This window comes from Coregonus clupeaformis, chromosome 21 (genome assembly GCF_020615455.1).
Source record: "Coregonus clupeaformis isolate EN_2021a chromosome 21, ASM2061545v1, whole genome shotgun sequence".
Taxonomy (NCBI): Eukaryota; Metazoa; Chordata; class Actinopteri; order Salmoniformes; family Salmonidae; genus Coregonus; species Coregonus clupeaformis.
Window position 1 is genome coordinate 39,277,244 of NC_059212.1, and position 56,532 is coordinate 39,333,775.

General features: G+C 43.8%; 3 protein-coding genes and 1 pseudogene across 3 annotated transcripts; 2 read left to right on the forward strand and 2 right to left on the reverse strand.

Moving 5' to 3' along the window:
- Positions 1-9,393: 9,393 nt before the first annotated feature.
- Positions 9,394-16,251, forward strand: LOC121535504 (semaphorin-4E-like). Its single transcript, XM_041842634.1, has 15 exons — positions 9,394-9,626; positions 11,168-11,528; positions 11,798-11,943; positions 12,092-12,151; positions 12,277-12,375; positions 12,493-12,592; positions 12,953-13,063; positions 13,262-13,413; positions 13,565-13,740; positions 13,877-14,033; positions 14,369-14,591; positions 14,679-14,794; positions 14,902-15,065; positions 15,185-15,237; positions 15,311-16,251. The coding sequence occupies exons 2-15, from the start codon at positions 11,420-11,422 to the stop codon at positions 15,985-15,987; spliced, it is 2,343 nt and encodes a 780-aa protein (XP_041698568.1). The 5' UTR covers positions 9,394-9,626; positions 11,168-11,419; the 3' UTR covers positions 15,988-16,251.
- A 3,175-nt stretch (positions 16,252-19,426) lies between these two features.
- LOC121535502 (cactin) lies at positions 19,427-30,825 on the reverse strand. The gene is made up of 10 exons (XM_041842632.2): positions 30,478-30,825; positions 28,033-28,696; positions 27,809-27,904; positions 27,541-27,686; positions 27,202-27,364; positions 21,370-21,484; positions 20,899-21,091; positions 20,693-20,812; positions 20,285-20,586; positions 19,427-20,155 (listed from the first exon to the last, which is right to left on the reverse strand). Exons 1-10 carry the CDS (start codon positions 30,765-30,767, stop codon positions 19,665-19,667), a joined length of 2,580 nt encoding a protein of 859 aa, XP_041698566.1. The 5' UTR covers positions 30,768-30,825; the 3' UTR covers positions 19,427-19,664.
- Positions 30,826-31,457: 632 nt separating this feature from the next.
- Positions 31,458-36,233, forward strand: LOC121535515 (ubiquitin-conjugating enzyme E2 R1-like). The gene is made up of 5 exons (XM_041842656.2): positions 31,458-32,188; positions 32,559-32,645; positions 32,833-32,930; positions 34,617-34,751; positions 34,956-36,233. The coding sequence occupies exons 1-5, from the start codon at positions 32,003-32,005 to the stop codon at positions 35,167-35,169; spliced, it is 720 nt and encodes a 239-aa protein (XP_041698590.2). The 5' UTR covers positions 31,458-32,002; the 3' UTR covers positions 35,170-36,233.
- Positions 36,234-49,442: 13,209 nt separating this feature from the next.
- Positions 49,443-56,532, reverse strand: part of LOC121534481 — a 16,008-nt pseudogene continuing 8,918 nt past the window's right edge.

Here is a 56,532-nt window from a genome sequence, read left to right on the forward strand (position 1 = left end):
GTTCCAGAACATAAAAACTTATGTTTTTTCTACTTACGCACACACACACGCACATAACTCAGTACCATGGACAGCCACATGTTATTTAGCAACATTGATTGGACTAAATTGTTTTTGGTATCTTTAAGTTTGTTTTCACTGTATTAGACTAAGCATATAAAGTATAGCCTAGATTATTTAATGATGTTTAAATGTTTAAGTTGAAATGGTGCTGGAATAGCGGCAGTGCTCCTGTTTTCTTTGTGCTAACTTGCGCTAACTCTCTGTGGTTCTAAATCACTAGTTGTTTAGTAAACTGTCAGAAACATTAACTTGTCTTGACCAAGCTGTTTGTCATGTACCTGTTTGCTAAATGCAATATGCTTTGTGGACTTCACCGGACAGATGTTGCTCTCCGGTTTTGTGATGAAACAAATGTGTGGTTGATTTATTCGGCCACTGTATGACTGTTGTCATTACATTTTCTCGACTATATTGCATATCACGGTGGCGTATGAACCAACGCAATTATCACAACATAGGTTGTAATATGGCTTTTTTCTGGCTTGTCTTCCCCAGTGATTTGACACCGCTACTGTTTATTTTGTGGTAATAAAAATACTTCCTGTAGGTGGCTCAGATGCATTCGTAATGTCCTTGCCCTCTCTCAGCTGTGGTTGTACCAATGTATCCCAGCAGCTAGAAGCAAAAGACAAACATGAATGGGAGAGTCATGATCTACTGGCTTCAAAACATATTGTCAGTCTGTTTTGTTAGTTGTGCCATAGTTAGTCTGTACTATCACATTTCACACAATAATGACTGCCATGTTACATGCCTTGCCTCGGACTAACCAACTAAATTGACTAAGCTCAAGTGTCAGGTCTGAGGGAAAATGTCACTTTACAGTGAAAATAAGAGAATTAGGAAAATGGAGGGAGGAGAAATTGGTCCCAGGATATGCACCATAATCAATGCAAAGTTCATCCAGTGGTGAGTACAATGGAGACCATTGTGCATAGTGTTTCATCACTGCAATGGGAGGAAATCCTGTATAGGTACTGTATTGTGATAATGTTTGTGGTGATGGATCCCCTGATAATAGAGTAGGATGGTCATTCACTGTGTTACTAATTAATGGAACATTCTTCTGCGGAGGGAGTGACTTCGTCTGGACTCTGGACTGCATCTTAAGCTGCGCTTGTTTTTGTAAGGGCCACAAGAACTTTATGGGAAAACACTCACACGTGAGATAAGCAAACAGTTAGCAGTACAGATAAGACTGTTGCTTCAAGATGTAGTTAGGCTAAATGTTTTGGGTCAATGATGGAGCATTCCAATTATCTTTCTGCCCTAGGGGATAGGTCCCCAAACCCCCTGCCCCCACTGTACTGCCCAGACTTGACTTGAGCACTAGCCTACACTAAACTACACTTTAAAAAAGATTTGTTGTTGTCATGGATTGTCCCCTTCAGGACATGCAGTGTTGTGTTGTTCAAGGGGAGTATGACATTGCAGCCTTTTTTCTCTGTGTCTGACCGTCCTGTCAGGCCTTGCTTGTCTTTACTAGAGAGCGCGCTTATCTTCTCTCACCGGTCGCTCAGTCAGAGAGAAGAATCTGGTGCATGGATGGAGCCATAGCAGCAGCGGCCGGCTGCGATATCTATTCAGGTTCTTCACCGCGGGACCTGAGGCCTTAACTACTCCTGACAGTCCCTTTCAACAGGTTTGACAGAGACCAGGGCCGGCTCCAGGCATAAGCGACATAAGCGGAACTCAGTTGGGGTCATCATTTACTAATTGAGATTGAGATTATTACTATTGAGAGTAAGAATAGTAAAATACACCAGGTGCAATTTCGAAATGTGTGTATCAGCAGTTTTTCTCTTGTTATGTCAGTCACTCAATTAGCTGACAATTAGCCATGTCAATTTTTGATTTGTAGTTAGTCTAGCTAGCTATCTCAATGTGTAGTAATCATGGCCGAATACCGACCGGGCACGCAGGGCACGTGCCCAGGGTCCCTGACCTCCAGGGGGCCCACATTGATTTTGTTAGTCACTCTCACTCAGATATCATATTTCCTAGCCTGGTCTCATAAGACTAGATGTAACATAGTAAATCTAAATCCGGGACACTCCAATTAGTATGATATGTTACGTTTGGTATGGTTACATAAGACAGAAGGTTACTTAAGGCAAAAACAAAAGTAGGGTGTTTGGTCAGGGTGAATGGGTGTGCATATAATGTGAATGTCTAGCAACCCAAAGGTTGTGTGTTTGAATCTCATCATGGACAATTTTAGCTAATTAGCAACTTTGCAACTACTTACTATTTTTTAGCTACTTTGCAACTACTTAGCATGTTAGCTAACCCTAACCTTAACCCTTTAACCTAACTCCTAACCCTAACCTTAGCCCTAACCTCTAGCCTAGCTAACGTTAGCCACCTAGCTAATGTTAGCATTAGCCACCTAGCTAACATTAGCCACAACAAATTGGAATTCGTAACATTTAATACGTTTTGCAAATTAGTAACATATTGTACGAATTGCAATTGAATGATGAATGAATGATGGGCATCCACAAATTAATACATACCATACGAAACGTAACATATCATACTAATTGGAGTGTCCTGGATTTACATTTACTAGGTTGTATTAACATGGCATAAGTCATTGCAAAATGTGTAGAATTGTAGGAATTTAGCTTTAAAGGTCCCCACCAGAGGGCATAATTCCCTCACCGGAGGACACAATTCCTGTCCTATAGTGGAAATTCTTGTTTATGTTCCACCTCCGAAGAATGACGCAGGCTGCTAATACATATTCACAAATTGTGGGTGGACTGGGAACGTTGTGGTGATTTCCACGTGGAGTGGAGAAATAACAACAAGTAGGGCACTGACAGCTGCTAGCTAGCATGGTAACCTTATCTATCTTGCTAATGTTATCTGTTGTTGCTACAACGTATTCAAAAGATTAGTCGGCTGACTAAGCTATGGCTGGTTCTGGAGCTGGATTTGTCATAAGCATTTGGAGAAAACTTCACCACAGATGGATAGGGGGAAACCAGTCTCTTTAAATTTGCCATCTACTGTTATCTCCAAAGTTTTGGCATGTTCCATAAATTGTGGCCGCGAATCTGCCATAGCGACAGAAAGAATAATATGAAGCTCCGGTAATATGGATAGCCTAACTATTGAACGGTTTGGACAAAATAAGAGTTTTTTTTACATAGTAATTGTTCTGATGTCATTTCACAGTGTTGTGGGAACCAGGTTACATTTTTGAGATAAGTGACTTGGTGCCACAGTGTCTGAATAACAAGGATTCCATTATGTCAAGGGGGCTTACTGGTGGTTTATCTTAGAATGATTGATAGATAGTAATATACTGATTTGGGTACATGGTAATACCATCAAAGAAGGGAGTGCCAAATGATGGTTAACAGATGTTGTTGAAGAAACGTGTCACATGAGGTATATAAACTGAGAGGTTTTCTTTGTTCAGTGAGTTCGAATGGCAAGAGGCGAAGCACGTGCCTTTTTTTATACGAACCACGGTACCGAATATTAAATATTTGTATGAACTCTCCATCTAAGTGTAAAATATCTTCTTGCATCATGAATTACTTGATACCCGAGAAACTCATTATAACAGTAATGGACATGGTGCAACCTTTGGTAGGCTGCTAGCAGGCTATTAAACTATGCTAAAGCAATGCCAAGTCAGCCAGTGCTCATGCCATGGTTCTCACAGCTCAGGGAAGTGAAATGATAGGATACAATGACTTTGCTCATGATGCACACCACAAATGATATGTAACAACACCCTGACCGCATCGGACATGAAACGAAACACCAATACAAATGTAACAACAGCACAAAATAGATAAACAACTTTGTGGAATGTTCTTTCTTTTCATTATAGGATAGACACTTGTGACTTTTAGCTGCACCAATCAAAGCAGTGGAGCGTGGTCAAAACCATTAATCTTGGGGCGACAGGGGGAGTGGGGTTCCAAAATGCAATCATATCACACACAATTTTACCATTTATAAAATGTTTATATATATTTTGAATATAGACTAGCTCAGTAATAAGTAAAACTTGACAAATTATCCAATGGATTATGATAATTTGCTGGTAAAAAAGTGGAAGCGCAATAACATAAATTTGCCCCCCATTTTAATTTGCTCTATGGCTCAGGCGGCCAAGTGTAGGCTACAGCGAAAAGCTGTTTGGCTCTTCCAAAGATGATCTATTATATTGCTCAGATCAGTCACGACTTGTGAAGAGGAAGAACTTTGAAGGTGTTTCTGATTAATAAACAATGTCATGCTGGTGGGTAGTAACATTCAAATGAAACCCAGCCCTGAAAAGAAACTGAAAAGTATTAGCACATCATATCATAGGGGAAACAATCAATCAATCAATCAATTTTATTTTATATAGCCCTTCTTACATCAGCTAATATCTCGAAGTGCTGTACAGAAACCCAGCCTAAAACCCCAAACAGCTAGTAATGCAGGTGTAGAAGCACGGTGGCTAGGAAAAACTCCCTAGAAAGGCCAAAACCTAGGAAGAAACCTAGAGAGGAACCAGGCTATGAGGGGTGGCCAGTCCTCTTCTGGCTGTGCCGGGTGGAGATTATAACAGAACCATGCCAAGATGTTCAAAAATGTTCATAAGTGACAAGCATGGTCAAATAATAATCAGGAATAAATCTCAGTTGGCTTTTCATAGCCGATCATTAAGAGTTGAAAACAGCAGGTCTGGGACAGGTAGGGGTTCCATAACCGCAGGCAGAACAGTTGAAACTGGAATAGCAGCAAGGCCAGGCGGACTGGGGACAGCAAGGAGTCACCACGGCCGGTAGTCCCGACGTATGGTCCTAGGGCTCAGGTCTCTCAGTTGGCTTTTCGTAGCCGATCATTAAGAGTTGAAAACAGCAGGTCTGGGACAGGTAGGGGTTTCGTAACCGCAGGCAGAACAGTTGAAACTGGAATAGCAGCAAGGCCAGGCGGACTGGGGACAGCAAGGTGTCAGCATGCCCGGTAGTCCTGACGTATGGTCCTAGGGCTCAGGTTCTCAGAGAGAAAGAGAGAACGAGAGAATTAGAGAGAGCATACTTAAATTCACACAGGACACTGGATAAGACAGGAGAAGTACTCCAGGTATAACCAACTAACCCAAGCCCCCGACACATAAACTACTGCAGCATAAATACTGGAGGCTGAGACAGGAGCGGTCCCGGAGACACTGTGGCCCCATCCGAAGAAACCCCGGACAGGGCCAAACAGGAAGGATATAACCCCACCCACTCTGCCAAAGCACAGCCCCCGCACCACCAGAGGGATATCCTCAACCACCAACTTACAATCCTGAGACAAGGCCGAGTATAGCCCACAGAGGTCTCCACCACAGCACAAACCAAGGGGGGCGCCAACCCAGACAGGAAGATCACGTCAGTAACTCAACCCACTCAAGTGACGCACCCCTCCTAGGGACGGCATGAAAGAGCACCAGCAAGCCAGTGACTCAGCCCCTGTAACAGGGTTAGAGGCAGAGAACCCCAGTGGAGAGAGGGGAACCGGCCTGGCAGAGACAGCAAGGGCTGTTCGTTGCTCCAGAGCCTTTCCGTTCACCTTCACACTCCTGGGCCAGACTACACTCAATCATATGACCTACTGAAGAGATAAGTCTTCAGTAAAGACTTAAAGGTTGAGACCGAGTCTGCGTCTCTCACATGGGTAGGGCAAACTGTTCCATAAAAATGGAGATCTATAGGAGAAAGCCCTGCCTCCCGCTGTTTGCTTAGAAATTCTAGGGACAATTAGGAGGCCTGCGTCTTGTGACCGTAGCGTACGTATTGGTATGTACGGCAGGACCAACTCGGAAAGATAGGTAGGAGCAAGCCCATGTAACGCTTTATAGGTTAACAGTAAAACCTTGAAATCAGCCCTTGCCTTAACAGGAAGCCAGTGTAGGGAAGCTAGCACTGGAGTAATATGATCAAATTTCTTGGTTCTAGTCAGGATTCTAGCAGCCGTATTGAGCTACTCCAAGAAGAGACGTTGCAGGCTAGCTCATTGCTGCCCCTCTTGAGTAACTTGAGTAACTCAAGTTGAAGACCGACTGGGCTGCAGGCCGGCAGTATCAACTAAATTATCCTTATAAATTATTCTGCGAATATAATCGGTTCAAGGACATACATCTGGTATATTAGAAGCAATTATTGGTACCATGATTGTCTTAGAATTTATTTATTTTTTACACGAAGATTGACCACAAAGATTGCCATTTAGTTTGTTTTGTTTTCTGCTAGCAATGCCTGCAGTACTGCGGTCAGCCATGAACTTCTGCGGCTTCAATGAGAGGGGGCAGCCGTTCTACTCTGTTTCCATCGCTCTACACCTGGAAAAACATAAGAGTTATTGTGTGTGTGTGTGTTGATGCGTGTGTATGACTCTCGATGGTATCTCCCCCAGGAGAGGTACAGATAGGGGTGAAGGGGCAATGCGGGTGGGGTTGTGGGCGCAGTCGTGTGCGTACTGCTCTGCGTCTGTTTCTCTCTCTGTCCACAACCTAAACAGCTATCCCTGCTCTGCCTTCTGTCTCTGGCAGGGCCGGCTCTAGCCCTTTTGAGACCCTAAGCGGGATTTGGTTGGGGGGCCCCCGCATTGCCACACACACCATTGACGCTTCGGATTTCCCACTTCAACCCCAAATATATCATACTTTGACTAAAACTATGACTTATTGACTTAAATCGTTGTGCAACATCATGGGTAAGCTATGGGCATCGTCTTTCAGCTGAAATAAAGTGAATTTTCGCTAAAAATGGGCGTTTAAAACTGCAAAAATTTCTCTCCACCCCATGGCAAAATGGGTAGAATTGCAGGAAATTATCTGTAAAACTGTAAAACTGTTCTCTCTGCCTCGTGGCAAAATGAGTAGAATTGCATTACATTTGTTATAAAATTGCAAAATGTTCTCTCCACCCCATGGCAAAATGTGTAGAATTGCAGGAAATGAACTTGAAAACGTAAATGTTTCTTTCCGCCTTCAAGAGAGGGGCTACTAAAATGTTTTGCGGCGAGATGGGGGCCCCCCAACCAAATCCCGCTTAGGGTCTCAAAAGGGCTAGAGCCGGCCCTGCCAGAGACAGAAGGCAGAGCAGGGATAGCTGTTTAGGTTGTGGACAGAGAGAGAAACAGACGCAGAGCAGTACGCACACGACTGCGCCCACAACCCCACCCGCATTGCCCCTTCACCCCTATCTGTACCTCTCCTGGGGGAGATACCATCGAGAGTCATACACACGCATCACACACACACACACACAATAACTCTTATGTTTTTCCAGGTGTAGAGCGATGGAAACAGAGTAGAACGGCTGCCCCCTCTCATTGAAGCCGCAGAAGTTCATGGCTGACCGCAGTACTGCAGGCATTGCTAGCAGAAAACAAAACAAACTAAATGGCAATCTTTGTGGTCAATCTTCGTGTAAAAAATAAATAAATTCTAAGACAATCATGGTACCAATAATTGCTTCTAATATACCAGATGTATGTCCTTGAACCGATTATATTCGCAGAATAATTTATAAGGATAATTTAGTTGATACTGCCGGCCTGCAGCCCAGTCGGTCTTCAACTTGAGTTACTCAAGTTACTCAAGAGGGGCAGCAATGAGCTAGCCTGCAACGTCTCTTCTTGGAGTAGCTCAAACTGGGCATGTTATGTATCCATGAGAAGCTATCTTAAAGGAACATTTAATAAATGGGCGAGTACGGTGGAGGAGATATTCGTGGGCTATACTCAGCCCTGTCTCAGGGTAGTAAATTTGTGGCCTGTTGATATAGCCCTTTAGTGTGGGGGGGGCTATGTTTTGGCAAAGTGGGTGGGGTTATATGCTGCCTGGTTTACCCTGTCTAGGGGTATCTTCGGACAGGGCCACAGTGTCCCCCGACCCCCCCTCTCTCAGCCTCCAGTATCTATGCTGCAATAGTCTAAATGCTGGGGGGCTAGGGTCAGTTTGTTTTACCTGGTGTCATGTGTGAATTTAAGTATGCTCCCACTAATCCTCCCATTCATGGGAAAACACTTTATGCACTCAAGCATGAGATAAGCAAACTGTTAGCAGTACAGATACGACTGTTAGTTGCTTCAAGATGTAGTTAGGCTAAATGTTTTCGATCAATGATGAAGCATTCAATTATTTGATATTTTCTGTCGAACTGGATAGGTCCTTAAAACCCGCTGTCCCCACTGTACTGTCCACATTTGACTTGAGCACTACACTAAACTACACTAAAAATATAATTATTGTTGTAGGAACCGTCTTCATTAGCGTATGTAGTGTTATATTGTTCAAGGGGTGTGTGATATTTTAGTCATTTCTATGTCTGGCAGTCCTGTCGGTACTCGCCTGTTTTTATCTCACCTCGCTCACAGCCTGATCTCATAGACTAGACTTAACATAGTTAACGAAATCCGAGACACGCAAATTAGTATGATATCTCACGTTTAGTATGGTTACACAAGACAGATGGTTACTTAAGACAAAAATGAACGTAGGTTGGTCGGGGTGGATGGGTAGGCGTATAACCCAAAGTTGTGAGTTCAAATCTCATCACAGACAACTTTAGCATTTTAGCTAATTAGCAACTTCAACTACTTACTACTTTTTTGCTACTTGGCAACTACTTAGCATTTTAGCTAACCCTTCCCCTAACTGTAACCCTTTTAGCTAACCCTTCCCCGTCCCCTAGCCCTAACTTTAACCCTTTAACCTAACTCCTAAACTTAACCCTAACCCCTAGCCTAGCTAACGTTAGCCAGCTAGCTAGAATTCATAACATATCATACGTTTTGCACAGTGGAGGCTGTTGAGAGGAGCTATAGGAGGACGAGCTCATTGTAATGTCTGGAATGGAATTAATGGAACGGTATCAAACACATCATATATATGGAACGGTATCAAACACATCATACACATGGAACGGTATCAAACACATCAAACATATGGAAACCACGTTTCACTCCATTCCATGTCTTCTATTCCAACCATTACAATGAGCCCGTCCTCCTATAGCTCCTCCCACCAGACTCCACTGGTTTTTCAAATTCGTAACATATAGCATGTTTTACAAATTTGTTCCATATTGTACATTTTGCTAATTCATAACATATAATACAAAATTGTAATTCATAACATATTATACGAAATGGGTGATGGACATCCACAAATTAATACATACCATACGAAACGTAACATATTATACTAAATGTACTTCTCGGATTTACTTACAGAATAATACGAAATGCTCGGAGACCAGGTTGCTCAGTCAGAGAGAATAATCTGGCATGATAACGGAGCCATAGCAGCAGCGGTATCTATTCAGGTCCTTCACCGCGGGATCTGAGCGCCTTAACTTTCCCAACAATATAGCCGACAACAACAGTCCCTTTCAACGGGTCGGACAGAGACAGAAGGGGGAACAAGGACAGCCGTTTAGCCACTGCCTCTTTGTGGAAAGCGCTTGGCTGTGGGTTTGTGCTGTGTTTGAACTAAAGAGCAACCAGACCTGAGCGGTTTCTTGTTCACACTCGAGAAATAACAACATTCACTTTTAAAGGTAGGCTTACATCTCTGATTAATCTTTTTTTAAGGGTTAGTTTTGATAAAAACATTTCAAAATGCATTGTGGGCCTAATGAATTTGAGCCGTGATATGTGTGAACTTTTTTTTCTCACAAATTATAAACTACTGCGTGCATTTATGTACACCAGACAGGTGAGTGAAAGGGAACAGAAGTAGAGTGGTTGTTTCGTGTTTTGAGTTACTCTATAACTTATTCAGTTAACTTGTTTGCCAACTGCCAACAGTTGAGGTGTTAGGTATGACCATTTATAATTAGACTAAATGAAAGATATTACAGATGCAGAAACCAATTTCTACACAATAGCCCACAACGTTACACCATTCACTGCTGAAGTTTCTCAAAATATAAACAATTTTGGACAAAGAAATGCATTAAACTACATGGGAAAGTTTTTTCTGCAGTTGCACCACTCACAGACATGCAAACAGACCTGTCTCTTACTAGTGATGTGTTTAGATATGAATGCCATTGGTGTAGCTGCAGCATGTGCAGATGTGTTAACTGATGGAGCCTCTTGCCTCAGGGGCAGATATGTGAAACATCTGTGACATGCGTTCTGTGACATGCTGTGGCTAATCGGCTACACAACCAGCACTCTTGAGTAATGAAACACCTGGACACACCTACTGTAGTGGGGAAATCAGATCCTCAAAATGAGACAGAGTTGCAACATCTACTGAACAAGATTGTACAACCGCCAATGTTGCTGTGATGGTAGACCAGGGTTAGTTGTATTTGTGTGTGTGTGTGTGTGTGTGGACATGTTTAACTACACTTGTGGGGACCAGAAGTCCCCACAACAATAGTACACAAACAAACATTTTACCAACTGGGGACATTCTGCCGGTCCCTACAAGGAAAAAAGCTATTTCTAAGGGGTTTAGGGTTAGAATTAGAGTTAGGGGTAAAAAATTAGGTTAGGGTTAGGTTTAGAGGTTAGGGAAAATAGGATTTTGAATGGAATCAATTGTGTCCCCCCACAAGGTTAGTAAAACAAGACTGTGTTGTGTTTGTGTCCATGAACCGAACAATATCTGTGTTTTTCACATTTTGTACCGCTACTTCCCCTGTCCACACAGGATTTGGTATTCCTTGAGGATCTCTTTTTTTGTGGTTGTGTTAGGTCCAGGCGAGCTGAAGTCGACACTCCTGCACCCCACTGAAAGCCTTTCATGCCCTCACATTACCATCACTATAGCTGTGACAGAGTTACTGCTGCGCAGACCGTAGCTCACTCCACGCTCTTTAACCATACCTTTCTCTCGCTCTAGCGCTTCTCTCTTTTCTTTCTCTCTCTCTCTCTCTCTCTCTCTCTCTCTCTCTCTCTCTCTCTCTCTCTCTCTCTCTCTCTCTCTCTCTCTCTCTCTCTCTCTCTCTCTCTCTCTCTCTCAGATGGGCCAAAGCAGTTAGCGGGCCAGTGCCTGTGCCTGTTCCCCATGCTATCCATCTTACCATAGACCCCCCCCCCCTCTCTCTCTCTCTTTCTCTCTCTCTCCCACCTCTCTCTCTCTCAGGCCCGTGCCATCCATCTTACCATGGACTCCCTGCTGACAGAGGCCTGTAGAGGGATCAGAAGCCTGTGCTGGAGACTGGCTCAATCACACAGCCATCTATCCTCTGAACACAGAGTAGGCCTAACACGTAGCCCGGGTCTATGAGTACCTCTTGCCTTCTCTCTACTGGAGCTGGATTTAACACAAACTGGACTGGATTTCCTTCTAAGCGCCGTTTGAGGAACTAAATTACATTTTGACAAGGAACAAGCCATGCATCCTCTAGTGGTCGTACGTTTATTTTGGCTCCTCCCTCTCGCTCTGACGCTGGATGCCCATTCGCCACTGGACTGCATTCCGCGTAAAACGGTACCCTATCATAGTAAGTACTGCTCTTGCATTTAAGTGCGTCAATCAGTATTTATTCACTGCTTCTGTCTATACTGTTTGTGTAACTCAGGTGAATATATCTACATATTATAGTGTCATTTGGATTAGGGGCAGGTATAATTTTATGTCGCTGTAATATGTGTCAAAAAGAGTTCTCATAACTATCATCCGGTGTAACTGCAGGTGTCTTTGTGAGTAACTATTGGTGTCACTCTGTACGACTTCCTGTATCATTCAATGTCACTCATTCTGCTGTACTAGGAGAGAATGGTCGTCTGTTCCGTGAGGAGGGGGTGTGGAACTACTCCACCATGCTGCTGAGAGAGGACCTGGGTCTGTTGCTGCTGGGAGCCAGAGAGAACATCTACGCCCTGGACATCAACGACATCTCCAACAAGAAATCCTCCGTAAGAACACTGAAGTATTACAGTTTAATAGCGGGTTGCTTTGGCACTTACACTGACGGCTATGAAATGATGTCTTGGAAGACTCATGTCTCATGTTCAACAAGCTTTAGTGTTCATCTTCCAACTTTATCTTCCACCTCTTTTTCAGGTAAGTTGGAAAGTGACAGAGAAGCAGCAGAAGGAGTGCAGCTACAAAGGAAAAGATCAGGTAGGTCCAGACCAGTCAGTGAACTGATGCTTTCTCTGCACATTTCATTGTCCTTTCCTATTTCATTTGTATTTAAATATGTGCATTCTATACAAACAGCTAAATAACTAGATACTGTGTTACAGATAGAGTGCCAGAACTACATCAGGGTCCTGCATACGATGGAGGATGATAGGATGTATGTGTGTGGGACCAATGCCTTCAACCCAGAGTGTGACTACATGGTGAGTCAATGGAAACACAACACTCATTCTGATCAACTCCGGTCATAACCTGTAATAGTAGCTATAAAATCCACAACATAATTCACAAGTGTACCTCTCATCTGTCTGTCCTTGCAGTCGTACAAAGATGGAGAGTTGACCTTGGAAAAGAAGAAAGAGGATGGCAAAGGGAAGTGTCCCTTCGATCCATTCCAGAGATACTCTTCTATCATGATCGGTGAGTAACTACTCTGGAATTCTGTCAGGAATCTGGGAATATCAATCTCCTTTAAGTCAGAAAAGGCTAGCATTAGTGATGCAGGTGTGATATCCCTGATTTGATGGCTTGTTTGAGTTGAACCCTCTTTACCCACAATGCTCTCAGGTGAGGACCTGTACTCAGGTCATGTCTAGATGGGATACAGCTTTTGTCAAATTGACATCAAAAGTGTTTTAGTTGTTTTAGCTAATCCTAACCCTTTTCCTAAACTTAACCTACTCCTCCTAACCTGCTATGTTAATTCTTCTTACCTGCTGCGTAAGTTCTCCCAACCTGCTACGGAAAGTACATTTTTGACAAAAGCTGTATCCCTTCTAGACAAAACCCTCTACTCAGCCACCTCAATGAACTTCCTGGGTTCTGAGCCTGTGGTGATGCGCAGCTCTCCCTCCTCAATACGCACTGAGTTCAAGAGCTCCTGGCTACACGGTGAGACAGTCTTCTTTCAACTCTCTTTACTTTGTTAATCAACAAGAGGATACGTCTTTATAGCCTGGTCCTCAATCTGTTTGTGCTGTCTTGCCAACTCTTATAATGGAAACATAACAGGAGTTGGCAAGACAGCACAAACAGATCTGAGAACAGGCTAGTCTTTAAGCTGATATCTTCTAAATTTTTCTTTCTCAGAGCCCAACTTCATCTCCATGGCCCAGATGCCAGAGAGTAAGAGCAGCTCAACAGGTGATGATGACAAGGTCTACCTGTTCTTCAGTGAGACCGCTGTGGAGTATGACTTCTACAGCAAACTGGTGGTGTCTCGCGTAGCACGTGTCTGCAAGGTGTGTGTGTTTGTGTGTATCCCACGGTGGCATTGAGAATTACTTCTCTCCTTAAGGTGTCTTTGGGTGCTTGTATTCGATAAAGATAGACAATAAGGGTATAATGGCTGCTTCATGTAAAGCTAAGTCTCACTCTGTCTCTGTGTCTCAGGGGGACCTTGGGGGCCAGAGGACCCTGCAGAAGAAGTGGACGTCGTTTCTAAAGGCCCGTGTGGACTGTCCTGTTCTGGAGTCCCAGCTACCCTACATCATACAGGACACCTACCGCTGGTGTGAGGAGGGAGACTGGAGAAGCTGTGTGTTCTACGCTGTATTCACATCACAGTCGTAAGTTCAACTCTGAAGTGTGTATATGAGTGGGTGTGTTTTTGCTTATGTGAGCACCACGACTGACTGAACTGTATGTTTTAGTTTGTGTGTGTGTGTGTGTGTCTCTCTAATGCTCAGTGTGGTTGTGTTCCAGGGACAGGGCGGACCTCTCTGCAGTGTGTGCGTACAGGGTGTTGGACATCGGCAGGGTGTTCTCCGAGGGGAAGTACAAGACCCCGGTAACCGTGGAAACGTCCTTTGTGAAGTGGGTGATGTACAGCGGTGATGTCCCCTCCCCCAGACCTGGAGCTGTGAGTCAGACTGACTCTGGTTATTTTCCTTTTGTCTCTGATTTTATTCTACTTCTCTCTGTATCCTTTCCTGTACCTTAACGTTTCTTTCATTCTGCTTTTTATTTGTAGTCTATCCCTACAGATTATCTGTAGATGTTCAACAGACTAACCAAACCATGAAATGTGTCCGTTTTCTGATAAGTTGTACGTTCTTCCAGACTTTAATAAACTCTCCCTTTCTCCTCTCTCCTTCTCTCTCTCCTCTGCTCTCCTCCTCCTCCTCTTCCTATTCTCCTCCTCCTCTCCCCCTAACCCTACCTCTCCTCTCCCTCCTATCCCACTCCCCTTCCCAGTGTATAAATGACGATGCTCGTAACCAGGGCATCACTCAAACTCTGGACCTGCCAGACCGGACCCTGCAGTTCATTAGAGACCGGCCCCTCATGGACCAGGCTGTTCTGCCCATGGGAGAGCGCCCCTTGCTGGTCAGGAGAGGCACTGCCTTCACACGCATCGTAGTACACAGAACACAGGCCCTGGATGGGAAGAAATACCATGTCATGTTCATAGGCACAGGTGTGTGTGTTTCATAACTCTGAACGGCTGTGTATAGCTTAGTTGCCCACATACAGTATCAGCACCGATGTGTGTTTTGTGTCTCAGAGGGTGGCAGTGTGTTGAAAGCGGTTAACTACGATAAGGAGATGTTCATCATCGAGGAAGTGCAGCTCTTCCAGCCCCGTGAGCCAATCAAAGTCCTCCGTTTCTCCAACACAAGGGTAATGTAAAAGCTCTATTTCCTGTCCGTCGGCAGATTAAATATGGCGGTGTAAAGGGTGTGTGTAACATGTTGTGTGTGTTTCTGTGTGTGTGTGTGTGTGTGTAGGGTCAGCTGTACGCAGGCTCTGAGTACGGTGCTGTTCAGATGCCGTTTAGTAGCTGTGGTCGTTCTGGCGCCTGTGTGGACTGTGTCCTGGCCAGAGACCCTTACTGTGTCTGGGACAGAACTACAGCCCAATGTATCACCCTGTCTACAGCTAACGCAGACAGGTAGGATGCTGCACAAACTAATTGCACTTTCCCCTTTGATTTTAACCCATATGGAAGAACAGAGATCTGATGTACTGTTGGTTAACTCTGTCCATGAACCCTTCCCGTTTCTGTCTCAGTGAACTGATCCAAAGTTTATGGGCTGGAGACTTCTCTCTCTGCCCCGCCTCAGGTGAGTGTGTGTCTCGAGGGTGTATTCTATATTTTCTGTGTGTGTGTTTTCTAACCAATACATTATTTTCCAGACCCTGTGAAGCCTGTTAATCAGACTGTGTGGCTAGGTGGCAACCTGAAGCTCCAGTGCCCCCCCACTTCCAACCTGGCAGAGACCCACTGGGAGCGAGACGCCCAGCCCCTGCCCTCCTCGCCCCGCCACCAGATCCTCCGAGACAGCCTCCTTATCCTCAACGCCTCTGCCTCTGACACTGGCCGTTACCGCTGTCTGGCCCTGGAGCGTTCCCACAGTGGGAAGTACACCACCACTGTGGCTGAGTACCAGCTTAGAGTAGGCCCAGAAGGGCTCCCACGCAGACCTGAAGCCCGGACCGAGGGACCTTCCCTGGCCGCGCTGCAGGTGTCAGTGGCCTTCCTGGTGATTCTCCTGGCTGTCCTGCTGGGTTGGAACCTGTACAAGGGACATCTGCCCCTGCCTGGGCCCTGTGGGAGAGTGAAGGGAGCAGGGAGAGGGCAGAACCAAGGAGCTCCAGAGGAGGGGTCTGCTCGCATTGCCGTGGCCCACCTAGAGGTCTCAGAGCCTGGGGAGGCGGAGAGCAAGGCCCTGGTGTCTGGAGAAGGAAACTGCACCAGTAATAACCACTACTCTACTGGGGAGGTGACGTTAGGAGGGGGTGAGGAGGGGGAGAGTGAAGCCAGAGTTACTTTCCCCTCATTGCAGTTCATTGATGATGAATCAGAGAAATGACCCTACCTCCAATGGTATTTCAGTATGCTTCATATTTTGACTGTATGCAGTCAGTATTCAATGGGACTAAACAGTATGCAACAGGTAAACTGTGACTAGATCGGACCAACACACCAGCAATGTTCTGTACAAAGTGGTTGGAAGAGAACTGTTGTGTTTGTGAAGCTATGGTCGTGTTCCTCTGCTCAGACATTGCATGCATCAACCAATGGTTGCGTGCCACATCATCGACTGTGTCATCGACTGACAGATTGCTATAACATGCTACCGGTCAAAAGTTTTAGAACACCTACTCATTCAAGGGTTTTTCTTTATTTTTACTATTTTCTACATTGTAGAATAATAGTGAAGACATCAAAACTATGAAATAACACATATGGAATCATGTAGTAACCAAAAAAGTGTTAAACAAATAAAAATATATTTTATATTTGAGATTCTTCAAATAGCCACCCTTTGCCTTGATGACAGCTTTGCACACTCTTGACATTCTCTCAACCAGCTTCATGAGGTAGTCACCTGGAATGCATTTCAATTAACAGGTGGGCCTTCTTAAAAGTTAATTTGTGGAATTTCTTTCCTTCTTAATGCGTTTGAGCCAATCAGTTGTGTTGTGACAAGGTAGGGGTGGTATACAGAAGATAGCTCTATTTGTTAAAAGACCAAGTCCATTTTATGGCATGAACAGCTCAAATAAGCAAAGAGAAACGACAGTCCATCATTACTTTAAGACATGAAGGTCAGTCAACGCGGAACATTTCAAGAACTTCAAAAGTTTCTTCAAGTGCAGTCGCAAAAACCATTATGATGAAACTGGCTCTCATGAGGACCGCCACAGGAATGGAAGACCCAGAGTTACCTCTGCTGCAGAGGATAAGTTCGTTAGAGTTACCAGCCTCAGAAATTGCAGCCCAAATAAATGCTTCACAGAGTTCAAGTAACAGACACATCTCAACATCAACTGTTCAGAGGAGACCGTGGGAATCAGGCCTTCATAGTCGAATTGCTGCAAAGAAACTACTACTAAAGGACACCACTAAGAAGAAGAGACTTGCTTGGGCCAAAAAACACGAGTATTGGACATTAGACTGGTGGAAATTTGTCTGGTCTGGAGTCCAAAAGTGAGATTTCTGGTTCAAACCGCTGTGTCTTTGTGAGACGCAGTGTGGGTGAACGGATGATCTCCGCATGTGTATTTCCCACCGTAAAGCATGGAGGAGGTGTTATGGTGCTTTGCTGGTGACACTGTCTGTGATTTATTTAGAATTCAAGGCACACTTAACCAGCATGGCTACCACAGCATTCTGCAGCGGCTTAGTGGGACTATCATTTGTTTTTCAAAAGGACAATGACCCAACACACCTCCAGGCTGTGTAAGGGCTATTTGACCAAGAAGGAGAGTGATGGAGTGCTGCATCAGATGATCTGGCCTTCACAATCCCCCGACCTCAACGAAATTGAGATGGTTTGGGATGAGTCGGACCGCAGAGTGAAGGAAAAGCACCCAACAAGTGCTCAGCATACGTGGGAACTCCTTCAAGACTGTTGGACAAGCATTCCAGGTGAAGCTGGTAGAGAGAATGCCATTAGTGTGCACAGCTGTCATCAAGGCAAAGGATGGCTATTTGAAGAATCTCAAATATAAAATATATTTGGATTAGTTTAAAACCTTTTTGTTTACTACATGATTCCATATGTGTTATTTAATACTTTTGATGTCTTCACTATTATTCTACAATGTAGAAAATAGTAAAAATAAAGAAAAACCCTTGAATGAGTAGGTGTTATAAAACTTTTGACCGGTAGTGTATGTGGTTAGCTGATACATAAAATATCTATCTCCTGGGCAGAGGAACACGCCTTATGATTCTGTTACCAGCCAATCAGACCCAGCCTTTCCTGCCCTTGTGCTGGATTGGAACAGAAGAACTGTGGAGGAGGGGACTGGTTATCAAACCTTTTTTGATTTATGAGCACCTAAAGCCTCAGAAACTTTTATGTGACCCACTCAAGTGAACAACCAATCATCTTGCCGGGATCCAGCACCCACTAATAGGTCCAGACCCACATTTTGGGAAAGTAGAGCACCAACCTCTAACAAGCACTTAGAGATAGAACTACAAGGATAGGTAGGAATTATCCAAATTCAATCAATAGGATTGATATAAGACTGAATGTAAGACCTTATTTTTCTTAGTGAATCATCCACTTTATTACTGAATGGTTTTTAGGTGGTCCCCCTCCCTCTCGTACCATTTCTAACCCATCTAAGCAAGTGCCTTCTCACGATCCTGTTAACTGTATCTGTATCAGTGGTCTACTTTATTAAAACTCTTTCTACCTGAACTGTTTTTGGTGTCTCCAATGTGTGCATATAGAATAGCCAATAGGCTTGACTGGTTTCCATCTGGGGCAGGAGTTGAATTGCTAATAATGTGCTAACATTGGCGGTTAATTCGTCTTAAATCTGTGGATAGGTCAACATTACACTTACGGCTGGATTCAATCTGTAGCGCCGAAGTTCTGCGCTATAGCGGCGATATTTCCGATTGAGCCGACATGCAGGGTTTACCATGAATGCAGTCTCCGCGAACGCGGGTACATTTACATTTCAATCGAGCTAAAGCGCCCAGCTTCGGCATTACGGATTGAATTCAGCCCTTAGCCAATGGTAAAAGTGATAGTTTACGCTCTCTGATTTGTTGACATCCTGACTGATTATGAGCAGTGGTGGAAAAAGTACCCAATTGTCATACTTGAGTGAAAGTAAAGATACCTTAATAGAAAATTACTCAAGTAAAAGTGAAAGTCACCCAGTAAAATACTACTTGAGTAAAAGTCTAAAAGTAGTTGGTTTTAAATATACTTTATCAAAAGTAAATGTAATCGCTAAAATGTATCAAAAGTAAAAGTATAAATCATTTCAAATTCCTTATATTAAGCAAACCAGACAGCACCATTTTCTTGTTTTTTTTAAATTTACAGATAGCCAGGGGCACACTCCAACATTTAGACAATTTACAAACGAAGCATGAGTCCGCCAGATCAGAGGCAGTAGGGATGACCAGGGATGTTCTGTTGATAAGTGCGTGAATTGGACCGTTTTCCTGTGCTGCTAAGCATTCAAAATGTAACGAGTACTTTTGGGTGTCAGGGAAAATATATGAGGTAAAAAGTACAATATTTTCTTTAGGAATGTAGTGAAGTAAAAGTACAAGTTATTAAAAATATAAATAGTAAAGTAAGGTACAGATACCCCCAAAAAACGACTTAAGTAGTACTTTAAAGTATTTTTACTTAAGTACTTTACACCACTGATTATGAGGCATACTTAATGCCACTCTTAGAGGAAAATGTAAGTTAAGATGTTTCTTTAATTGAATATGTTTTATTAGACAGTTTTGCCTCTCAGCTCTGATTGCATCAAATGGAAGCCAGCTAGGAAAATAATATTTAATATGTAATTTCGGAGACAGTATCTGATCAAACTAAAATGGAAACCATTCTTTGTGACAACAGAATGGGCGGCCAGTGATAAAAGAGAGAGGTTACCACTAAGATAACCAATAAAAACCCAATAGATCCAAAGTACATTAACATTCCATATCTATGGTTAAAACCTGGCAGTCTGAGGTTCCCAGTCTGGGTTGGGGTCTAGGCCCAGGGCTGGTGTTGTTCTATCTCCTGTAGCGGTACCTCTTGAAGTGGAACCACAGCTGGAAGATCCCGTTGGCGAACTGACAGCGGAACCCGTGGCGGTGAGAGTACTCCCACTCGCGGTTCACTATCTTAAAGGCAATGTCCTCGTACGGCGGGCCCGCGTGGAACCGCAGAACCCCAAAGTCCTTATTGTCGGGACTGGGTTCTAGGAAGTACTGCGGCGTGGAACGTTTGTTGATCAGATCCGGGTAGAAGATGTTGAACTTGTAGCCCTGGACGATCTTAGGCGGAGGGTTGTCGAAGTCGTAATGGGTCTGGTTATATTTGTTCCACTCAAAGCCTGTGTGGACCCTGTTGAAGAAGCGCGGTTTCCGGGGACGGTATTTGTCGGCCCACAGGTACATCTTGCCTGTGAGGGGAAGCTCCACGCTAAACTGAGCCTCGTCCCCGCCCATGCCCTGTTTGGCGCGACGCACAAACTCATCCTCCGCATTCTCATTGGCATCACCTGGAGAACAAGAGGAAAGCGGAGAGAGAAAGAGAGATTCATTAATATGACGATGGGTAGAGATGGGGCTTGGAAGAACGTCTGAGTGTTTTTGTGTATGTATGGGTGTGTTGATGCAAAGCCTCTTACCTGTGACGGCGAGCTGTCTGCGTGAGAGGTGTAGTTTTTGTGTGTCTTCGTCAGGTGTGATGGTGTGTGTGTCCAGCGGTAGCTCCGAGGGAAGCAGCAGGGTGGGACTGTAGCGGCCAGAGTCATACTCTGCCTGGCTCTGCTGGATCAAATCCTCCTCAGTCAGAACGGCCTCTACCACCTCACCCTTCTCCCCGTCTCCCTCTGTGGATGGGCCTGCCACTTGGTCATCCTTCTCCTCTGTATCCCTCTTCTGATTGGTGGAAGGGAAGGAAGAGGAGGGGCCTTCCTCTCTCTCGGTCCTGTGGAGGAGAAACAGAGGAGTCAAAGGTCAAACCTTGTGTACATGAACGTGTGTGTGAAGAAAGAGGTTGATGGTGAAACCTGTGTGTGCGCGCATGTCCTCACACAGCCTCCTCCTCAGGCTCCTCTTTGATGATGGGGAAGAGAGGCTCACTCTCCACTCCCTGCTCCTGTTTCAGCTTGAACAGCTTCTGACGCAACACGTCCTGGTGCCTCTCTCTCAACCTACAACACAGATAGGGATGGTCAACACACACACAGGTGCCGGAGACAGATAGGGTAAGCATGCATACACACACACCGGCCCTCACCGTGCTCGGCCCATGTAGACCCTGATTTGCTGCATCAGACTCTCCCAGTAGCCTGTGTCCAGGTTGGATCCCCCAGCTCGGATCTTATTCTCCATGTTGAGGTTCAGCGCCTGGAGCTGGCTGTACGTCTTTCCCTTGAACACTATCTGAACATCGGTGCTCACTGACGTGTTAATGCCATCACGACGGTCACCTGGGGAAGAGAGAGACAGTCAACTACACAGAAAACATCAATAGACTAGGGCTGCACAAGAAATTGCACCCTATTCCCTATATAGTACACTACTTTTGACCAGGGTGTAATTTTGGACACATCCTAGGAGAGAGACACAAGGGGAGAAATGCCTAGGTGTAGGCACAGAGTATAGATGTTGATGGTGGACAGCCAAGACAGAATATGGGCCAATGAGCGAGAGCGATACTGAGATGTTACTGTATTTTGGCCTATCGGAGATGGTGGTGCTGCTGTACCTGGGCCTTTTCCAGATGCCTCCAGTTTCCGGAGCTTGCTGATCTCATCCTCTGTGATGGTGGTCATATCTCTCCAGAAGTCCACATTCTTCCCCTGCTCCAGCTCCATGTACACCTACAGGGAAAAAGCACACACAGACATGTCACAGTCTCACTCTTCCGCTACAAACCACCATTTCTAAAAACAGCACATTGAACAAGGCATCACACAAACACACACACCAGGGTTTCAGTTAGGAAAATTTGGCGCCTGACAGCATGACTGGCAAGATTTTAATTTACCGGACATGCTAATGCTTTGGGTGCGTAACGCATTAGGGCGTCCACCCACTGTGCTGAAAATCACATTTAGGTAATTGTAACTCATCTTAAAATAACAGAAATTAGCCTGTAAAGTTGTAATAAAATAGAACAATGTTCTTATACCAACATGACAGGTTTAATTTAAAAGCAAAACATTGCCTGTTGCGTCTTTATCCCTGCTGGAAATCATAAATGAATATAATAATTTTAAAAAAATTTAGCCTAGAAGAACAAGTCGCCTTCAAAGTAATAAAACAACTTTAAAATATAATATTTGTATAATATAATTTGCGAACGACCTGTCCTATAGGCTGTTTGTATGAACATTTTAATTAATAAATAACAAAACTCAGCTGTTTTCAAATACAATCTAGGCCTCTCTAATTTAACAGCCTAGGCATGAACATTTTTAAATAGGCCTAGTAAATAACAAAACTGGGGAGAGGTGGTGGAGGAACACCAGGGCCGGTCTGCCCCATTTCCGCTGCCATTCAGCACCACAGCAGTGGAAAGAGGCCACTAGGCGGCCAGAAAATGAAGAAATTATCAAACTGATGTTGGACAATCAAATTCAATATGTAAATGAACTAAATTAGTTAAGGCTGGTTCATTGAGAGAAATCTTATTTTACAATGCTGCTGTGAAGCGAGGCCCACGCCATGCATTTATGAAAGCACTTGTTTCCAAAGCTCAATTTATATCTCACTCTTTTTACAGTTCTACTGGATGATGTTAATAAATGGTATGTTTGTTGTAATTTGAACTATCGTGGGGTCGCAACTCGTGTCATGTGTGATATATACGAGGCTTATTGAGAACTCTGTTTCTTACTATAGGCAGTTGGCTGCCTAGTGATTGTAACTCTCTGATGTGAATAGTTGGCAACGATGTTTAGTTTCCAAGTGCTACGGAATAAGCTCAACTGAAATGCACCAATTGTTCATGATACACATAATTACTCTACTCTAGTCTATCTATCCATTCCAAATCTTTATACTATACATGACACAGAGGCAGCATATGTTGATCTTGCCTAGGGCGGCAGCAGAAGTGCTAAGACTGGGTCTGACGAACACAATAATTAGCCTCTAATTTTCTTGCGTTTGCGGACGACCGTGGCCTGCTCAAAGTGAGCCGCTGCTGTCGGGAAGTAAAAACTGTCCAACTCCTTGGAGCAGCTTGATGCACATCAACCTCATTACTTTGTCCTCAAGAAGGCGCGATCTTCAGCCCATCTTTACTCTGTTTTTGGAGAATGAATCCCCTCTCAGCGGGCACAATGGAATCGGGGATAATCAACACTATCTTCGTAAAGTTTGCCCAGTCGGGGACACTTAGCTGAAGTCCTTTATGAGGACCTCGTGTCTTTAACGTGAGTCAAAATAGACACACCCTACACTAATGTCCCAGCAGCTTGATGATTTATTATAGAAACACACCCTACACTAATGTCCCAGCAGCTTGATGATTTATTATAGAAACACACCCTACACTGTCCCAGCAGCTTGATGATTTATTATAGAAACACACCCTACACTAATGTCCCAGGAGCTTGAGGATTTATTATAGAAACACACCCTACACTAATGTCCCAGCAGCTTGATGATTTATTATAGAAACACACCCTACACTAATGTCCCAGCAGCTTGATGATTTATTATAGAAACACACCCTACACTGTCCCAGCAGCTTGATGATTTATTATAGAAACACACCCTACACTAATGTCCCAGGAGCTTGAGGATTTATTATAGAAACACACCCTACACTAATGTCCCAGCAGCTTGATGATTTATTATAGAAACACACCCTACACTAATGTCCCAGCAGCTTGATGATTTATTATAGAAACACACCCTACACTGTCCCAGCAGCTTGATGATTTATTATAGAAACACACCCTACACTGTCCCAGCAGCTTGATGATTTATTATAGAAACACACCCTACACTAATGTCCCAGCAGCTTGATGATTAATTATAGAAACACACCCTACACTAATGTCCCAGCAGCTTGATGATTTATTATAGAAACACACCCTACACTGTCCCAGCAGCTTGATGATTTATTATAGAAACACACCCTACACTGTCCCAGCAGCTTGATGATTTATTATAGAAACACACCCTACACTAATGTCCCAGCAGCTTGATGATTAATTATAGAAACACACCCTACACTAATGTCCCAGCAGCTTGATGATTTATTATAGAAACACACCCTACACTGTCCCAGCAGCTTGATGATTTATTATAGAAACACACCCTACACTAATGTCCCAGCAGCTTGATGATTTATTATAGAAACACACCCTACACTAATGTCCCAGCAGCTTGATGATTTATTATAGAAACACACCCTACACTAATGTCCCAGCAGCTTGATGATTTATTATAGAAACACACCCTACACTAATGTCCCAGCAGCTTGATGATTAATTATAGAAACACACCCTACACTAATGTCCCAGCAGCTTGATGATTTATTATAGAAACACACCCTACACTGTCCCAGCAGCTTGATGATTTATTATAGAAACACACCCTACACTAATGTCCCAGCAGCTTGATGATTTATTATAGAAACACACCCTACACTAACGTCCCAGCAGCTTGATGATTTATTATAGAAACACACCCTACACTAATGTCCCAGCAGCTTGATGATTTATTATAGAAACACACCCTACACTAATGTCCCAGCAGCTTGATGATTAATTATAGAAACACACCCTACACTAATGTCCCAGCAGCTTGATGATTTATTATAGAAACACACCCTACACTAATGTCCCAGCAGCTTGATGATTTATTATAGAAACACACCCTACACTAATGTCCCAGCAGCTTGATGATTTATTATAGAAACACACCCTACACTGTCCCAGCAGCTTGATGATTTATTATAGAAACACACCCTACACTGTCCCAGCAGCTTGATGATTTATTATAGAAACACACCCTACACTAATGTCCCAGCAGCTTGAGGATTTATTATGGAAACACAACCTACACTAATGTCCCAGCAGCTTGATGATTTATTATAGAAACACACCCTACACTAATGTCCCAGCAGCTTGATGATTTATTATAGAAACACACCCTACACTGTCCCAGCAGCTTGATGATTTATTATAGAAACACACCCTACACTAATGTCCCAGCAGCTTGATGATTTATTATAGAAACACACCCTACACTAATGTCCCAGCAGCTTGATGATTTATTATAGAAACACACCCTACACTGTCCCAGCAGCTTGATGATTTATTATAGAAACACACCCTACACTGTCCCAGCAGCTTGATGATTTATTATAGAAACACACCCTACACTAATGTCCCAGCAGCTTGATGATTTATTATAGAAACACACCCTACACTGTCCCAGCAGCTTGATGATTTATTATAGAAACACACCCCTACACTAATGTCCCAGCAGCTTGATGATTTATTATAGAAACACACCCTACACTAATGTCCCAGCAGCTTGATGATTTATTATAGAAACACACCCTACACTGTCCCAGCAGCTTGATGATTTATTATAGAAACACACCCTACACTGTCCCAGCAGCTTGATGATTTATTATGGAAACACACCCTACACTGTCCCAGCAGCTTGATGATTTATTATAGAAACACACCCTACACTGTCCCAGCAGCTTGATGATTTATTATAGAAACACACCCTACACTGTCCCAGCAGCTTGATGATTTATTATAGAAACACACCCTACACTATGTCCCAGCAGCTTGATGATTTATTATAGAAACACACCCTACACTAATGTCCCAGCAGCTTGAGGATTTATTATAGAAACACACCCTACACTAATGTCCCAGCAGCTTGATGATTTATTATAGAAACACACCCTACACTAATGTCCCAGCAGCTTGATGATGTATTATAGAAACACACCCTACACTAATGTCCCAGCAGCTTGATGATTTATTATAGAAACACACCCTACACTAATGTCCCAGCAGCTTGATGATTTATTATAGAAACACACCCTACACTAATGTCCCAGCAGCTTGATGATTTATTATAGAAACACACCCTACACTAATGTCCCAGCAGCTTGATGATTTATTATAGAAACACACCCTACACTAATGTCCCAGCAGCTTGATGATTTATTATAGAAACACACCCTACACTAATGTCCCAGCAGCTTGATGATTTATTATGGAAACACACCCTACACTAATGTCCCAGCAGCTTGATGATTTATTATAGAAACACACCCTACACTAATGTCCCAGCAGCTTGAGGATTTATTATAGAAACACACCCTACACTGTCCCAGCAGCTTGATGATTTATTATAGAAACACACCCTACACTGTCCCAGCAGCTTGATGATTTATTATAGAAACACACCCTACACTAATGTCCCAGCAGCTTGATGATTTATTATAGAAACACACCCTACACTAATGTCCCAGCAGCTTGATGATTTATTATAGAAACACACCCTACACTGTCCCAGCAGCTTAATGATTTATTATAGAAACACACCCTACACTATGTCCCAGCAGCTTGAGGATTTATTATAGAAACACACCCTACACTAATGTCCCAGCAGCTTGATGATTTATTATAGAAACACACCCTACACTAATGTCCCAGCAGCTTGATGATTTATTATAGAAACACACCCTACACTAATGTCCCAGCAGCTTGATGATTTATTATAGAAACACACCCTACACTGTCCCAGCAGCTTAATGATTTATTATAGAAACACACCCTACACTAATGTCCCAGCAGCTTGATGATTTATTATAGAAACACACCCTACACTGTCCCAGCAGCTTGATGATTTATTATAGAAACACACCCTACACTAATGTCCCAGCAGCTTGATGATGTATTATAGAAACACACCCTACACTAATGTCCCAGCAGCTTAATGATTTATTATAGAAACACACCCTACACTAATGTCCCAGCAGCTTGATGATTTATTATAGAAACACACCCTACACTGTCCCAGCAGCTTGATGATTTATTATAGAAACACACCCTACACTGTCCCAGCAGCTTGATGATTTATTATAGAAACACACCCTACACTAATGTCCCAGCAGCTTAATGATTTATTATAGAAACACACCCTACACTGTCCCAGCAGCTTGATGATTTATTATAGAAACACACCCTACACTAATGTCCCAGCAGCTTAATGATTTATTATAGAAACACACCCTACACTGTCCCAGCAGCTTGATGATTTATTATAGAAACACACCCTACACTAATGTCCCAGCAGCTTAATGATTTATTATAGAAACACACCCTACACTGTCCCAGCAGCTTGATGATTTATTATCCTATGAAGTATATTTGCCTTTGAAGTTGGAGCACACTGACTGGTATTGCCATCAATGAATAAAAAGCATTATTTTGCAATGGATTATTAAATATTTGGACAATTAGGCCGGTAACAATTGTATTTATCTGCTTTTCTTATTTTGCCAAAAGCCAGCATTTACCGGCTAACGGAAACCCTGACATACACACACCTTGATGTCTTCGAGCAGGTCGTCCATGTCAGTGACAGTGAGTCCATTGAGGAAGGTGTAAGGTTCGTGCATCTCCACAGCCAGGTCATCATCTTCAGCACTGATGTACTTAGCCAACAGGTCTATGGGCTTAGCACGGCCGTCACGGATACGGATCTTAGACCTAAACACACAAACATCTATTAGTTAGAGGTCTGCACACAAATCCACATCAGCAAACACCGGAGCAGTGAGATGTTGTTCATGTACCAGGCTGTTTTTAAGTGAGTATATGGAACTATGTGAGGTTGTTGAGGGTTAGGGTTACAGGGGGACAGTAATGAAGGGGTCACCACTCACCGTAGCTTGGCCTGGTGCAGGTGGAAGTTATCCTCTTGCTCTGCCCAGGTTTTGAAATGCTCTGCCTCCTTCTCTCTCTGCAGCATCTCTAGCTCTGTCTCTCTCATGGCCTTCTCTCTCTCCCTCTCCAGTCGCAGCTGCTTCACCTACACACAGACAGACACACTTATACAAACACAGATCCTGCTCTTGCATTGCATTCTCCATAAGCACATACATTCCTGAGTCTACCAAACACACACACAGCTCGTGTTGCATAGAAGCATACCTTCTGCAGTTCTCTGCGATTCTCCTCCTGGATGCGTTTGTTTCTGTCCTTCAGGTCCTTCTCACCCAGATGGCCAATGCCCTTCCGGTCTAGAGCCTGATCACAACAACACACAGATTATTCAGAGCCTGGTCAGATGTAACCACTACACTTCTAAAAGCAGGGGGTTGGTTGTCCCACATACACCCATTTCTCAAGTGCCCACTCTCCTCTCCCTCTCTTACCTTCTGCCATTTGAAGGTGCCCAGCAGGTTGTTGTCTCCAAAGGGGTTGTCTGCATTGGTATAGCCCATGTACTCCTCACTCCAGCCCATCTTCTCCCTCTTCTTCCTCTCCTTGGCCTCCTTCTTGGCCAGTCGTCTGGCCCTCTTCTCCTCTGGGGTCTCCAGGGCCTTCAGCATCTCTCTCTGGTTCTTTTTCTCATCTCTGACCGAGGGTCCGGCCTCTCCAGACCCCGGGCTGCCTCCACGGGCCCCGCCCTCCGACCCAGAGCTCTTAGACGAGTCAGAGGAGCCAGAGCGACGTCTTTTCCTCTCTTTGTCCCTCCCTCTGCTTCCCTCTCCCCTCCCGCAGTTTTCACTCCTCCGGATGCTTCTCTCTCTGTCTCGACTTCTCTCCTCACCTCGGCTTGGGTCCCTGTCTCTGCTTTTCATCCTCTCCCTGTCCCTAGTTCTCTCCCTGATCTGTCGTTCCCTCGCTCTGCTGGGGCTTCTGCTCCCTCTGTCTGCACTCCTCCGCCATCTCCTCTCCCGGTCAATGCTCCCCCCATCCCTCGCTCTCTTCCGGTCTGCACTGGACCCTAAATGTGACTGGCTCCTCTTCTCCCTTCTGTCTTCTCCTCTGCTGCTCTCTCTTTCCTTCCTCTCCTTTGGATCCTCTGAATCAGAGCTGATGGGATAGAAAAAAGTTCAGTTGCAGATATGTGATTTCTTGATTCTTGTTTTTTATTTTATTGTACTTGTGTTTGACATTTTGCTGGACTGTTAGGAGCTAGAAAACAAGTATTTCGCTGAACGTGCTATAACATTTGCTAAACTGTGTACACGAGCAATAAACTTTGATTTGATGTGGCCAATTTTTAAAAACTACATAACCGAAAGTATGTGGACACCTGTTCGTCAATCATCTCATTCCAAAATCATGGGCATTAATATGGAGTTGGTCCCCCCACTCTTCTGGGAAGGCTTTCCACTAGATGTTGGAACATTGCTGCGGGGACTTGCTTCCATTCAGCCACAAGATCATTAGTGAGGTCGGGCACTGATGTTGGGCGATTAGGCCTGGCTCGCAGTCGGTGTTCCAATTCATCCCAAAGGTGTTCGATGGGGTTGAAGTCATGGCTCGACAAACCATTTCTGTATGGACCTCCCTTTGTACACGGGGGTATTGTCATGCTGAAACAGGAAAGGGCCTTCCCCAAACTGTTGCCACAAAGTTGGAAGCACAAAATCGTCTAGAATGTCATTGCATGCTGTAGCGTTAAGATTTCCCTTCACTGGAACTAAGGGGCCTAGCCTGAACCATGAAAAACAGCCCAGATCATTATTCCTCCTCCACCAAACTTTACAGTTGGCACTACGTATTCGGGCATCCGCCAAACCCAGATTCGTCCGTCGAACTGCCAGATGGTGAAGCGTGATTAATCACTCCAGAGAATGCGTTTCCACTGCTCCAGAGTCCAATGGCAGTGAGCTTTACACCACTCCTTAAGCTTGTGTGCGGCTGCTCGGCCATGGAAACCCATTTCATGAAGCTCCCAACGAAGAGTTATTGTGCTGATGTTGCTTCCAGAGGCAGTTTGGAACTCGGTAGTGAGTGTTACAACCGAGGACAGACGATTTTTACAGGCTATGCGCTTAAAGCAGTCCCGTTCTGTGTGTTTGTGTGACCTACCACTTCGCGGCTGAGCCATTGTTACTCCTATAAGTTTCCACTTCACAATAACAGCACTTACAGCACTAACAGACTGGGGCAGCTCTAGCAGAGCAGAAATTTGACTAACTGACTTGTTGGAAAGGTGGCATCCTATGACGGTACCACATTTAAAGTAACTGAGGTCTACAGTAAGGCCATTCTACTGCCATTGTTTGTCTGTGGAGATTGCATGGCTTTGTGCTCGATTTTATACACCTGTCAGCAACGGGTGTGGCTGAAATAGCCGAATCCACTCATTTGAAGGGGTGTCCACATACTCTGAAGCCCACCAGGAAAGAGACCACTTTGTTATCTTAAAATTGTCCATTTTTTTCTCATTCTTAAATATCCTGAGAGTTAAAGTTAAATTAAGCCAAATTAGAATAAATGCAACATCCAATATTGCTGATACACACACGCAAACACATCTCTGCTTGGAGATTCATGATAGCACCCTCCACCAACACACACAAAATAAGTAAAAACAAAAGTAGCAGCCATTTTCTTTCCCAATTCCCGAGGCTTTCTGACTGATACTGCCACAACATATTTTCAACAGAGATACACAATCTTCCTACAGAAAGTGTTTGTCTATGGAGATTGAATGGCGGTGTGTTCGATTTTATACGCCTGTCAGCAACAAGTGTGGCTGAAATAGCCGAATCCACTCATTTTAAGTGTCCACATATTTTTGGCCATGTGGTGTACATACACTGCACATATTTATTTAATATAGCTTAACCTGTCATGTTTACCTGGATCGGTCTTTTGATTTGCCCTTCAGTTTACGTCTCCTGTCGCTGTCTGAGTCGCTTCTCGACCCGGGGTGGTCTCTGCTAGGGGGCCAATGTCGCCTCGCAGATCCACCACTGCTGTCCGAGCTTCCGCTCTCAGAACGCGCAATTCTCCGGGGATTTTTGTTCCGACACAATGACCGACTCCGGCCTCTCTTCTCTTCGGGTGATCGTGATTTACTTATTTTGGACCTGTTTCGGTTCCGACTACGAGAGCCAGAACGGGACCGACGATACTTTTTCTGACCCATGGCAAATTGGTTCCCAAATCGTTGTGGTCCGTTCTCCGTCGCGTAAATCGGAGCTGTATATATTTTTTTGTTCGCAGCACACAACTGTAATGTATTTGAGGTGAAGGAACGTTAGGACAATTACAAACATCATTATTTAACTTGAAAAACACGAAGGGATTCCCTCTCATACTAACTTTTATATTGACTTTGTTCGTATTTGTTGTTTTAATTCTCAGGCATAGTTAAAGCCAACCGCTGGGACTTGCATTGAGCCCCGACGCAGTTTGTAAGCGTCATATTATAATATGATTGGTCGTTTGGAGAATGGGGGATGGTGGCATAGAACGTCAATGTGCTTTTCTCAAGTATTTTATCATGATTAATGAAATCCGCACACTACACCCGATCTATAAGTGTGTTGTCTAGGCATGTTTTAGTTTCCACATAAATTGGCCTCGAAAAGGTAAAGCAAGGCACTTTACAGCAAAACAACGTTCGTGTTGTTGTACGTCACACTATTGGCTGTATTCCAGAAATGTCTTGTGTAGTTCTTAAAACCCACCCGAAAAAAAAATAGTCATAAAAAATTGCTATTCCCAATTCTTTGGAATACTTTTACAATAAACATGGTGATTAAAATTTATATTTTTTGCAACGCTGACATGAGATGTTTAAGTTAATTGTTTCATCGGAACTACATTTCCCAGAGGGCACTGCAACCTTATTGACTGTTTTGAGAGGAGACTGATTTCAACACTCTTCATTTATAGCCAGCAGGACACACAATAGAAAAACCTCGTTGGTGAATTTTTTATTAATGTTTGCAGTCTTTAGCTGGTCCAAAATGATTTATTATTGTATAACTATCAGCAACAAAGTATTTTAAAAAACAAATAGTCATTGTCACTGGACCAATAGCTAGCAGCTTATGCTAACTAGCTAGCTTCACGGCTTAGCTAGGTCGGTGAGCCTAGTTACTAAAATACCAAAACATTGTTTTGAGTGAGTTTGTTTTAAATTGAGCTATTTGATACTGATAACTAGCTAGATTAAACAGATACTGCTCGATTTAAAAGCAAATCCATCGACTTGAATCAAAAGAGAGGTTAGCTATCTAGCCATTGTGCGCATCGGGAAATCGCAACAAAGAAAACGTTTTTTGTTTTGCTGGATCAGCTGGCAAGCTAGCTGTGTTGTAAACGACGACGTTCTCCGACAAACGTTAGCAAGATTAACTAGTTGGCTATTTTACCATGGCGCAACATGGTCCTGTTCACGTAGCAAGTTCACAAAAAGCATTAATGCTAGAAATGAAGAGCCTTCAAGAGGAGCCAGTCGAGGGCTTCAAAATAACACTGGTAGATGAAGCAGATCTCTACAATTGGGAAGTGGCCATTTTTGGACCTCCTAACACTCACTATGAAGGGGGCTATTTCAAGGTAAGGCCGACGCATAACTAACTAAATTCACTTGTTTTGCTAACTTTTCTAGTTTGTTTTGTTAGCTAGCTAGCCAACATGCGCTATGGTCAACTACATGGTTGGCTTCCGTTAGTAGGAGGCCCGTGAAAAACGTAACATCGTATCTACTTTCTATTGATGTACTTCCAGCCTGCAGTGACAAGCAGTACACTGTCAAACCTATTTCTGGATTAGGCTGTTGTTGTTCTCGAATATGTTCTACTCAACTGGGTTGCGACATCAGGATTACCATTGAATCGGGTTAGATAGTTAGGTCGCACAGACGCATGTTAGGACTTGTTGCTGACATATGTTGATATATGACTGTTTTTCTCCATGTGTCCCACAGGCTCGTATCAAGTTCCCCATTGACTACCCCTACTCACCACCTGCCTTCCGTTTCCTCACCAAGATGTGGCACCCCAACATATATGAGGTAAGGGATCACTGACCCAATTCTAGCAAAATACAGTCAAACTAAATGTAATTCATTTTCAAACAAATGTTGTGGTCCTAATCTCAATTTCTCTCCATCTCTGTATGTGGCTTAATCCTAGTCACACCTGTAATTTGCGACCATAAATACATTGTGTATGTTAATTTTTACTTTTCCCTTGTGTTAGAATGGGGATGTGTGTATATCCATTCTGCACCCTCCAGTTGATGACCCTCAGAGTGGGGAGCTGCCATCTGAGAGGTGGAACCCTACCCAGAACGTCAGGTACACGCCCTCTCAGCATGTTATCCCAACCCCCTTCTCTCTCTCCCCCCATCTCCCCTTCTCTCTCCCCCCATCTCCCCTTCTCTCTCTCCCCTTCTCTCTCCCCCCATCTCCCCTTCTCTCTCCCCCCATCTCCCCTTCTCTCTCCCCCCATCTCCCCTTCTCTCTCCCCCCATCTCCCCTTCTCTCTCTCTCTCCCCATCCCCCCTTCTCTCTCTCTCCCCTTCTCACGCTCCCCATCTCCCCTTCTCTCGCTCCCCCATCTCCCCTTCTCTCTCTCTCGCTCCCCATCTCCCCTTCTCTCTCTCTCGCTCGCTCCCCCATCTCCCCTTCTCTCTCTCTCGCTCGTTCCCCCATCTCCCCTTCTCTCTCTCTCTCTCGCTCGCTCCCCATCTCCCCTTCTCTCTCTCTCTCTCTCTCTCGCTCCCCCATCTCCCCTTCTCTCTCTCTCTCGCTCCCCCATCTCCCCTTCTCTCTCTCGCTCCCCCATCTCCCTTCTCTCTCTCGCTCCCCCATCTCCCCTTCTCTCTCTCGCTCCCCCATCTCCCCTTCTCTCGCTCCCCCATCTTCTCTCTCTCTCGCTCCCCCATCTCCTCTCTCTCTCTCGCTCCCCCATCTCCCCTTCTTTCTCGCTCCCCCATCTCCCCTTCTCTCTATCACGCTCCTCCATCTCCCCTGCTCTCTCTCCCATCTTCTCTTTCTCTCTACCCCTTCTCTCTCTCTCTCCCCCTTCTCTCGCTCTCCCCCTCTCTCGCTCTCCCCCCTTCTCTCGCTCTCTCCCCCTCTCTCTCTCCCCCCTCTCTCTCTCCCCCCTCTCTCTCCCCTTTCTCTCGCTCTCCCCCCTTCTCGCTCTCCGCCCTTCTCTCGCTCCCCCATCTCCCCTTCTCTCTCTCTCTCTCTCCCCATCTCCCCTTCTCTCGCTCTCTCTCCCCTTCGCTCCCCCCCTCTCCCGTTGTGCTGTGTCACTCATATCCAGATCACATGTCATGTGGAACCTCTCCAGGACTTCCTGGAAGTGAATAGGAATCATACTAGCCAAACCCCATGTCAACCTGTAGAACCTATGCAGATCAGAGAGAATTTGATTTGTATAAGCAGTATGGTGAAACTTCCACCTAGCCTATCAGAGGACAAGCACTCCTGTTACACTTTGGTTTATTTTTGGTCTGACCCAGTTACGCGTTTACTATAAGTCATGTTGACAAACATTTATTTCTGTGAGTTTTTAAATTAGAAGTAGTAAATCAAATTCGAATAAAATTTTGTCCCATGCGCCGAATACAACAGGTGTAGACCTTACCGTGAAATGCTTACTTGCAAGCCCTTAACCAACAATGCAGTTTTAAGAAAATAGAGTTGACTAAATAAACAAAAGTAAAAAATATTTTAAAAATAACAATAATGAGGTTATATACAGGGGGTACCGGTGCCGAGTCAATGTGCGGGGGTACAGGTTAGTCGAGGTAATTTGTACATGTAGGTAGGGGTAAAGTAGGTCTTATTTTTACCAGCACCATTTTAGGTTTACGTCGACATCAACAGGTTGACATATTTCAGAAATCTTACTTTGCAGAAATATCCTAGCCTGTATTCCACAAAGCAGGATCAATGAGCCAACCAGCTGACTTTGATAGACACTGCCTGGTGCTGCTTTCTGAAACCCAACCCTGTTTGTGTCTTTTGTAGGACCATCCTTCTGAGTGTGATCTCTCTGCTGAATGAGCCCAACACCTCCTCCCCGGCGAACGTGGACGCCTCCGTCATGTACCGCAAGTGGAGGGACAGCAAGGACAAGGACAGAGAGTACGCCGAGATCATCAGGTATGTAAACACACACACACATATATATATATATATATATATATATATATATATATATATATATATATATTATAACACACACACACACACGCACATACAACAAGGACAGAGAGTAGCACACACACAACAAGGACAGAGAGTAGCAAGGACAGAGAGTACAGCACACACACTTATTCAGCCCCTCTATCGCTGTGTGTTTCTCAGGAAGCAGGTATTGGCCACTAAGGCTGAAGCGGAGCGCGACGGGGTGAAGGTCCCCACGACACTGGCCGAATACTGCGTCCGCACTCGCGCCCCGCCCCCCGACGAGGGCTCCGACCTCTTCTACGACGATTACTATGATGACGAGGATCTGGAGGATGAGGACGAGGACGACTGCTGCTATGATGAAGACGACTCGGGTACGGAGGAGTCATGACGCGGCCCACCTGGGAGCCTGGACGGTTGACACGTGCGCTCCCTGCACTCTCCTCCCATAGGAGAGACTGTTCTGAAAGTACTACTTCACATATTTTAAACCTCTCACTTTTTCAATCCTCAGAATCCAAGCACACTGTCATCTGTGCAAAGTCTGCACCTGTTATTTACAGAAAGTATTGACTAAAATAGAGCTAAAAACATGACATGCTACCTTATGACCCTGTTTGACTATCTGGAAAAAACAGGTGTAAACATTGCGCTGGTGAAAACACCTGGTAAATCAGATCTCTGATAAGTTTTCCCTTCCTCAACTTGCCGCCGCCTCCTCGTTCACTCACACTTATAGTCAGATACTCTTTTGCCTGAACAGGCGACTGAAAACTTCTTCACCTGTCATGGTGTCTTTGTGTGAGCGACACACCACTGAACATACAGCAGAACTTATTTATCTCCAAGATAAGGTTCTGTCTGGCTTCTCCTCCCTTACATTTTTGTGCGAGGAAAACTGACTCTGTCAAGATACTTTTTGCAACATGGTGTTTCTGCATGTCAGACATCTTGGACGCAATCATATGTGTCAGCATACTGGTTTGTTTGAATTTAGTAAAATAAATACTATTGTGATCATGGAAACACCAATGACTTCTGTCTGGGGGTTGAGCTAGAGTTGCGGCCCAAACCCAGTTTGAATGTTTTAGCATCGTTTCTACAACTTTTCGCTGGCCTGGCCGTAACTGTCTAAGGTGTTGTTTTGTTGTTTGAGAGTGGAGTGTGAGTGATTCTAAAGCGCTCAATGTAACGTTGTCGTGGCAACTTGGTTTTCCTGCATCTGGAAGAATTTTCTCAAGAGACCCACACCTTTCTCCTCAAGGTTCTCCTCTGCAAAGAATGATGGAGCACAAGTCTTTGGTGTAGCCCAACAACTGTATGGAGAGGGGGAAAGTGCTTTATGGGTTTAGCGTAATGATTTGCTGTTTTTATTCTCCTCTCATTGACAATTATTGGATGTTGCATTTATTCTAATTTGGCTTAATTTAACTTTAACTCTCTCAGGATATTTAAGAATGAGAAAAAAAAGGACAATTTTAAGATAACAAAGTGGTCTCTTTCCTGGTGGGCTTCAGAGATGCACTATATATACAAAAGTATGTGGACACCCCTTCAAATGAGTGGATTCGGCTATTTCAGCCACGCCCGTTGCTGACAGGTGTATAAAATCGAGCACAAAGCCATGCAATCTCCACAGACAAACAATGGCAGTAGAATGGCCTTACTGAAGAGCTCAGTTACTTTCAATGTGGTACCGTCATAGGATCCACCTTTCCAACAAGTCAGTTAGTCAAATTTCTGCTCTGCTAGAGCTGCCCCAGTCAACTGTAAGTGCTGTTATTGTGAAGTGGAAACGTGTAGGAGTAACAACGGCTCAGCCGCGAAGTGGTAGGTCACACAAACACACAGAACGGGACCACCGAGTGCTGAAGCGCATAAAAATATTCTGTCCTCGGTTGTAACACTCACCACCGAGTTCCAAACGGCCTCTGGAAGCAACGTCAGCACAAGAACTGTTCGTCGGGAGCTTCATGAAATGGGTTTCCATGGCCGAGCAGCCGCACACAAGCCTTTAGATCATGCGCAATGCCAAGCTTAGGCTGGAGTGGTGTAAAGCTTGCCGCCATTGGACTCTGGAGCAGTGGAAACTCGTTCTCTGGAGTGATGAATCGCGCTTCACCATCTGGCAGTCAAACGGACGAATCTGGGTTTGGCAGATGCCAGGAGAACGCTACCTGTCCCAATGCATAGTGTCAACTGTAAAGTTTGGTGGAGGAGGAATAATGGTTTGGGCTAGGCCCCTTAGTTCCAGTGAAGGGAAATCTTAACGCTACCGCATACAATGACATTGTAGATGATTCTGTGCTTCCAACTTTATGGCAACAGTTTGGCGAAGGCCCTTTCCTGTTTCAGCATGACAATGCCCCCGTGCACAAAGCAAGGTCCATACAGAAATGGTTTGTCGAGTTCGGTGTGGAAGAACTTTACTGGCCTGCACAGAGCTCTGACCTCAACCCCATCGAACACCTTTGGGATGAATTGGAACATCGACTGAGAGCTACACCTAATTGCCCAACATCAGCGCCCGACCTCACTAATGCTTGTGGCTGAATGGAAGCAAGTCCCCTCCGCAATGTTCCAACATCTAGTGGAAAGCCTTCCCAGAAGAGTGGAGGCTGTTATAGCAGCAAAGAGGGGACCAAATCCATATTAATGCCCATGATTTTGGAATGAGATATTCGACGAGCAGGTGTCCACATACTTCTGGTCATGTAGTGTAGTTTACAGTAACAACATGTACCTTTACTGATATGCACATATGTGGCTATATGGACGATCACTTGTTCATTTTTACCTGTATGCATTTTTTAATGGTTTTTGGCCTATTTAAAAACGAAAAAATAAAGATCTTTATTGGAAAACAAGTTTTATTTTGTCCCTCATACCCCCAGTTGAAATATACAGCATGCATCACTACAATACAATGCAAATCTCCTGTTGTCCAAATTACATTAGATTTTAATTATGGGTTAAACAAGATTAATTATAGTGTAACAATAGTGTGTAATTTCTATAGTGCATCAACCACAGATTGAAGTTCAACAACTACTTTTCGAATAGGCCTACTGTTTAAATTGAATGCATTTTAGACATATTTTCAGAATTAATGCCTATAGCCAAAATAAATATGCAACGTAAAAAAAAGGTTTACTGTAAAGTAGAAACTGGATGAATGACTACAGCCAAGGCAAATGGAGACCATTGTCCACGTTGTATTTTGAGTGGAATTTCCCTTTAATATAGTCCTTTATAGATTGGTGACGTAATCTTGGACAACGAGCACACGGGCTGGTTTTCTAACGAAAGAAACTACAGCGCATTGTGTTGAACTCGAATGTTTACGAGAGCATTGAGGTTTATTTCCGAGTTTTAGTTAAGGAGCTGCAGTCATGTCTGTAAACTATGCCGCTGGACTGTCTCCCTATGCGGACAAAGGTGTATGCGGGCTCCCTGAGGTAAACACTCAGGCAGGCGTTAGCTTGCTAGCTAGGTACAAAGCTTTTCGAGGATCCCCTCTAGCCAAAAGTGTATTTACTATCGTCGCAATATCTATTACCACTGCCAATATACACGACGTTCAAAGCTAGTTAGCTACTATCCTAGCTCTGATTCTGCTAGACACCAAAGATAACATGGACGCCAGTGTTTCCCCTAGCATGACTTTGTTGTTGGGGCCGCGGCCCACTGTTACTTTTGACATGTTCGGCCGTTCTCCACCAACTGCACCCCACTTAAATAGATGAGGCTAACCTGCCTTGTTCCCCCTAAAACGACCCTCTTCACGCTCTCCGTTCTTTGGTCCTCTTTTCCCACCCCCACCTGCCCTCTCAGCTTCCTCCTCCCACTTCTCTGCCCTCTCCTCACCCCTCTCTCTGCCTTCTCCCAGTCGTTTGACAATAAAGAAGAGTTGAAGGGGGAGGTAGAGGCTCTGGCCCATCAGGGAGTCCCAGTACCTGGTGGTCCACTCTGGGGCGGGCATCAGCACATCTTCAGGCATACTGTTAAGTTGCGTAATTCGAATCTGGTATCAGAACAGAATTCAACACTAAGTCACTGAATATATTCTCAGCTTTTTTATTAATGTAATTAGTCAAGAGAATAAATGGTAAATGCAATTTTCGTATATACGGGTTCACTGTAACACCTCGCAGGGCAAAACAGAGAACTAACTGGCCCAACCCAAAGTTCTTCTTTTGATACTCTGACAGAGATAGTTCCTGCTCCAGGCAGGCCTATCAGAGTAGAGGCTGAGCGTGGTTTAGACTTACTCAGCCTATCGTTGGCGCTCAGGCTGGTCCCAGCCTCTTGGCGCTTCACTGTTGCCGGGCATTAGTTGTTTTTTGCAACTTGTCTTGAGAGTCAGCAACCCTCAGACATAGTTTCCTCTTCTTCATTGTTGCAGTACACATGTCCTTGAGCGGTTTAACAAAGAGGCAGTGTGTGTGTGTGTGTGTCAGCCCTCTATCTCAGCCTCCCCCCTATCGGTTCCTCACATTAGTCACAGCTTGTTATGTTAAACAATCTATATCAGTACAGCACAAACCTATTATGTTTAATCATTAATGTATTCTTTTTAAGCTAGGCATCACATCTAATTATAAGAAAATAGATCCCAACAATCCCCCTTTTCACACCCGCTGGGTGTGAACCCAAAATAAGAAATTTCAGGGAAATTTAGGATTCCCCCTTTTGACACCCACTAGGGTGTCACTCATTAAAATACAATACAAACAAAAATAATCACACTTTTATTAATAGTAATGATAATAAAAAGGCCTTCAGTCCTTCCATCTACACCTAACTTGTACTTGGTTGGCTACCAGCCACCCAGGAACTTCAAACCTTCACAAAAGGAAAGACAAACATTCACAATAGTTAAAATTGACTTATAAAACATAAAAACACAAACAGGGAATTTTGATTCCCCCTTTAGACACCCACTAGGGTGTCACTCCACCACCTCACCAATAGCAAACCAAGGTTCATCTTTTGTCAACCCCAGTTTCCTCCGAAAGTTAGACTCAGTGTCTGCATCTCCTTCTTGTGCCTCCAGCAAAGGCATCATACCAGCAGCGTGCACGACATCTGTAACAGACTTTCTCAGACAAGGGATAATACAGGCAGCACAGCATCAAAATTAAAAACAAAATGATTAGGGGCAGGTAGCTTAGTGGTTAAGAGCGTTGTACAAGTAACCGAAAGGTCGCTGGTTCTAATCCCCGAGCCGACTAGGTGAAAAACCTGTCGATGTGCCCTTGAGCAAGGCACTTAACCCTAATTGCTCCTGTAAGTCGCTCTGGATAAGAGCGTCTGCTAAATGACCAATTTATTTATTTTATTTATTTAAATCCAGTAACCACCAGTGCAGCATACTTACCAAACCACTCACCCAACCAAGAAAACAGTCCGGTTTCCTCCACTCCAGCCATGCTCTTCATTTCAGCTGATAGTTTATCTAAACCAATTAGGGCTTTAGAGATACTTCCGTCAGGACTGGTATTGTTAGGGATAAATGTGCAACAATGGCTTACCATTCTATCGACACCGCCCCTTTCTGCCTGATCTAGAGCCAACCTCTTTTACTAAGTCATGAGTGAGATGGCGGATAATTGTTCAGAGATCCCTTTTGTTGCATCCCTAGTCTAGCCAATAAATCGTTGTTGGTCGTAATAGATATAATTAATCCAATCCACAATTTTGTTTGTCACCCACCAAAAGAACGTGGTAGTAAACCCTTCCCCTAATTGTTTCATAGCTCGGTATCCATCTGATAACCCCCTTGGTATCCCAATCGCATCCATCTAAATAGGGCTATTCTCCTTCTTGTTAAAACTCCTCCTACATCTGTTTAATCCTTGGTTCCTGTTGACTAATTCTAACTAGCTGAACCACTATAACCAGGGCGCATGTATCTAGCCACCCCTTTGGAATTCTCTGCCTTATACTGCCTTTACTGGCACACGCCCACCACACATCGGTTACAGGGGCTGTAAGGTTTAGAATTCTCTCCTGTGCTTCCGAACTTAAGTCTGTCACATTACTACTATCTCCAATTGATAATTGGTGATGTCTTTGTTTCTCTTTACCCCCCATCTGGATGTTCAGTCCCGTCCGGTCTCATATCCCCGTCCCCAAGTGTGTTTAAACACTTGAGTCTAGGAACAATCTGCCGTGGTGGCCGAACACGAATATAATGGGATTTTAAAATCTCAATTTGCTTATTGACATGTACCCCACCCGTTGGCTACGTCCCTAACCCTTATTCTGAATCTGACAGTCTGCCCTTCTCTGACTCCCATTTTGTAGGCCACTCGTCCTTGACGGTCAGTATGTCGGGTCGCTTCTCTCTTCTTTTACTTCTTAACAATGGTAAGGGCATAGCGTAATTGGTGGTGGATCTTGACATATCAAGACCATTGCAGAGACTATGATGCAGCTCAAGTCACCCATATTCCCAAAAACCGCCAACCCTCTCCTGTCCTCAGTCTTTCTGCTTGGTACCATCCCATACTCACACCCTGAGAACACACTACAGTGATGATAGGTCGGGGTAGGAGATCTTCGTTAACAGAGGTGATCCCCAGACCCTATTGGTTCAGTTCTTCTCTCTAACTCTGCGTGTGTTCAGTGGTGCTTGCATGTGTTCTTACCTTTTTGCAGTGGGTAACGTGGACCCAGGTTGCTCTTTCTGCTATTCTAATGGCAAAGGCAGTGACCAATATAACCTGATAGGGCCCTTCCCAACAGGCCTGCTTCCAGTTTTTCTTCTTTAGGGACTGGATCCTCACCAGTCACCTGGTTAGATAGAGTGGGTCACCTACTCCTTTAGTTCACCTGTGGGGCACAAAACCTCTGACATACGGGTGTGGTTAATGAACTACCTTCACATGTGTTCTGCTCTCAATTTCTATTTCTGACTGCTCCGGTCCTCCTAACTCGGGTATTCTGTATGGTCTACCAAATCCCTTCTCCAATGGCAATAACCCTTCTTTATCTGGAGTTCTCCTGATCGTCATTAATACTATCGGCAGACCTTGTACCCTATTTCTTCCTGCTCTCCTGTGTGTTTTCCTTAACCCCTCTCTAATCATACCATTCACATCAGTATTCTCTTTCTAGACTGTATCTAAAAAATTGTTTTTTTAAAAGTATTTTGTCCTCTCCTTCGTATATATTTATTATTTAATCCTACCATCTACTATCATCCCCCTCTTGACACATGTTTTGCCCATGTGTCAATATTACCACCTACCTAAACAATCACTTAGGTAATATTGGTAATTTATCATTCAATTGCCATCCCTTATTTATTTTTGTGACTGTCCCTTGCTTCTTTATTGCTCCTATCTTCCTGATACTGTAGGGGATTTCCCTCAATCCTGGGGGAAAAAAACAAAAACAAAAAACTCAGAACACATCAGATAACTCCACGTATCATTAAATTCACTAAACCTATAAATAACAAACCCATAACCACCTTCCGGTAATCTACTGATTTAAACCTGTTGCATTAATTTATTAAAATATAAACCTACTGTTTAATAAATCCAATGTTTGCATTGAACACATCTCTCAGTCTCTCTAGGTATTGACTAATAGTCTCACTGTCTCCCTGCTTACACTCGTGGACTTTGGAGAAGTCGGCATGTCTGTGATAATATTCTCTCAGATTATCACAGAGTTGTGCCAATTTATCTCCATAGTATTAATATCCAATGTAGTGATTGATGTTCCTTAATGGTACAATATTATATTAATTATGTCTCACCCATGACGTATGTCTACGTTTGGGTGAGCAAGTTAATATATAATTATTTTATGAAGTCTCTAGCCTCTAATTCAACACAAAACCCCATCATCAAATGTACTCCCAGCAGAACTGAAAAAACTAAACAAAACAGACTGTGATTTCCAGGACACTGCACCTTTGTTTCTGGCCTCACTATCTCCCCGAGAATTGGCCCTCCCTCAAGGTCCCTCCCAATCTGCTCTTGGTAAACTGCAAACCTTTTATTGCTTCTGGTTTCATAGGGTATTGCTTCTGATATGGCCTATGATTAGATTTGGGTATCACCTGTACAGGAATTACCCCTTTTATTAATCCTACGTCTGCTGGACCCCAGGACCACAAATGCTCTGGAACTTCTTTTAAGTCTGACTTCTGTTGTTCTGTCAACAGGTATTCCTCTCCTCAGCATCTGCTATTCTCATCTAAATGTACTCCGGGAACTGAATTGGCTCTCCAATTCAATTTCCGACGATACCTATCTGTGGATGGGCTGTGTTGATCTCCACTCACAATATTGACCCAATCAGTGATCCTCTTACCCTTGGATACCCCCTGGCCCATGTCTTTCCAGTCCTCTGCTGGCTCCTTTGCTAGGGACACATGTGGGCTCCATCTTTCCCTGAACTTTGGGGCCCTAGTTCCACCTCCACTGCTGCGTGGGTGTTGTCATAGTGAAACTATTTCAAGGCTATATTCCTTTTTGTGGTTTTAAATAATGCTTCCTCATAGATTGCATCTGGACCTGGGTGTTGGTTATACCAGAGAGGACAGTGTAGGTCATCGGGGGACATTTTAGTGGAGCCTGGTACTACATCATCAGCAAGTTCCATCAAGGTTCGGGGAATATCAGTTATTCCCCCCCTTAACAAATCTTGACTATACCAATAACATGGCTCCCCTTCCCCACAGACCACCATATTGTCTCTGACTATGTGTACTTTCATTCCCCTCTCAGTGGTAATGACGGCCACATTCAATTTAGTCATTACATCACGTCCTAGTAAATTTACCGGACACAGCTTAGATATCAGGATGGGTGTGATTGGTCAGGTTTTAGGGTTATTGGGGCTGATAACCTTTCAATAAATTGATGACAAGAGGCAGATCGCACTATGATTTTCTCCCCATCAATCCTGACTCCATCTGGCTTGTCTGTTGCACAGATTGCTGTCCTGCAGGCTCCCGTATCACAAAGGAATTTAATTTTCTTACCCATTACTGTCAATGTCAAATAAGGTTTCTGTTCCTGTTGAAGTCAATAGTAGCCAATTCAAACACCTCACAATTTGGATCAATGAGTTCCGTAGTCTCCCCCTCACTAGAGTCTTCTCTTTCTCCCTCAAGGACTAGTCACGCCTTATCTTCCTCTTCCTCACGCTCAAAGCTGGGAAATAGACGTCTGTTAGGCTTCTCACTTTTTTTCTTTCTTTCCTTTTCCTTTGGGTTTGCATTGAAAATAGTTATGGCCTGTCTTACCACAATATCTGCATGGGGCCTCACACTCTCTGGCGAAATGTCCTCCTTTGTTACAGTTGAAGCATCGACCTCCCCCGCTGTAGCCTTCACTTTTCCCTGTGTTTCTGCCTTTACCCGCTATTTCCCCAAGAGTGGCCATTAGGTACTCTGCTCCTTTCTGCTCTTTCTTGACTCTGTCCTGTCTGTTATTCTGCTCATGATGAATTGCATATCGTTTAACCTCAGCTAGCGATGCCATCCACCAAAGTCCTTTTAATGGTTCTGCTTATCTCTGGTCTCATTCCACTGAGGAATGCTATCTTTAATTGCTGATGGTAGGGCGTATCATTCCCCTGTCTCTGGTCTGGTTCGGGTATGCCACTGTTTGCGTTAAACACATCTTTAACCCTCTCTAAGTACTGGCTGACAGTCTCACTATCCTCTTGTTTACACTCATGTGCTTTAGAGAAGTCTGCATGACAATGGTAATGTTCTCTGAGGCTATTACACAATTCAGTTATTTTCCCAACATACTCGCCGTGATCGGCCCATGGCAAAAGTGCCCTCTTCTATCCCTGGATTCCATAAATCTCTCATCTCCGGTTGACCCCGGGACCTCCTTGGAGGGTTTGCTTCCCATATTGGCAGGACTCTTTGATCGTCCTATACCCAAAACTTTGAACAATTACTTTATGGCTTTTACCAAATTCCTGAATCTCACCTTTATTTGAATTTAGATTACTTCCAACTCTCTAATAATTGTTTTTGTCTTTTTAACTGAGTTGTTAGGTATTAAATAATTTTACAATTTTGCTTTTAATGATTTATTCGATCTTTAATTAGTTTCTTCCTCAAAATAGTCAATTATAATTACTTACTTCCTCACACGACCTAATTTGGTCCCTGTTTTTGGAATTTATTCTTAGATGTGACTTTTGAGCAAATATTAAGTCTCACGCAAGATTATTGGTTAACACTACCGGCAACTTGGAGTTTGTACTTAGACAAATTACGGCTCCAGTTCCATGACTTGGAGTTTGTACTAAGACAAATTACGGCTCCAGTTTCATGACTTGGAGTTTGTACTAAGACAAATTACGGCTCCAGTTTCATGGAACGGATAGAGTTACTGCTAATCTACAGTTGTTTATGACTTATAATATTCTATTTCTCACACATACTATTTTAAATTCCCTGTACTTGATATTTATTGACGATCCCAGACCGTCTCACTATCACACTCTCTTCCTTTGAAGTTTCACCCCTGTTTTCCTATTTATCTAGAATACTCAGGCGTGGTTTTCTCTAGATAAACGTCAAAAAAACGCTAAAGTTTACTCCCTTCTTGTATACTTTTGACAATCCTTGATTGTCTCAACACAAGGCTAGTTTATGTTCGGTAATGGCCTCTCTACCCGGAGTCTATTTCGGACCCCCCCTTTTATTTTTATTTTACACCCGTCCCCCTTTGTGGATTATTGACGGAACCTCACTACAGCAAATTTAAACTCCATAAATCCTTACTGCAGGTTACACTTCAATTCCCCCCAAATCCAATGAATAAAGATTACTGACCTTATTCTTGTAGCTGGGACTCAATTTGGTTGTATCTCGTCACCGTTCCTGTCGTGAACCAGTTCACCCCCGGCCTGGATTAACCCTCAATCTTAGAGGTCAGGACATTATCCCACGGATCCTAGATCCGCCCGTGCACGGTTTCGGGGTTCCCTGGGACGACAGACAACGGGTGTTGAGGTCCGGCTCGAAAGGACCAAGCTGTTACGTGAATTTCTATCCCAATGTTTCAAAAATGAATTTATTACTCAGTCTGTATCCCAGAGGTTGTAAATCTCTAATAATCAGACCAAGCAGCCCAGCATACAATCATCAGGCTTTATTCATTGAGAACGTTCTAAAACAAAATGGTGGTACAATCCTTTTATACACATACGTCATACGAAAAATCATATTCCTGTTTTTTAAGTGGTAATGTCTGTACGGTTTGTGCTTGGTCCATTAAGTTAATGTTCTGCTCGGCAAACCCTTTTGGTAAATGAATGTGCAGATTTACATTTTAGTCATTGAGCAGACACGCTTATCCAGAGCCACTTGCAGGAGCAAATGAGGTTAAGTGCCTTGCTCAAGGGCACATCGACAGGTTTTTTCACTTAGTCGTCTCGGGGATTTGAACCAGTGACCTTTCGGTTAGTGGCCCAATGCTCTTAACCACTAGGCTACCTGCTGCCCCAGATGTCGGGGAAGTGTCTAGTGGGTAGGGGTTGGGGACTAGACACCATATTGGGTAGGGAGTAGGGGCATCTGTACTTCCTAAGGCGGCTGAAAAAATTCAGCATGCCACCCCAGGTCCTCTCCAAATACTACCGCTGCACCATCGAGAGCGTCCTGACCAGTTGCATCACGGCCTGGTACGGGAATTGCTCCATCCACGACCGCAAGGCCCTCCAGCGGGTGGTGAAAATGGCCCACCCATCCAGGACATCTACTCGAAACGGTGCCTGAGGAAGGCCTGCAGCATCATCAAGGACCCCACACACCCCAGCCACAAGCCGTTCACTCCCTTACTGTCGGGCAGATGGTATCGGAGCATGAGGTCTGATACCAACAGGCTCAGAGACAGTTTCTATCTACAAGCCATCAGACTGCTGAACACTTGAACTGGACTGACCATCTGAACTGACTCTGCGCACCTTAGACACATGCACTCACTCACCTACACAGATATACACACACATTCATGCTACACACATCACAACTTCTGCTACCAGACTCTTATTATGATTACTAAGTACTGCACAATTTAAACACTTGCCCCCCAATCCCCCCTTCCCCAAAACACGTGTAAATATTGGACTATAAATTGTGCATTCCTATATTATACTTACGCTAAAATGTTTATTCTATTTTACTGAGCCATTTACTTTATGTTCGTGTTCTTATCTTTTATTATTTCTTATCGCTAGTGCATTGTTGGGAAGGAACCTGCAAGTAAGCATTACTTTGAACGGTGTATACCATGTGTATCCCGTACATGCGACTAATACAACTTGAAACTCCTCTGCGACTTAATTCAATGCTTTTCAGCACTGCATCGGATATATCGGCTAAAACAGAGCAGTAGATGTAAAGAGTTCGATTAACTCTGCTTGAGATCTGGAATTTCTATGGGCGCCATGTTGGCACCAACAGTTTCGATGCAATTACTAATGAATGACTGTATCTGCTGAGAATAGCCAACAGACTTGTTTTCATGGAACCTTCTGTAGCAACAGGAAGGACAGTGTTCAACTCGTTTTCTCCAACTAGTCACCAGGTATAACAAATTGAATTTTCAAAATGATCGCTATTAGTTGCCGTCTTAACCTTTTACTCATTTATTTTGTTCTAGCTCTGACGTGTCATATTCTGTTTAAATCCCTCAACACCATGTCTGTATTTTAAAATGTCTGTAATTTAATAAGTGAGTAAAATAGACAGTGTGCTTATCTGCAACAAGGAAGGCCAAATGAACAGTGGGCTATATCAAAGTAGGAAAACAGTAGCAAACAGGCAGGCTTTTTAGATATAGAATGTATGTAGTTGATGCTATAAGTGGAGGGGGGAAAGTGTATAGAAATACTATTCTGGCATGTGAAAATCGGTTTGGCACTTTTTATTTACATTCACAGTCCTTAATATACATTAAAGCATTGCAAGTACAGCAAAACAGATCACAAACATGCTGATGACCCTTCATTAAGATGTCAAATTGTTATTTTTCAAGCCTGATGACGATATACTAGGTGAATACTTGTTTACTGTATAGTTTATTGTATACTTTAAATAGTTTGAAAATAATTGTTTCACATTCATAGAACCTGGAGGTCTTTTAGCCGTTTAAAAGGCTCCTATAAGACTCATTCGCAGCAGTTATCACAAATGCATGCTTTTCTGATTGGAATAAAACATTTATATACATTTTTGGCTAAGATGACCTGACAACCCACAACAATCTCATCAATATGTTTGTGATTTGATGCTATTCCTGGAGCAGAAACATTTACATATTTAGTTAATTTTAAAATAAAAGAATTTACATTCAAGATTATGTGATAAGAATTCATTGAATCAAACAAGCATACTGATGATGTATTGATGATGTATCATCATCAGTTATATTATCATTTATAGTGCTTTTCTCAAACTGAAGCGCTTTACATTGCATGGGGGTAACTCACCCATCACATCACTTTTAATCTCCCCCTCCCCCCGTCCCACTTCAAAATATCACAGACTTTGCCAGTTCAGTTGCCGCAGACTGCAAACTTCGATCCTGAATATACAGTGGGGTCCGAAATGATTGACACCCTTGATAAAGATGAGCAAAAATGACTGTATAAAATAAATAATTCAAATACTGAGTTATATTGTATACAAAAAAAAAGGGGGAAAGTATTTGTTAAACAAAATATCTTTCTCTGAGCTATTGTGTTAGTATAAAATCATATAATACATTTTTTTCACAAAAAGGTAGGGGTCAAAATTATTGACACCCTTGTTTTCAATACCTTTCAATACCTGACCTTGCGAGGATAACGGCACTGAGAGTTTAAAAAAAATGTTTTATGAGTTGGAGAACACATTGGGAGGGATCTTAGACCATTGCTCCATACAGAATCCTTCCAAATACTTCCCTCTTAAATTCAAACCACAGGTTTTCAAAGGGTTTTAAGTCCGGAGACTGAGATAGCCATTGCAAATTGTTGAATTAACCATTATTCCTTTGTGGATTTTGATGTGTGCTTGGGGTTATTGTCTTGCTGGTAGATCCACTTGCGGCCAAGTTTCATCCTCCTGGCAGAGGCAATCAGGTTTTTGGCTAAAATGTCCTGGTACTGGGTAAAGTTCATAATGCAGTTAACCTTAACAGTGTAAGTAAAATAGCCCCATAACATCAAAGATCCACCACAACATTTTACAGTAGGTATGGGGTTCTATTCTGCTTCTTATCCATTTTCATTTCGACGCCAAACCCACCACTGGTGTGCATGGCCAAAGAGATCTATTTTCATGTCATCTGACCAAAGCAATGGTTCCAATCTAAGTGTCAATGCCATTTAGCAAACTCCAGGCTTGGAATCGGTGCTTTGGTCAGATTACATGAAAATAGAGCTCTTTGGCTACGCACACCAGTGGTGGGTTTGGCGTCAAAATGAAAATGCATAAGCAGAAAATAACCTCATACCTACTGTAAAATGTTGTGGTGGATCTTTGATGTTATGGGGATATTTTGCTTCCTCTGGTTATCACTGTATGTCTAATAGATCACTGTATGTGTTTATGTAATGAAAATAACTCCAATATTTTAAAAAAAATACATTTATTTACTTGAGCCTCCTTTGGCCCTTAAAATGTTCAGTCTGATAGTGTGGGCGTTAGGAAACAAATGTGAAGATATTGACATACACAACCCTGATTAGCTGATAGGATGTTCTAGAGCCCACCCCTTACCCAGATGAACAGTCATTGGTCTATTATAATCAGATCACATTGTGAAGTCATGATGTGGGCCCAAAGTTCCATCCCACCTGAACAGGCTGAAATTCCAGGATTTTATTTTCAAACAGCTCTTACACAAAAAAGGGAAATCACATTTTAACTGCACGGCCCATTTAAGAAAGTATAGTACCACTGGCTGTAGTCTCACACTGATGTCTCCACTCCATTCCCACAATACCTCACTAATGTGTGTGTCGAATGAATCAAGAAGATGCATATGTCGGTATATTAATTAATTAATTAATTGGGGTTTGTTAAACTGTCGGTCAGGACCCAAAGTGGGCCGTGGGCATGTGAGAGGTGGGTTGTTAGTTAATAGAATACACACTGTTTCTTCTTCATTTAGGTCGCTGGAGGATGATTTGGGTCACAGGAGGACGGTAAATGTCTCATTTGGGTCTCGAGCTGAACAGTTTTAATCAATTACTCATGTAGGCTACTTCCCAACTTGACTGTTCCTGTCCTGTACAGCAGCCTCGACTATGAGAAACTTGTGTTGTAAATTAAATGCATCCTTAACATCATTATGGTCCTCCAGTCAGTCACACGTTGGCATCCCTGTGTATAACCACCATGCTAGGCGGTGCCTTCTCCACTCTCTTCCCCCTCAGAGCCAGGGTGAGAAGGTTCCTGATGGACAGCGAGGCTCGGAGCAGCAGCTCCTTGAGTCCGGCCCGGTACTCTTGTCGCATCAGGCAGTACAGCACGGGGTTCAGGCAGCTGTTGGTGTGAGCCAGGCACACAGTCAGAGGGAAGTGTAGTCCTGGGCATTGTAGAAGACCTTACTGAAGAGCACCAGGTCACATTTTATCACTACTCCCCACAGTGTCAGAGCCTGGTTGGGCAGCCAGCAAAGGAAGAAGGAGAGCACCACGACGGTCACCGAGCAGGTCACTTTGGAGTGGCGCCATTGACGGGACCTCTCGCTCTATGAACTCTCCATGAGCGGTACCTTCTGTGTCTGGTAGAGGCCCAGTAGAACCTGAGAGTCCCAGTGACCTGAGGCAGATCCAGAAAACCGGACCAGACACAGCTCGTCATCCGCAGACACCTAGAAACAGCACAAAGATGCACCACAATGGAATTAAGTCTTTGACTTATGTTTTCAATTGATGTGTTTTGTTTCGATGTACACACAAACAGATTTACATGCATTTTAAAATTGGCAAATAAAATCAATCAAACAAACCTGGGCTGTGGTGGAGTAGATGGTGTGGGGCATCGTGACAGCCAGTGACACCACCCAGATGGCAAAACTGGCCCACTTGGCACGTGCCGCAGCCATCAGTGAGGAGGTGAGGGAGCAGTAGCGAGCTACGCTCATGGCCGTCAGGAAGAAGACGCTAGCGTACATGTTCATGGTAGTCACAGAGCTGACAGTCTTACACATGACCCTGCCGAAGGGCCAGCGGAAGTCCAGGGCTGTGTCCAAAGCCCAGAAGGGCAGGGTGAGGACAAACTGGAGGTCAGTCACGGCCAGGCTCCTCACAAAGTAGTCAATAGACGAGTGGTGCAACTGGTGGCGGGAGTGGAGAAGGAACAGCGCCAGGAGGTTTCCCACCAGCCCCAGAGCACACACCACCAGGTAGACCAGAGCAATGACCACTAACACCTGGAAGAAGGCAACACAGTCAAGAGTCAACTCCTGATACATAATGGCTTGGTACTGTCATTAATTAATAATAATCAAAAAGAAAAAGAATGAAGTTAAACTTAAGTTGATTTCTCCTAACCCACAACAAAATAATCTATTTTATATCAAGATAATCTACCTTTAGGACTTTAAACTGGGATCTATAAAGCTGCAATATGTAACTTTTTGGGCGACCCCACCAAATTCAAATAGAAATGTCAGTTATAGATCTGTCATTCTCATTGAAAGCAAGTCTAAGAAGTGGTAGATCTGTTCTATGTTTGCTATTTCTATGCTTCCCGTTCTTAAGTTTTGTTTTTGCATCTTTTACTTTCGGTTTTGTACACCAGCTTCAAACTAAATACAATATTTGTGGTTATGAAAAATATATTTCACAGAGGTTTAGATGGTAGAATGATTCTCTACACTATAATTGCGTGTTTTGTCACATACACTGAAATTAAGCGAACTATTCGAATTTTAGCAACCAGGAAATGATGGAGCAATTTCTGCATAGTGCATCTTTAATGGGGAAACTGCCACATCCATTTGCGATATTACAACAACAAAGGAGTTACTGAAAACAACAAACATGCTGAGCTACACTCCTCAGCTTGGCAACAAAAACAATAACAATGGTGTGGCGGCCAGTGGCACTGCGGATTCTATCTTTAAGCTTGACAATATATTGTTTGTATTGTTATATTGTTTATATATTGTTTAAAAACAATAAAATAAAATAATTTAATAATTAAATAATTTATCTTGGTAAGACTTCTTGCAAAATATTAGTTAGTGCTAGTCTGGAACAAAAGCCTGCACAACCAGTAGTAGCTCTCCAGGTCCAGAGTTGCAGATCCCTGAGCATCACTCCTTATTGGGCTAGCAGGGCTACTATGAAGTAGAATGAAGTTACACCTGATATAAAGTTAGTTTTGCGTTTGTCACTCTAATGGTTAGGGTTAGGACTCATGTTCGCGCTGTCCCCATACAGCTCCGGAGCAGACTCTGGAGAGGAGATGGAGCCAGCAGTCCAGCGAGAGGTTGTGGAGCGATTCTCCGGACAGGTTAGCCTGCTCTGGGCTCCTCGCGTCCTCCTGACCTCCTCCACACCCACTCAGACCCAGGTGGAGCAAACTGCTGTTACTCTGATGCACAGTTCTTCTCTGTCATTCAGCAGAACACTCAGCATAAAAAGAGGGTCTCACATCAGCCAAAGTGTGAAGTAATGGTACAAACATTTCGAGTTAAGAGTAGCCTCAACATATCCAAATTCCAACCGCACTGTTTTTGTAAGTAGACACATTTTGTGTTTTAGGAAACAATCATTGTTAGTAAAGACTCACTTTTTTTTCGTTTCATTTTAAACGTGCTTGTTCAAGTCCGACTTCTTTCTGAATGAGTTGCATCACGCGTCTAGTCTGCGCTTTTTATACCGGTTGAGATGCCATGCTCGGGAAAAGTCTCCGAGAATCTGCGCTGTGCGGTTGCTATCACTTCATCACATGCATAAAATAGCGGGAGAGTAGGGGTGAGAATGTGGAGGAGGGCTGCAACCTGGTCTCAGAGCATGTCGTATTATTCTGTACGTAAATCCGAGACACCACATTTAGTATCATATGTTATGTTTCTTATGGTATGTATTAATTTGTGAATGTCCATCTCCAATTTAGTATGATATGTTACGAATTACAATTCATATTAGATGTTACGAATTTGAAAAATGTACAATATGTTATGAATTTGCAAAATGTTGTTTTTTACGAATCTGCTAAATGTATGATATGTTACACATTTTAGCTAGGTGGCTAACGTTAGCTAGCTGGCTAACGCTAGCTAGGCTAGGGGTTAAGGTTAGGGTTAAGTTTAGGAGTTAGATTAAAGGGTTAGGGGTTAGGGTTAGCTAACATGCTAAGTAGTTGCAAAGTAGCAAGTAGCTGAAAAGTTGCTTAAATGCTAAAGTTGCCCGTAGATCGGTGGGCGTTCATGTTATATGCCCACCCACCCATCCAACCCACCAACTACCCTATTTTCGTTTTTGCCTTAAGTAACCATCTGTCTTATGTAATCATACCAAATGTAACATATCATACTAATTTGAGTGTTCTGGATTTACATTTACTATGTTACGTCTAGTCTATGAGACCAGGCTGGGAGGAGAGAAAGAGAGAGAGGAATGGTCCAGAAAGTGGAGATGGAGAGAATGGGAGAAAGGGAGAGAGAGTGGTTGACTGGAGCGAAAGAGGTAGAGGGAAAGAAAGAGCAAGGAGAAGGGATGGAGAAAAAATATTAAATGTGTGGAGAGCCTCTTTCTGGGATTGCCTGATGATGAAAAGCACTTACTCTCAGACAGAAACTGCTACTTACCTCACTCTGCATGAGGCTGCCCAACCAACCTCCTGTCCATGGAGCACTAGTGCTTTTTCGTCTAGGACTAGGTTTAATCTGTGTCCGGGAAACCGGTCCATAACAGAGGTTTGCAATACATACTGCTCCAAGATGTATGGCAGAGGAGGTGTGTGTGATGTGATTGTTCTGCTGTACTTGGGGACTTTGGTGGGGCAGTGCCTCTGCTCCTAAACTCTGTGTTTGAGGGGTAATCATCATCACAACATCCCAAAACCCCTTTGACCAGTGTTCTTGGATTTTTCTGAGTGCTACTGTTTCTCTGAGTGCTACTGATTTTTAATAACACAGTAGGCCTATGGGGCGCTAAAAGTCGTTATGAATATTCAGTATTCATCATATACAGATGGGGTCATTGAAAGTGTTACCAAAACAAACATCTAATGCAGCCCTGTTTTCACTGCTGGATTAAAACTAGAGCCAAACATCAATCAGAAGATTATAGTATCCTTGCAGCAGCAGAGAGAGAGGCAAAGGATCCCCATTACCACCCACAGGATCTCTAGCCCACTGGGCACAGACGTCTATTCAACGTCTATTCCACATTGGTTCAACGTAATTTCATTGAAATGACGTGGAAACAACGTTGATTCATCCAGTGTGAGCCCAGTGGGGGGTCTCTGAACAGCCTCGGACAGTCAAGTCTTTATTCAAAAACATACATTTACATCTTTCCGATCACTACATGGAAAACAAACATTTCCTACTCTCCCAAGTACAGACTGAAGCAGTGCAAGGGAAACCTTTTTAAATAATAATTTTTATTGAGTTCAGACACATCAGTGAAACTTAGATAATAAATTATATGAAAGTACAGTAAGTGAAGTAAGTCAAAAAAATTAAGTCAGTAAATTAATATCTGCCGCCATTGTTCAGTAGCCACATTATTCAGTAAATCTATATATTAACTGATCTCTATAATACAGTACATAAAACCATATATTAGGGTTCAGCAATTCATATGATTTGGGATGTATCTTTGTCTCCCTCCATTTAGTATGATATATTAGGTTTCGTTACATATCATAATAAATGGAGGTACACACATTTTTGTAAAATATCCTACGTATGGCTCTGATTTCAGACTGGGTTCACAGGTCGAAATATGTAGCAGTACAGTTCTCTAAAAGCCAACCCTGATCCTGGGGAGCTAACAAGTGTACAGTTTTGTTCCAGCCCAGCACTAAGACACCTGATTTAACTACTCATTAAGACCTTGATTAGCTGAATCAGGTGTGTTAGAGCTGGTGGTGCTACAGTAGCCTAGTAGTTGAGTAGTTGTGTAGGAAGTCGATGGTGTTGGTTGAGAAGGAGCTCCGTATTTGCGTGGTCGAGGTTGGGTTTGCGATAGAGCGGTCAGAGGCTGTGGTCATAGTCATAGTTGTGGTCATGGTTGTGGTTGGTTAGGGGGTCTGAGTCTGCATACTCTGGCCTGAGTCGGAGCTTCCGGGTTGAGAGAGAGAGAGAGAGAGAGAGAGAGAGAGAGAGAGAGAGAGAGAGAGAGAGAGAGAGAGAGAGAGAGAGAGGAGAGAGAGAGAGAGAGAGAGAGAGAGAGAGAGAGAGAGAGAGAGAGAGAGAGAGAGAGAGAGAGAGAGAGAGAGAGAGAGAGAGAGAGAGAGAGAGAGAGAGAGAGAGAGAGAGAGAGAGAGAGAGAGAGAGAGAGAGAGAGAGAGAGAGAGAGAGAGAGAGAGAGAGAGAGAGAGAGAGAGAGAGAGAGAGAGAGAGAGAGAGAGAGAGAGAGAGAGAGAGAGAGAGAGAGAGAGATGTTATTTAAAGTTCAAATGTAACAAATTCAGGGGCAGTTGGACATTAGGGTCAGTAGTAGCCTACCTTAGTAAGTTACATTAGGGCCAGTAGTAGCCTACCTTAGTAAGGGGCAGTTGGCTGGACAGGTTGACATTAGGGCCAGTAGTAGCCTACCTTAGTAAGGGGCAGTTGGCTGGGCAGGTGGACATTAGGGCCAGTAGTAGCCTACCTTAGTAAGTTACATTAGGGCCAGTAGTAGCCTACCATAGTAAGGGGCAGTTGGCTGGGCAGGTTGACATTAGGGCCAGTAGTAGCCTACCTTAGTAAGGGGCAGTTGGCTGGACAGGTGGACATTAGGGCCAGTAGTAGCCTACCTTAGTAAGTTACATTAGGGCCAGTAGTAGCCTACCATAGTAAGGGGCAGTTGGCTGGGCAGGTTGACATTAGGGCCAGTAGTAGCCTACCATAGTAAGGGGCAGTTGGCTGGGCAGGTTGACATTAGGGCCAGTAGTAGCCTACCTTAGTAAGGGGCAGTTGGCTGGACAGGTGGACATTAGGGCCAGTAGTAGCCTACCTTAGTAAGTTACATTAGGGCCAGTAGTAGCCTACCATAGTAAGGGGCAGTTGGCTGGGCAGGTTGACATTAGGGCCAGTAGTAGCCTACCTTAGTAAGGGGCAGTTGGCTGGGCAGGTTAACATTAGGGCCAGTAGTAGCCTACCTTAGTAAGGGGCAGTTGGCTGGACAGGTTGACATTAGGGCCAGTAGTAGCCTACCTTAGTAAGGGGCAGTTGGCTGGACAGGTTGACATTAGGGCCAGTAGTAGCCTACCTTAGTAAGGGGCAGTTGGCTGGACAGGTTGACATTAGGGCCAGTAGTAGCCTACCATAGTAAGGGGCAGTTGGCTGGGCAGGTGGACATTAGGGCCAGTAGTAGCCTACCTTAGTAAGGGGCAGTTGGCTGGGCAGGTGGACATTAGGGCCAGTAGTAGCCTACCTTAGTAAGGGGCAGTTGGCTGGGCAGGTTAACATTAGGGCCAGTAGTAGCCTACCTTAGTAAGGGGCAGTTGGCTGGGCAGGTTAACATTAGGGCCAGTAGTAGCCTACCTTAGTAAGGGGCAGTTGGCTGGGCAGGTGGACATTAGGGCCAGTAGTAGCCTACCTTAGTA

What these genes read in the sequence shown, in the direction of transcription:
- LOC121535515 (XM_041842656.2), top strand. Translation starts at nt 32,003, where the DNA reads ATGGCGCAACATGGTCCTGTTCACGTAGCAAGTTCACAAAAAGCATTA. An exon ending in GGCACCCCAACATATATGAG is followed by an intron (nt 32,646 to 32,832) that starts GTAAGGGATCAC and finishes CCCTTGTGTTAG; the next exon opens with AATGGGGATGTGTGTATATC. An exon ending in AACCCTACCCAGAACGTCAG is followed by an intron (nt 32,931 to 34,616) that starts GTACACGCCCTC and finishes TGTCTTTTGTAG; the next exon opens with GACCATCCTTCTGAGTGTGA.
- LOC121535502 (XM_041842632.2), bottom strand. Translation starts at nt 30,767, where the DNA reads ATGGGTCAGAAAAAGTATCGTCGGTCCCGTTCTGGCTCTCGTAGTCGG. An exon ending in AAATCAAAAGACCGATCCAG is followed by an intron (nt 28,697 to 30,477) that starts GTAAACATGACA and finishes CTATCCCATCAG; the next exon opens with CTCTGATTCAGAGGATCCAA. An exon ending in CAGACAGCTCGCCGTCACAG is followed by an intron (nt 20,156 to 20,284) that starts GTAAGAGGCTTT and finishes CTTGTTCTCCAG; the next exon opens with GTGATGCCAATGAGAATGCG.
- LOC121535504 (XM_041842634.1), top strand. Translation starts at nt 11,420, where the DNA reads ATGCATCCTCTAGTGGTCGTACGTTTATTTTGGCTCCTCCCTCTCGCT. An exon ending in GCTGTATTCACATCACAGTC is followed by an intron (nt 13,741 to 13,876) that starts GTAAGTTCAACT and finishes GTTGTGTTCCAG; the next exon opens with GGACAGGGCGGACCTCTCTG. An exon ending in CCTCCCCCAGACCTGGAGCT is followed by an intron (nt 14,034 to 14,368) that starts GTGAGTCAGACT and finishes TCCCCTTCCCAG; the next exon opens with TGTATAAATGACGATGCTCG.